This window comes from Pomacea canaliculata, linkage group LG11 (genome assembly GCF_003073045.1).
Source record: "Pomacea canaliculata isolate SZHN2017 linkage group LG11, ASM307304v1, whole genome shotgun sequence".
NCBI lineage: Eukaryota > Metazoa > Mollusca > Gastropoda > Architaenioglossa > Ampullariidae > Pomacea > Pomacea canaliculata.
Window position 1 is genome coordinate 6329538 of NC_037600.1, and position 72089 is coordinate 6401626.

Genomic DNA, 72089 nt, shown 5'->3' on the forward strand with positions numbered 1-72089 from the left:
GCGGTTTTTTTGAGTGAAGTATCGATCGATATTTTTGTGCTGGGAATTATCGTTCTACAAAATACCATAGATACTTCAACAGGAAAAAGAAGAAAAATGTAGCTATATTTGTATTTCTATTAAAATACCATGGTTATTTTGTAGATAGAAAGAAAGAAATAATTGTGTAACAGAAATCCATTGCTATGCGTAAGCGACGAGCCACGATTGTTATCTCCCATCTCGCAGCCAGTTCGCATCAGTTTTGTGGGTTTCTCTGAGTACAGTTATAATTGTTTTACACAATTTGTTATTGTACTGTATTAATACCATGATTAATATATTACTTTACACTAACATGATATTGTTTTACATGTATATATTATTATTGCATGTATGTCCCTATTTCGCGGAAATTCGTTTATCGCGGCTGATCTTGGCACCTATCCCCCGCGATAAACGAGGGAACACTCTATATGCAGAACTGTGAGGGTCAACTGGTATCACATTATAAAACCAGTTGATTAGTTAGAAATCAATGTATAAATTAAATGTTTTAACAGTTTCAGTGACCTTGTAGTATTCCCTAGATAATAATAAATAGCACTAGTAATGTTGTAACTTTGTTCTACCATAAACAGAAATAAAACTGGAAGGATCTCTACCGATTTTAATACTAGGTTGAGCTTTTCAGCGGTTCTCAATAGTTTTGATCAGAGTTCAGCAAAAAACGAACATCAGCCTAACACATACGCTTAACACCTGTGTGTATTTTTTTTTTTTTTGCAGCAAACTATTACCCTGCAGTACATTACCCCTTTAGGACATGCCTACTTTCAATGTCACCTTTGCATTGCAGACATGAGTAAAATTAAATTAAAATGTTTGAGACGATAGTCCTTAGTACCTCTCTGAACTCACTCTCATCTATACACCTGCTCGACCTCTTCGCTCATCTTCTGACACCAAGCTTCTGGGAGTTTAACTAAGATAAAGACGATGGACAGATGTCTGTCTCCTACCAAGCCCCATCGGCTTGGAACAGATCACCCGTCAGCCTTATTCTTTTACCATCGTAAGCTGCATCTTTTCAGAACAATTTCACTGTGACCCGTCCTGACCCTGGGCATGTATAACGTGTGTCTGTATTTACATTGCGTATGAGTGAGCGTAGGTTGTAGATGAGCGAATCTGTTCTATGCAATATTTGGAACGTATTTGTTTATGATTTAGTCTATATATGATTTATGTAATGAGCTCTAAAGAAATGTTTGGAAATTCGCTATATAAACCGTTTTATGTGTTTTAAATGGCGCATATTTGCATTTGAAAACAGAATACAAGGTAAAACTATGTTTTCTTACAATGCACTAGAATGAGCTGCGATGTACAGCTTGCTAAGGCTATCTCTTTGTACTCTGAACTATCAAGCTGCTCATCCATTTCAACGTACACAACTATTTTCCTTTTTGGCCTGTACATCTGCATGGCACTGACACTGATTGCATAAGCCGTCTTGTCGTCGTCGATGTAAACTACTTGATTGTTTTCTATTGTGAGAGTCCGCACTGGGATATTCCATAGTCTTAACGCATCCAAGAAGTTGTCGTTGTCCTCGAAGCTGCATTCGAAAACAATCAGAACATCTTTGTATCGAAGAGAAGACCCTCGCATGGTTGTGTTAGTCGTCAGCTTCCTTTTTACAGGATGTTTCGGTGCCTTGGGAACTAGTTCGCACATTCACAAACAAAACACTTTCTATAATTTCAAAGTAAGCCAAACTGATAGAAACGAAGGATATCACTGTCTAATGTCTTGTTTTTTACTTTTAATACATAATTATAAATAAAATTATAGTATAATGCATTATAAAACTATTATAGGAAACAAATGTGTTCTCTATATGCTCACAAATGTATGAAGAAACACGCCTTATCTACAAAACACTTTTTTCGTATGCTGCTTTCGTCTTAGTAATAACAAAATGAAGGTTTATGAAAGAGATAAGTAATAAAGGAACAATTAAAATAGCGCTTACCAGATTCTTGTTCTAAAAAAACTTCGGAGAGAAAGCTTCCCACCTCGTTCCCGCAACTCCAACAGCAATGTGCCTTTTGGTGATGTTCCTTCCCAAAGTGGTAGACATGTTTAACTGGCGGACCGTCTGTAGGCGGAGGAAACTGGTATTCTTGTGAGTATTTTAGGTTGAGTTTTTGGCCCACTTCTCTCACTACAGCAGGTGGGCAGTTTAGAGCTGTGGTTAAAATATGGCTGTGACTACTCCCCATGACTGGACAATCATTAGCATCATGACTGACGATCCATAAGCACATATCTTGATCTTTTTTATAAAGTTTTTTAAAAAGTTCTTTTTCGTTTTTTCTGCAACAACAAATTAAATGCATTTAGCTTTAAGATATTGCTTACTTTAGCTATTATTTTCTTCTTTGTGAATAAATATGATTTCAAAAATAACATTATGTATGTATATCGTATGAATATTTGTAGCTGATGCTGTTATAAACAAATAAGTGCTTTGTATTTATTATGCATGTTTATGTGCAATGTCTGCTAGTGACCGCTTTTAATATCTTTTACATTAATGTCTTAATTAGTTTTCTTAGCTTAATGAGTACAGGAAGAATTTGCATACAACGAACACAACAGTGTCGTTTTCGGTTAAAATAAAAGTATAATAATCATGATGGGTTGTATTGCTGCATGATAAGAACTGGATTTAGAGGGCTGAAATATTTAGAACATAAATTATGTTTATTATTAGTAACCACAAAATTGATATAATGAAGCTATTTCTTACCCTTCAGGATGCGCTTCAATTAAGACACAGGGGTGTTTATTGTCTTTTGTTTCGCTAGTTATTTTTTCGATGCAGTTGTCTATGTCTTCTTCTGAGCTAAAGTCACAATCAACCTGAATTATGTGACCATGGCTTTTACCAGACTTTGATTGTTTCGCAAGTTCCTTCTCTAGTGACTCATAGATATGTAAAAGAAATGGACAGCCCTTCGAAGACGAGTCTTTAACAATAAAAACATTTTTTCCGCTTCTCAACCATTTCGTACCAGTTATTGTGAGCATTGTTGTTTTTCCAGTACTTCGTGGTCCAGCAAGAAACACTTTAGGTTCTTGTAACAGTTCAATCATGTCTGGGTATAACACCTGGCGTCTGTACAGGTCCCCTGTTAAAGATATGGCCTCTGCCAAAGTTTTTGGAAGTACCAGATGCTTATAGCCATCCGTAGCTTGAAGGATGGATTCAGTTGCCGGCCCGAAAAACCTGAAATAAGTATCGAGTTCTTATTTTTTTTTTTAAACTTCGGTAAATGATTGTCGATAGACAGATCAATAGATAAAGGAAATGGGTTCTACAAATAAAATGTGTTGTAGAAAAAAGGTATTGCATGTAGCTACCTGTTTAGAAATGAGGAAATATGTGTGTGCGTGTGTGTGTGTGTGTGTGTGTGTGTGTGTGTGTGTGTTGCACTAATATGTACACATGTGAATTATAAGCTAATACTAACCTTTGTATCCCACCCACTTATCTATTAAAGGTTGTTAGCCCTTTTTGCCAATTGAATAAGAAATGGCATCTTACCTGGCTATCATAGTCAGATAGATATCATATGTCATAACCTCGTCATTATGAGCGGCGCCCATCAGTTCGTTCCACCGGTTTCCTTCACGCTGAACTTCGTCCAAAGGTTTCTCTACTGTTGATAGGTGCTCGGCACACAGACACAGCACATTATGGTCATCCGAATCTTTCAGCTTCAGACATTGGTGAAGTTCCTAGAAAAGTAAGTTTGTTATATGTATTTGATAATTTATATGAAGACTTGTCTACCTTTGATCTGTTATGACACAGCCATTGGTTTCATATCAAGGAATAAGTCACCAATATTCAAAATACGTTGGGTTGTTTACTAGAAGCATTTTATAATTTAGATTTTGATATACATGTTTCTTACGTTTAGTTACTGCGTAGAATAAAGATAATATATTATTAAAATCCCTACATAGAAAACTACACCTTGGAAACAAAATCTACCAAGCTTAAACTTCCAGATTGCTCATAAAGCTTTGTTTTGAAAATTGAATGCCGTTCAGAATAAATTTAGCAAAAAAAATTAATTAGTACGTGAGGTAAAATTCCTGCCTTTTTAAGGTTTCTATGTGTGCCAAAGACTTGTAATAATAGCTCGTTATTGCAATTTGGTAGTATCACTGCTTGCTGAGTCTTTGGAATATTTGGCAGATCTTGTATCAGATGTTTTACCATACGATTTGCCAATGTCAGCCGTTTTAAGCATTCTTTAAGTTGTTCAGAGATCACTTCATCTTGTTCACCACCTTGTGGCTCCACGTCCTTGACGACCAAGACCAGCACACCTTGATATCGATGCACGATGAGCTGAAGGCATCGGCAAATTGTTTCTTTTGTATCGATGAATGGGTCTGTTCAAGTAGTCCTCATACTTGAACTGAGTTAAGACAAACATCTGTTCCTGATCCTGTTCCTCCATCCGCCGTAAACAGTGGAGCACGCGCTGCATGGCCTGGTCATGTCTGACGTCACTCGGGTCAGGAGGGTCAGGGACGTACACATCGTGACCCTCCAGTCAGTGTTTTTGGTATCGGCCTTTGTTAAAATAGACTGGAGGCACGAAATAGAAAGATTTGAGATATTCCGGGTACATTTTTTTCACTTTTTCTGAAAGATGTTGTTTAAACTGTTCTGTCACTTTGTCTTTGTTATTTGTCCGCTCTCCGGCTTCCTAGGACAAAGTACAATAGGTCAATGTCATTTCATAATTTATCACTTATTTACTTAATAATGCCGAATTTTTGTACGTTTTATATGCACTCAAATATTACAAAAAGTATGCTTTCTTATATACTTAAGATACTTTGAATGATTGAATAATGAAAAACATGGAAATGTTAAAAATCATAACTCTTTAAAAAAATTACTCATGCAAAAACAGAGCAAATACGACAGTGAAACTTAATCATTCACAACAAGAGATTTCGAAATCAAAAGCTTTATTTCCGGACATAATTTCAGTATTAATTTAACATTCCAATCTTTTTTTATATCTTTATACTGAAGTCGTCACAAATACGTTCTGTATTTTCTAGTCAGATGGTAGATAGTTATTCAGAATGAAGACAACACATCAATACATACAGAACAGATATCGTGAAGTGACATGTAAATTTGTAGTTCGACTGACATCAAATGTCTTCTGTTATTCCTGGTTTCTTACAAAAAGCATTTATGTTGACAAAAAGTGTTCTTTTTCTAAAGTTAAAAAAGAGTGCATAGAACTGTTCTATGCAAAAAGCAAAAAGCAGGCTCTATAAATATGTTTATACAGATTAAAATGCACGCTACATGCATATACACTTACAAACACATAAAAATGCAGACGCTGGATTTGTAGAGTTCACTGTTTTAAATGAAAGTAATCAATGACTCACGTGTTCAAGCATCTCCTGAACTGCTTCACCGCCTTGTTCTGTATTCGGTTTAGCCATAAAACACAGGATTGATTTGTTTCTGACAGGTAGAGACACAGGAGATAATTATACATTATTTATATTTTTGTTTACTTCGGGATTTCACACGCGCACACGCGCACACACACACACACACACGGACGCAAAACACGCACTCTTTTTCTTAATTTTCGGTTTCTATGACTAATTTTTTAAAGAAAATAAAGAACCAAAACAAGAAAAAATTCTTATATAAATCCTATCCTTGTTTACTAATGTTATTACTTTGCTATACACATGTGCGCCAACTGTGTTTAGCTATGTCTAATAGAATATGCTTGATAATGTCAGTTGGACTCATTTTTTTTAGTCTATAACTTTAAAAAAATCACCTATTACACCTTAGCTATCTCATTCCCCTAATCCATTTAAACATAATCCTTCTCTTGAACCTCGCTCTAGGACTACGGTCGATACGATCAGTGGTTCATCAATTGGAAAAAAAAACTATTTTCTGGTTACCTTTTATGTCTCACAAACATGATGATTCCCGCAGTTAGAAGTGCAGCTAAAAGCAGCAGTGCCAGTGTTAATCCAATTTCCAAAGAATGGCCTGCTTCATTTCCTTTCACAAATTAAAATCATAGTAAGTAATGTGAACTCTAACATTAAAAACAGACTTATTATGATGATATGTGAAGAAGAATCTGTGTAAATGTATAAAATAGGACGAAGCAAATAACTACGGGTTAGCTTCATACCTGTATCAGAAGCATACAGAGAGCAAGTGTCTAATAATTTACTATTAGACCCCGTGTACCAGCAGGAGTAACTGTGTGCCGGATCTTTTGTCGCTTCTAGAATCCAGATCGAAACATGGGAGGATACTTTGTTATTGAACAGGTAACCTTTCTCCACCCGGCATGTTGGTTGTCTGTCTTCCCACATGCACTCTGCCACAGCTGTTATAAGTAGTACAAACATGGAGTCAACAAACTGATAGGTTACACATTGTTTTACACACTATTACATTGAATATTCAATCCACTAAATATTTTCGATGTATTACCTTTTCAGAGTCTCCTGTTTTTTTATATTCTACATATATCTGATATTTACTAAGTATACTAATTCACTCTTCCAACTATATACTGCATTATCTATCTTTACTTGTGCCTTAGTGACATGTATAGGATGTGTAGAGGCTTTCGTAACATGTTTTAAAACATACATTTCAAGACAATATTACCTGTTTTATTTTTGCCCACATGCCTGTACACAGTGATGTTACTGTTGTCGATGTTTTGGTAGCAAGGATTTGTTTTACGGGGTGGGGGTGCTGGCCCCACGCCCAACCCTCCTCCTTTTTCAGCCGGGCTTGGGACCGTCCTTGGCTGAGGGCTGCCAGCCCTGTAAACAGATGCCACGTGCAGAGAAAGAACAGCATGCCCGAGACGAGAAATGAACTCAGGGCAGCCAACCTTCACTGTATTGGTGACAGGCGCTAACCGTTGCGCCACCAGGCCGCTATGTAAAATATGTAGACAGATATAAATTGGGTCACAGCAAAAAAAATCTAACAAACACGATTACCTGGTTTAGATGTACTAACTTGAACAGGTTTGTACTTGTAGCTTTTTAGATTGTCTTTAGGTTAGATTATTAATTTTTAAAAAACTCTGATGCGAAGGTATCTGTGTGTTTTTTTAATGTCCTCTTGTATCACAAGTACTAATCGTGGCATTTTATCCGACACTCAACAGCGAATTTCTGAAAAATTACCGACACTTGATCCTGATAAATGTGACTGTCGTCATGCGTTCTTCTTGCCGCAAAGGGATTGTGCCTAGTAACATTTGTTATCCTGTTACCGAGTGTTATCTTCTTTGTAGTCTTCTCTTGTTCTTGGTGTCTTTCTCCGAGTAACTGTTTGTCTCTGTCTTTATATCTATCTGTAGGAGTTCTGGAACAACCAACTGCCTCTTTGCCTTATTTTCACTAGAATCAGTTTTTGTATTATTGAAATCTGCGGGCACCGACTACAGTGAACTACCAGCATTCTCGTTTATCATTTTGTTTTTATGTTGTTACGGTCAAGTACCTTATTACTTTAATTTCTAGAATGTGACCAGCTGTGGGAACAGTTGCCAAATTAATTCTCACTAAAACAGGTAAACGCGTGTCAAATATATAAAACCTTGTTCTCATACCTTTGATAAGAAAGGCTACTCCAGTAGTTTTGAAAACTTTATAAATCGACTGTTAGCTATGTAATTTTTAAAATTATCCTCAGGTACAATCACTTGCACGACTATCGTCATTTTCGTCGTCGTTGCTATTTCGCTCTAAAAATTTCCTTGGGACGTCCAGTCGATAAGTTTGATAACTTTGTCTTACATTTATTAATACAGAACAATTTCCTTTATTTTTCCAGTGTAATATTTATCTATGTAATAGCGGGAAAGACTTAAAAATTAAGGAAGTCAACTGGAGAAAATAACCCTCGAACAAATAAATTATAAACCAATCGGAAGGAAGACACGACGGAAAAGAAGGTAAAACAAAAGCAAACTGGACAAGACATAATCAAGCTCTAAAAGACCTTATGATTTTATTTCAGTTTAAGCAATGCTGAGCACTAGAAGTATACTTGTCATATTTTGCATAAATTTGCATTTCCTCAAAATGAATTGCTTTTTTATGTGGCATGTGATATGAGTACGAGTTGAATATTATTGCAAAAAAACAAAAAAACTGTAAAGTATATTGAAGGTGAGTAAAAATTAAATATAATAGTATTACAGTACACACTAAACTCAGTGATTACATTTACTCTTTTATTTCATTATTATCTATAACTGATTTTTTTGTTGACTGAATTTGCGAAGAAGAATCACTTGCCAATACCAGCCAGCATTATAAAATAATCTCACTACAGTTTTTATGTCACCGTTACAGTTGATTAATATTGTAATTTCTAAAACACATTAATTGCTGCACAGTATGACGAATTTCATGATGCACTCTAAATGTTGTGGTTTATACTGCAAGATACTTAACTTGACATTAACTTGTATCACTGCGGCTGTAAACTTTATGTTTTAATTTTCCCTGCTATATTTCTAGTGGCAACATTTGTTAATAGCATTTAGATAGGTAGTGTAGTAATTTACAATATAAACATTCCTTTAGATTTATATTTCTATTAATAACATCATGTAGTCTCTGTACAATTATAATAAGAATTCCACAGAATTAAAAGAAAATAAACAAAGATCAATCATCTCTGACAATGTACATTTATTTGTTTAAAATCTTTTCCGTTGCTTTATTGTAAATGTATATCAAGCTTTACAAGTCTATTGTCTATGTTAGGCCAAAATTTCGTTATAATTTACCACAAAAGATATTAATCTAACTTCATCCTTACAAAACTAGTAAAACTATACAAATTTTATTTGTAGTAAAGAATATTGGGGCTTAAATCTTTTTAAATAGTAGGAACTATTTTTTGAAGTAATCTCAGTAGAAACACCATTTTAGGAAACGAAGGCAGTGAATTCCAGGTAGCTGATCGACTCATGCAAGGTAGTTTTTTCTAGTCATGATCTAGTAATAAGCATGAGTGACAAAACAGACAGAGAGAGATTTCGGGAATATCCGTTGGTAATGCGAGTCATGACACTGAGTGCAGGTAACACACAACCATACCTTCAACAGAAACCTGTGAGTTGTTATTATGTTTTAAACATTGCGATTGCTTTACAGATTTCAGGGATTAACGATATGCATATAGTAAAACAAACGAAAGTTGCGAAGAAAAGACTGACAATGTCTAGGACTGACATGACTGTTATCAAACTGTTATCAAAATCGCATTGACCTACTAAAGTACACACGAATTATTTGTAGCTTTGTTTTTAATAATGGCTACTCTGCTTTCATTTGAGGGGCTTTATTTAGTTCCCGTATTGAATCTCTATCCCTCTTTCCTTTGTTATTCCCACTTTTGATGTGCAATTAGAAATTTCCGATTTCACTGGGAATTTTTTTCTTTTCCATAAATTTCTCCTTTGGACCATATCAAGTACTGAAATCTGCATTATGCTCATTAACAGTGTGATTTCTCAAATAACAATTAGGCCACCGTTAAAGTTGATTTATATTGCAATTTCTAAAACACACCGATTGCTGCACAGTATGACGAGTTTCATAATGTACTCTAAATGTTGCGGTTTATATGAAACTGACAGATACTTAACTTAACATTAAATTGTATGAATGTGGCTTTAAATTTTATATTCTAAGTTGCACTGCAATTTTTCTAGTGGCAACAGTGATTAATGACATTTACATAGGTAGTGAAGTAATTAATAAAATAGACATTTACTTAGAATTGAAATTTTATTCTTTACCTCACATTATCTCTTGACGTTGGTGACAAGAATCGTGCAGAATTAAAAAGAAAATAAACAAAGATCAATCCTCGCTGATAATGCACGTTTATCTGTTTGGATAGTTTTCCTTTGTTTTATTGTAAATATATATCAAGCTTTATAAGTCCATTTTCTAAGTTAGGCCAAAATGTACACAAATTCACTAAGTAAGATACCTTCCGTAACTTTATCCCCCAAAGACTTAGTATAACTGTCCACATTTTTTTGTAGTAAAGAATGTGGGGGCTTAAGTCTTTTTAAATAGACGGAACTATTTTTCAAAGTAGTCTTAGTAGAAACAGCATGTTAAGCAGCGCACAGCTTGAGTTCCAGGACGTTGATCGACTCATGCAATGTAGTTGTTTTCTAGTCATGATCTAGTAATAAGCACGGAACAGATAGATAGATTTTGGGAATATCCGTTTCTGATGTTAGAGGTATGCGAATCATGATATTGGGCGAAGGTAATAAACAGCCATAGCTTTAACAAAAATCTGGAAAAGTGAGTTGTTATTACTTTTTTTAAACATTGCATTGATTAACGTTATGTATATAATAAAACAAACGAAACGCACGAGGAGAAGAATAGGAGAAGTCTATGACCGATAGGACTGTTATAAAACTGTTATCGCAATGACTTTCACCTACTAAAGTACCATCTACACTCAAGAATGATTTTGAGCTTCCTTCTTTAAAGGGATTCTAAAGGCAAAATAAAACTGCTTAGAATGGCGTAAAGAGTAGGATACATTTAAATCTCGTCTATTTATATGTGTGTTCATGTGGAAAATATTGAAGGTTTTTAGTAGAATGTTGTGTTTAATAAGAGATATGACACGGGACTCTTTGTTTGCCTCCACGAAGTCTCGTTCTCCGTCACGTGACCCTATGACGTGTGTTTTCCATAGTGACAACCATGCCTCGAGAATGTGCTGCACCCGATTGCCACAAAAAGATGGGAGAATATTCAAAATTTTCTTTTCATCAGGGTCGATTTCACTGTATTTTTTCAATTTTTATAAACATCGGCAACCGAACCAGTGCTAATAAGTGGTAGTTAAGTGAGAAACGAATCCCTTATTTCTCCTGTATTGCTCTCGTGCTCTGTGATTGTAACTAAATATAGTTTTGACCGTCGCCACAGCCTTATCACAAGCCTTGAGTATCCCTTTAATAATAGCTATTGTGCTTGCATTTGAGGTGATTTATTAAGTCCCGTTATTGAATTATACAAAAAGAGAAGTTAGTTTAGCCTCACTGTGTGTATAAGACGAAGTAGTTTGTAATTTGGACAAAGAAAAGATCGCTCCACACCCACAAGAAAAATATATGATGGAGGTAACTAGCTATTGAATGCTTGTTGTGTATTGTTACTTGCACTTCAGTTGTGTATATGCGCGGGTGTGTGTGGTTTGGAGTCTACCGTTTTAATATTTAGTCTTTAGTCTAGTAATTTAGATCTGCAAAACCATAAAATGGTTTTCTTCGTTACATACGGCTTTGTCATACATCGGAACGTGGTGTTTCTCGTTGCTGTCCTATATTCACTTTTCCCCCAGAAATTAGTCGAGTCGCAACCTTTATGATAATGTTTACAACTTTCGGTGTACAGTCAGATGAACTGACTTTCACATCAAATCAAACATTTTAAAGAAATACAAGCTAGCAAGATATTCTCCAGTTATAGTTGCATTAAATTCTTTTATATCAGTTTACTTCTTGTTTTTTTGGGGGTTTTTTTTGTTGTTCTTATATCAGATTCACAGATGGTTGGATGCAAACAAGGCCTTAATCCCTAAAGTTGACTTTTAACTTAAGATTTACAACTTTTTATGTTAACATGTGATTTAAGTTTTAGGGCTGTCTAGAACTATTTAAAATTAAACTTTGCTATAGACACTTTACCCACAAGAAAAAGTAAAAAAGAAGTTATTAAATCCATTTGTATCAAGCATAAGGTGTGGTATAACCCTTTGAGCACCTCATACTGCGTATCAATAGATAAAAAGTAACCAGTGATTTAGTTTTTGCCAGTAGCCCTGACTTATTTGATTTCCTCATTTTACCTTTATTCTTATCTAACAAACGACATTAAACCTCTTAAGTCGATAGACGCCAGCTTTGATCTTAGTATCAAAAGACCAACTGTAGAAATATCCCTGTTCCGACAGTTGAAGTTCAAAGTGTTTATAAACCGTATCCTTCATGGTTATATGATGGCCGAGTGGTTAGAGCAGGGGTGTCCAAAGCCGGAGTAGGGGAGGTTCGATAAGACTGTAAAACATCAAACTTGTCCGTAGCTAATCATGTAGTCGAGGATTTCTCTCTTAAAAGGGATAAAGCATATTACTGCAACGTAAGGGGAAAAATTGGCACCACCCTCAAAAGGAGTGTCGTTGAAAAAAAAAAAGGTTTCTAGCACCTAACTCTCCAACCACAGAGGGAAAGTTTAGAGGGATCATATTTACATTTTAAGACGATGACAGGTAAAAGTTCAAGGTGTAAAACCCTCCAAACTAGATTATTTTTATCACCTCTTACGGGGCTGCTTGTGAACTATTAATCATAATTGTTTATTTCGTTACGGTAAACCCGTCTATATAGTTCATCTTTTGTCAGATAATGCACTAGACAGCCTTTCTACAGGGAGTCAGAACATTGCAAGTTTCCTGGGTATTTCAACAGAGGAGCCATAGCTAACCTATTTGAGCATCTTCAACTATGAACAACATCCCGTTGATTGTTTTCCTGCACATCGTTACTGCTTCACCGCAAGGTAAAATGTGTGATAATAAGAAAAAAAGTGTTTACTAAAAGCTATAAATGATAATCGATTTAAAATAATGAACTTAATCTTTCTTTCATTTCTGACTAGCCGGTTGCTAAAAGTTTGGAGGTATAAACTTACTGATTATTTGTCTCTGTCAATGATAGTAATCATGGTAGATAAGATAAGACTTTCTTTATCCAAGAAGGCACCTCTATCTATATAGAATCACAACCATCCCACCATAATCATATCCTCTGCATCTCTCACAGACTCCCGTGAAATATTATGCATTCCTGGTTCAGGCACCCATGTGATCTACATTTATTTCCACATAATAACGTTAACAATTAAGGGCAACCTTCATCTATTAGACCTGCGTGACGTTACACAGAACCGGTTACCTGATGGAAGTTGTAAATAGTTTTTCACAGGACATGCTGTAATTGCAAATAACTTCTGAAAGTGTCTGCCTATCATACAGAGTCTGACGATTACTCTGGGCAGTCCCAATGACTTTGTATGAGGTGAATAAAGTACGATACAAGCTTATCTTCTTATATCCTTCAAACTGTTGTAGACTCAGATAAAGGACAGAAATTCTCTATATTGGATGTCTAAACAGCCAAAGAAAGCTCCAGGAGATAAAGAAAGACTTGAGCTTCCGGGCATGGAACAGGCACTGTTGAGCCTTCTTCACTCAGTTTGATTATCAATATCCCATACAAATTTTGTCTCAAAGATGATGCCCAGGTATCTAAATGTGGCGAGAATTTCTCCTCCTTGTCATGGATGACAGTTACGGGACATGGTGGCGAAATACGACGGAAATCAATCTCTGAACTTACATCAAGTGTTTTAAGGAAATCGATTCATCAAGCATTAACTCATACACAGGTTAACTTACATAGACGAATACACATAAAGATGAATAACACAGTCGCCCATGTGTAGCTAACAAGTATACACATTTCTCTTTCTGCTGTCGAAGTAAAGCATGGGAGTCTATGTGTTTTCTAACGTACTGTGAAGAACATGAATTTATGTTAGACTGTTAATTGATGGTTTGAAATGCCGTTCATTTTTTATCATAATTTGTAACATATGACATGATCTTTTTCTTTTGAAATAGATTCTAGAACTAGTTCTTTTGATAGCTTATTTTTCTCTTAAGTTTTTATTGCATTTTTACAATTTTTTTCTTCATTATGCAATACACACAAAACATAAAATGCTACCATATAAACAGCACACAGGAAAAAACCAATGTACAATGGCAATGTACAGAAAATCTGCCATCAACCTCTCATCACCCCCTATCCTATGCAGAAAAAAGCAGCTAACCATAGAAACATTGGCTATGTCAGTCCCTAACCCTGTAGATAACTCGCACAAACACATGCAATTATAGAAATATAAATACAGTGATACCTCGGTTCTCGAACATAATTCGTTCCGGGAGGACGGTCGAGAACCAAATTGTTCGAGAACCGAAGCAATGAAACCCAAAGGAAATAATAGAAACTGGATTAATTCGTTCCAAGCCCCAGAAAATGCCTATTTACTGGCCTAATTTGTATATAATATGTAGAAAAACATGAGTCTCAACAAGAAATAAGAAATAAAAGTGTATTTATTAAAACAAAAACAAAACAAAAAAAAACAAAAATGTACTGTACAGTAAATTGTGTTTCATTTACTGTACCTGTACCAAACTTTATGGCAGGAGGGAATGAATGTGGAGGGAGGAGGGAAGGGGGATGGTTATTGTCACTGCTGACGCAAGCAAGGCGCGCTGGGCAGAATGAACGCCATTCGGCTCAACTCGGCTCATCTCGGAAGTTCAGATGTTCGAGTTCCAAATATTTGTTCGAATTCCAAGACAAAATTTTCTCGAATTTCCTGGTAGAATACCGATTTGGTCGAAAGTCAAGGCGTTCGAGAACCGAGGTATCACTGTATATCCACACAAGCTACATATCATCCATAATGACATACTAACAAATATGGCAATCCCCCTAATACATTGGTTCTTAACCTTGTTTGAGGTACCGAACCCACAAGTTTCATATGCACATTCACCGAACCCTTCTTTAGTGTCATCACGACTTGCGGGTGTGTCTTGACCTCCGTGGGGGAGGCTCCGCCAAACCCCTGAGACCGACTCACCAAACCCCTAGGGCTCGATCGAACCCCGGTTAAGAACCACTGCTCTAATATGATGTGGGCAGTTAGAGAAAGTGTTGTATTTATTTAAGAAGTCACAAGGCTAAATGGGAGCCACTGTTTCAAAAAGGATATCTGTGAGCCATTAGTAAATGTCACATATTGCTCAACAATATATCGTAACTTTAAAAATGACCTAAGCATAGCCACTGTTGGTGTTCAAAGTTTTGTCAACCCCTCAGTTCTTCCAATACCAAAGATTACAATATTTTACAGATCATAATTTCCTCTGAATAGTTCTGGTTATTTAACATATTCCTTAGATGGTCTCAAACGTTTTGCTCAATGGGCAGTGCAAAATAAACTAAGCCGATTTTGCAACATCCCCGTCATACGATTATAGATGTGTCTTAAAGCTAGCTATTTCAAACAGAATTTTGAGTCTACCTACAAATTTGACGAAGTTTTATGCTTTTTAAAATGTTTGTTTTGGCGCCATTTTGGATTGTTTCCATGGCAACCGATAGTGTGACAAGTGCAGTAAAACCATTTTTTTGAAACTTCAGTCAAAGGCTAAATAGCTGATACAAAAAAATCCGCGTTATCCCGTGAAACGTAAAAGTTTGTTGTTTTTTTTTTGCAGGTACCTGGCCTTATTTCTTAATTCTTGCAACTCTTTTCTTAAATCTTCGATTTGAGCTAGGTTTCATTCCAAAGATTTTTTTTTTGCAATCTCGCTTTTGTATTTAACAGCTGTTGTTCTCTTCTCATTTGTTCTTTCTTCCTAAATGATGCATATGAGATAGTTTTGCTCATAATGTCTATTAGAAGGATCTCAATGAAAAACTGGTCAGAAATAATAAACTCTATTTCTTCCAGGGGATTTTTTCCAATTATCTTAAAGTTGCACACAGGGAGGGCATTTTACTGCTTTTTACCTCGGATATGACATTTTTAATTAACTCTATTAATTTCTTGTTTTTTAACAAAGAATTGTTAAATTTCTAGAAAACCTTATGTCGTTTGAACTGTTGTTTTGTTAATGTTAGTGTAACTAAAGAGTGAAGTGTTCTATATTCTGGATTTATGGAACACCCAGCTACCATGTTGTGTAACTGGACTGGAATAAAAAAGTCTAAACGTCATTGTTTCCAAGTACTGAATTTGCACCAAGTATAGGCCCACTTATCAGAATGTAATTCTCTTCAAATATCTACAAGGTCTAAGCTATTACACCATAGCTCCTGCATTTGTCTTGTGAGTACGAGGGTGACTGTTGCTGCTATTGTAGTTCCTAACATCTAATCGGCTTAATGGCAATTCTAGTCTCATGTGGCTATGACATAGTCATTTCCTATCGTCCCAATCTGATTAAAAACATGGTCAAAGAATTCAGGTTTATCTTCACTACTGGGCCCATATAAGTTTGCTAATGTCAAGTGTTTATTTTTTTCAAAAATTCAATATCAAGGAAACGAAAACACTCACATGCTTTGTTAGCGTATCTTGCCCTTCAACTTGTTGCCTCAACACTTTATTCGCTTGTTGTAGTTTTTCTAAACTGTTCACTATTTCGTGGCTTATTATTGTTACAGTGGAAAAGGCTTATGTGAGTAGGTCTCTAGGTCTCGAGACTGAGGTTTACTTTTTTTTGAGTCACCTTATCTGACCTCTCATACTGTAACTCTTCTGTTCCTTGGGACTCAGTAGTGTTTTGAGTGGAAGTGCTCGACATACTATCGTCGGAGCTAGTTACATGCTTCCTCTTTCCTTTGGTCATTTTTAGGGGCCATTTTTTTGAATCAGAAGAAAACAGACAACTAACACAGACGTACCGCCGCCACCACATGGCACAGTTCAGAAGGTTTCCACAAAAGTGATTACGTAACCCTACAGTGTAATCCTCAGCTGCGGTAGTTTCCTGCTTTAGATTTCAATCACTATTCTAAATAATTGCTTTGGGAATCCATCGAAAGGAGAACTTTTAACGCAAGCTATAAAACATTGACACATGAAAGAGTTTAATTCACTCACACAGGCCAGAACGTTCGTTTTTAAATAGAGACATTTTCTTAACCCGAAGGCACAGACACCTACAGCTTATTTTATTGTCACTTTTGTCTGAGAGGTTTGATTATAATTCATGACCAGAATTTTTCCTTATACATTTAATTTTTAAATAAGTACACATACAAACTATTTTGGATGCTATTACGTAGAGAAGTAACTCACAGATAAGAGATAACTTATCATATTATAAACTACTTCTTTTTTGTAACAAGAATATTCAACCTATCGTCTGTAGAACATACTTTTATTATTTTAAATGATATAAACTGTTTTTTTTTTATTTTTAAAATTTTGATTACAAACTTAATTTCCATGCATCTTAGAGTAAATATCTAACGACGTAAAATTTTCTATTTAAGATCTGATTACCTTGAATCTTTTATGTTTACAGGATAAAATTTATTGTCCAACAAAGTAGGAACTTAAAAATCATCTTGCAAGTAGCATAAGGCTTGTAAATAGTAATTTTTTGTCCCAGATGGGCAGATCACATGTTCCATACCTTCCGTTGAGCCAGATCAGGACATTGCTCTCACCTGTTTGTTTCCTGAGGACCTTAATGCAACCCAGAAAGATTTCTCCGTCTATTACTATACTGATGACACAAAACCAGGTACTTTTGAGATAAGTCTTTAAGACAATAAAGTGTTTTCTGTCAATGTCTTGAGTGTTTTGTGCATTGCTTTAGATAAAAGAACTGTGTGTACACACACATCTCTCTCTATCTATAACTATAATGAACATAAGTGGACACCGAATCCTTTCTGGGTTGTAGACTTTTTAGTTAATTAGATACAATTATCATTTGCATTTGATATTAAACCAAAAACATTATTTCTACTATGAACAAAATACCACTAGTGCATTAATTATTGCAAAAGATACGTTAATGAAGTAGCCCATTATAACAAGAGTTAATTAAATCTGGAAAGTTATGCGCCTATGTCACCATCTACACTGAATATAATAAAGCTGAACACTGTATTTATGTGCGATAGTATGTTATTTAGTGTTGATAGTACTGCTTAAACGACTTATGTACCTACGTAAATTAAAAAGACCTGCGTATTCTGGATGACAGATCAGTAAAACCAGTGTACAGCCAAACAACATAACATCTGAAACAAATTCCTAATTTTTTATATGTAAATTATTAACAACACAGAGAATTATTGCTTGTAAATTACTTTCACACAATTAGCTACTTTCAATCAATCTACAGCAGGGGTGTCAAACTCAATTACCCAGGGGGCCAAATCTCACATCATGCCAAACATGCTCAAGATTCGAGCCGCATGGAGACGAAGCTGGGGCATCGTGTGTGGGAGGGAATGAGTGAATTGTGCAGGTCCCACACACTCGTACTTTGCCTTCAGTGACTCATTACACTGCAGTTCCATCTGCAAATGCATAGGTACAGTTTCCACGTCGATGGCAAATGGGTTGTGAAAGACTTGGAAATTATTCCTCTGCACCTCAAAGTCACTGAAACGGCGGTTAAACTCAGAACGAAGTGAGTTCAGCTTTTCAGCAAAATGTGCATTTGGGAACACCTTGGTGCTGACTTCGTCCATCACTGTTTTGCAGCAAGGACGTGAAACAAGTTGCTTTGGTTCATTTGTGTTTCCCATAAGAATGACTTCACTTGACATGCCTTCACTGCATCATGCAGGTCAGTGATCAAGTGACCCCGTCCCTGGAGCTGCAGGTTCAAGGCGTTGAGATGAGTGGTTATGTCACACAGAAAGGCCAACTCACATTTCCACTTTTCATCCTGCAAGACTGTGGAGTCTTTTCCTCTGCTGTCCATGAACTGACAGATTTTCCCAATCAGCTGAAAAACTCGAGTGAGAACTTTGCCCCGACTTGTCCACCTCACGTCTGTGTGATACGGCCTGTCGCCCCACTGTGAATCTGTTTCCTGCACAAAGGACTGAAACAGGCGGGGATTGAACCCTTTGGCTCTGATGAAGTTGACGGTTTGTGTTACAGTGCTCATTACATGCTCCATGTTGATGACTTTAGCACACAACGATTCTTGGTGTATTATGCAGTGATATGCTTTCTACTGCCCAGTACAATTTTCTTGGATATGTGACCGCATCCTTGCAACTAGTCCACTCTGTGGGCCGCACATCGCTGGTACTCCATCTGTTGTAAGTGCAACAAGTTTGTCCCAGGGCAGGTTCATGTCAGTTATACTTTGACATACGTTGTCAAAAATGTCCTTTCCTGTCGTTGTCCCAGGCATGGATTTTATGTCTAATATTTCTTCTGTGATATTTAAACTGGAGTCGACTCCACGGATGAAGATGGCGAGTTGTGCGGTGTCCTTGCTGCAAAACAGTGATGGACGAAGTCAGCGCCAAGGTGTTCCCAAATGCACATTTTGCTGAAAAGCTGAACTCACTTCGTTCTGAGTTTAAACGCCATTTCAGTGACTTTGAGGTGTAGAAGAACAACTACCAACTATTTCACAACCCATTTGCCATCGACGTGGACATCTACCTGTGCATTTGCAGATGGAACTCTTATAACTGCAGTGTAATGAGTCACTGAAGTCAAAGTACGACTCTGTGGGGGCCTGCACAATTCACTCATTCCCCCCCACACACGATGCCCCAGCTTCGTCTCCATGCGGCTCGAATCTTGAGCATGTTTGGCAGCACATATCTGTGTGAGCAACTTTTCTCTGTGATGAAGATCAACAAAACATCACACAGGAGTCGTCTTACTGATGTACACTTGCAGTCCATCCTGAGAATCTCCACAACACAGAAACTTACTCTAAACATAAACGATCTTGCTGCCAAGAAAAGATGTCACACGTCCACTTCTGACAAAATAAATTAAGAAGAAGCTAAGCCTTGGTTTGTTAGTACTTTAATTTTGTTTTAATGTATGATTTTGTTTACACAAAATTATTAACAAAAAGTTCATTTTTTTAGTGTTCAATACAAAGTTATCGGACTTAAATAATAACCTACGGCCCGCCATCTTGTGTGTGATGTGAGATTTGGCCCCCTGGGTAATTGAGTTTGACACTTCTGCCCTACTTCTTTGTTTTCTACACTGGATTCCCATCCCTTCTGGCATCCAGTACAAACTGTCCGTGCTTTTTTTTTGTAATTTCTTGGCTGGCACCTGCCCAGCATTTTTCTCGGAACTGCTCTTCCCTTACATCCCAGCCAGACAACTTTGCTCCTCGTTTGATGATGGTCTCCTTACTCTTCCTATAACCACAAAAAAACAACACATGGCCACAGGACTTTTACTTATTGTGCAGGGAAATAATAGAGCTCTCTTTAAAATTACTAATACTTTTATAGGACAAACACTCTTACAGTGAAATTGCTCTTAGTGTATTATAAAATGGGAAAACTTGGTTCTCTATGTCCTAAAATGTTTGCTTCTTAGATGTGTATCGTTTTGCGCTGAAAACAAATTTAGACGTCTTCTAAGAACATTTCGTTACCAAGTCATAATAGATTTATATTAATTGCTCACTTATTAGAACCCTCTCTTTATCCATACAAATTAATGAAAAGGGACATTTTCTCTCCAAAGTGTGTATTGATAATAACTACATATAGAATACATTAATTAGTGGTCAATGGCATGAATAAAACCCAGGTGAGCGAACTGGAAAGTAACTGTCACTGAAATGCATAATTTCTTTAACTAATAGTAACTTTTTGTATCACAGAAGCTGTTCTAGATTGCTGGTGGATGACTGGTATTTTGAAATGCTTTGAAAACCGCGGATATAAGTTCAACATGACAGTAAACACACAGCTGACTCTCAACATAAGTCACGTGATGTCGACAAACAAAGGAACCTACGCTTGTCAAATTGCCGGCTACAAACCCAGCTCTTTTAGAACATGTCAATTCGCAAGCGTACAGAGCAATGACGGTAATTGGATTTTTCAAATTTATAGCTGTTGAGTATGTTAATAATAACTTAAGGATAAGTAAGGATTTGTAACAGCAAAAAGCTCTGTTGTAGTTTTAAGAAATACAAAATTTGAGAAAACACAAAATTGTTCCTAGATGATCATATTTAACTGATTTTTACAAATATATTTATAGTGCATTTTTAAAGAAAGTTAATGGATAATTGCAAGGTTATATATTTATGCGAGAGGGAATTAACGACCCAAAAGTGTCATCATCATCCCGAATTTGTCTTCCCTCAAGTTTACAATAATCATTCTCCTGTGTTTCAGAAAAAAGGATTACGTGTCTTATTGCCCTTGTACAGATTGATGAGGATGTTAGTTTGACATGTCACTTCCCTGAGGACCTCAGTGTTGTCAGGAAAGATTTCTCTGTCTACCACGTTACTACAGAAGGAAACCAATGTAAATTTTAAGCTTCAAATTATCTCTGGTCATATTATATCATTATTATACTTTGTACGTAAAGCATAATTATAAAGTTGCAAGTGTAACATTTAATAAATCTTGAAACAATGCACAAATATCACTAAAGTGAGGTAAAATCTTGATCTTGTACTTGCTTTACTTCTCTAAATTTAAAAAATAATCTTCGAAAACATGATCAACTTTTCTCCGCTTTATGTCGACAGATGCTGTAGTAGACTGCAGGTGGAATAGTGACGAGATGAAGTGCATCGCAAATTCAGGTTATGAGTACAAGAAAACAGATGGCAAGACTCTGAAAATCACAATAAGGAACGCGATATCATCAAATGCAGGATTTTACGTTTGTGAAGTAGCTGGATACAGACCTAGCTCTTTCGGAATCTGCTCACTCCCAATCAGCAATAACATTAAGGGTAACTGGATTTAAAATATTTCAACATTTCTTTTCAAACCTTTATAAAAAAAGATGGTAAGTACCTCCTCATGAAAGCAGAAGGTCGCCACTGACTTCAATGTTTATTTCCGTAAACCGCCTGGAATTCATTTACGTGACATGTCAGGATGCATTAAGATCGAAGCCGCAGACCTGCGTATGATGATAAAATTACTAAAATGAACATATGGGAATAAATAATACATGGCGGCGTGTGTTTGAGTCTCGAAATATTACGAGACATAAAATCTTGCAACCAAGCGTATTCGCCTTCCAAATGTATTATCCAAACCATTTTCAATTAAGTAAGAAGCTATTGATTTTATTGTTCCTTCTTTTTTTTACTTTTAGCTAATCTAAAGTTTTGGGTTAAAGTCTTATGGGAAGATGGTTGTTAAAGGAAAGAACACTTAACATATCTTGTAATTGCAATTTTTTCTTTGTTGGCTTGTTTGAAAAAAAGCAGAAATCTGTTTATACAGATCTTTGAATAGAGTTAATCCACTTGCGTTTGTAGGCAGTATATTTATTAAATATTTAAAATAATACAAACACCATCTGCTTTCTTTTACCGATTATTGTATTGATTTTCTCTTTGAAGTCGGTACATGCCGACAAACCATTCTTAGAAATACCACATTTACATTACTTCCTGCCTTCTTGACAAATCCAGGTGTGATTATTGGAATTTTTTTGTGTGATACCTTACGCTCTATTTCAAGAGAAATAGAGAAATAAGCCTCAGGTTAGCCCTTAAGTCTCTGTCTCTCTGTAATACAAACACACCCACCCCCACCCAACACACGTCGCATACAGCCTAAAAGCTGTTTAACTTATTTTTAGGAAATCCATTTGATCGTAATTGCGTTTTAAAGATAGTTTCTGCACAATTTTTTATCTTATTGTTTGCACACACTGTATTTATTAAAATTTTTCTTGGCCACAACACTGTTTTGTATTAGTATTAATGTTGGGTATTCATACTTGCTGGGCAAAAATAAGAATATAAAAAACACAAAATTAATATTTACTAGTTGTATTAATTAACTATGTATAGCAGACGACGATTATTTGGACTTTAAAAATACTACCGATGCGTTGTTAGTGGCATCCACTTACCTTTAAGATGTAGCGATTGGCCATTTCTTGACCCTCATGCTCACTTTAGTACCATAAGTAGGAAAACTATGCATTTTTCAAATATCGCTAAATAACAACGTTGGCAAAAAGAGTATTACTTTACATATCGTATATGCATGCCATTACTTTTAGAAAAATTCCAATTAATTTAAGTTTGTTAGCACCACGTTTCAATCGTTTTCTTTGCTCCTTCTTATAAAAGATGAGATTACTTTAAAAAGTGATATGGAGAGTAAATATGTTGCAAGTTGTGCCTGCAAGATTTATTTGAATAACACTGACACTAGTAACTTTTCTCTGGGGAGAAGGAGACCTTCACAAGGCTGATCACCAAGACAACACTTTAAAGATTGGATTATCAGTGGGATCGCTACTTTTGGCTGCATTAGTGGCTACTGGGATCGTTCTATTTGTAAAGCATAGAAGGTAAACTACAATTATATTTTGTACCATTTAATGTTTATATATAAATCTTACGCACAACTCAACAATTCTTGCAGTTCTTCAATAGCTTAAGTAACAAGTAAACTAACATACTAAAGTAAACAATAACACATTTCTTTTTCACAGTTAGATCTCAATCAGTTCAGATTTCTCCAGGCCACCTTTAAGTTTGTGACTTTTGAAGCCTCCTGCTAAAGAGCAAGCTACCGTTTAATTATGACGCTATGCATGCAGTAAAAGTCTTATTTTCTTCAATTATGTTATCAGAATGTGCATTGAACAATTCTTTAAGGACTTTTAGAACATAAAATTATGTGTTTGATAACATACGGACGTGGAAGAGTAGGATCAAGGCAGGCCGCTGCTGCATTTCCATCGCTCCATACGAATGTTTACTAGTAAATATGGAGCTGGATATATAATTGTGTTTGAAGTCGCTTTGATTTTCTCGAAGATTATCTTCATCTGCTCTATGCTCATACTTTAAATTACATATGTTTAATTTTCAGAAATGGTTTACCATCTTGTTTTAAAACTAGACAGGACACCAAACGTATGGAACAAGGTCAGCCAATGCTTAAAAGAGTAAGTCCTTTATACAATTATTTTGAAAGCCAACACACGTTCAGTGAATTCGCATAACGTGTATATTACCATATGCTCTTGAAAGATAAGCACACAGCAAGAAGTTACTAAAGTGTGTGTGTGTGTGTGTATTAGTGGATCTCTACGTTAAGTTCATATATTATGTACATGTGTGGGGTGGGAGGATTAGCTGTTTTTCTTTTTATTCACGCTCGAGAGATCTTCACTAAGCCTGATTTTTTGTGTGTGGACTAACCACTTCAATCTATTAGAGACGATGATAATTACTTACGCAAATTCTTATTCAGGTTTGCGAATTTTAGGTGATGATAACTCTGCTTGTCAAGTGGCTTCCATTCAAAACCTTTTGTTTTCATTTCAATGTATTTGTCCAGATGACTAGCAGACTGCATATTCTTTTAACAGAAAGTGGTAAATGTTTTCATTTCCCTATCTCTTTTCTTGAATTTATTTATTTTACTCTTTTCAAAAAAAGTTTCAACTAGGATATCACTCGATGTTAAGTGTTTTATGAAGATTTTGCAATATTTTAAAATTGTTTTCTAAAATATGTCTTGGTTGTCTGCATTATTTGATCTAATAATGTGAATGTTGCTATTTGAACTTTTGGTAATTTTTCCCTTGATTTTATAATTTATGTCTCTAAATTTTAAGACAAAAATTGCTTTTCTCAAGAAAACTAAGATGTCGCCATATCATCTAAAACATATGTAGAGGGCCGGTAGTCCTGCGCTTGTTAGGTTTTGGCGGAAGTGCTGATGTATGCGAAAAAAGTGCTGATGCATGCGATCGCGGAGGGTTGCAAAAAGTACCCGCCCCATATGTATATAAGGGCAGAGCTCAGACGAAGGAAGAGAAAAACGGAAGAAGAGACAATGCTGACTTCTTGAGCCTCGGACGATACGACGCAGCCCTGACCATTTTACCAGCATTAAAGGGTCACACACCTGCTGACTGTTCCTGCCTCTTTAGTTTGAGGGCTGGACGTGTGTTGTCGTTACCATACGACCCCCCACCACTCGGTTACACATAATCAACATAAATTATTAGGTTTTAGAAGCCGAGCGAGCAAAGGAAGATCGTAATTGACTCTAGAAAACACTTTTCAAGAAATCTATTAAACACAATAAATAATGAATGACATGATAAGTGGGAGATCACAACTAAATAATGGTTATAGTGTATAGCCTGGCAGCGATGCAAAAGGGTAATCAGCTGGGAACTGTCTTAGCCCCCTCTTTGCGGAAGAGAAATCATACACCATTTTTTGTGCCTGGATTTCTTGCCGCTAAACTATCTTTTCCATCGCCATCTCTTCGAACCCGGTCCATTTCACCTCTGTTTGATTCACAGAGTCCATTCTATAACGTGAGAGCTCGCGGGTGAGCTCATGCAATTGGTAACACTGGTGTAACGTGTACATTATTAGCATGCAATCTACCAAAGAGAAGCATTGCGCTCTTCTTGCTTCATAAAAACTGTATGTATTATCGAGCACAAATCTGCACAAGTTTACACACACTGTATAACATCTACACTGTTTAAAGTAATCTGATTATTGTGTAGAATATTCAAGATTTTCAACAACTGTATATAATCCTTCTGTTTCTTTTTTGTCATGCTTTTTCAGACCTATTTTTCACGAACACAAGATTCTATCTGTCTTTCTTCATCAGGGGCTAAACATTACGCTTAGATGTTTTGGGTTTTATTTTTTCTTTACAATTTATTTATATTTGCAGGACAAAGGGGCGAATACACAGTGCCAGAAATCAGAAAAGCTAAGCCAGATAACAAAGACCTTCCAAAAACATTTGGAGCACAGCGTCAAACAAATCTATCCGAACATGAGTCGTGGCTGCTATTTCGTGCCACCTATCTTGTTCAACAAAACTGCTTACAAGAGACAGTCTTTCTATGGTCAATGTGTCTACGTCCCTCACCCTTCAAAGCTGAACGACATCAGAAAGGACCGCGCAATGCAGCACGTTATGCATTGCTTAAGGCACTTTCCAAAGAACGGAGAGCAACAAATGTTTGTCTTGACACAGTTTCAGTACGAAGACTACTTAAACAACCCCGGTGATAATTTTAAAAGACACAGTCTTCCTGTTCCTGCTGGTCTGCCTGTACTTCCTGATAAGAAAGGACAGGTTGACAATGCCGCCTGCTTTGACTTTCTCATTATCCATCGCCTACATGGGGTATTGGTCGGGGTGGTCAAAGCTGTTGGTGAGGAAGATGAAGAAAGTAAAAGTAATGAGCAAATGAAAATTGAACGTGTTGTCTATGAGGTTAAAGAAGCTTTGGAACAACTCAGATTGGCAGATCGCATGTTGAGACATCTTATGTCAGATCAGCAACCGTTTCCCAAAGTGCGCCATACCTTGATATTACCCAATATCACCCGCGCTACACTTCAACAAGCTGTTCAAGATCATAATGATGTGGTTGAGGTAGTGTTGTTATCTCATTTGTATCTGTCTTTTTTGTTTTTAAAGTAATACTATATGTTTAATATTAATTACTAATAATACTTCTTTTTATTGTCTGCAACTGTTTTAGTGAGCCATTAAACCAGCATTATAGTTTTTTGTATAAACTAAAATTGTCCGCTTTAGAAAATGTGCCACATTCTTGTTTTGTTTTCTTGCTGAATAAAATATTTGGAACAAGATATATCTCAAAAACTGTTAAGATATATTACAGGTAAAATATATACGAAAGATCATAATAAGTATATTTCTACTATTTCTTAACTAATACAAAAATACCTTTCAACAGTATATCCACAATAGATAACTATCTGTTGTCACATATTTAACAGAAACTACGTGAGGGTTTGGATGTGAATGCCTTAAAAGATCCTACTAAGCAATGCCTGTGTTCCGAGCACCTGTCAAACCATAACGAACCTTGGAATGTCAGCAAATATGTAGTGCAAAACATGCAAGATATCTGGATGTGGACAACAAGCAACACTGAGAAAGACGTCAACATTACTGACGATGTTTATTTAAGCCTGATAGCCAGGTAAGATTTCTTGTTATATTTGCATTAGCATTCTAATTAAATTCTTAGAGTTATTTGCAAACAACGTCTTTCCTACAAATGCTACTTCTGGGTGCACTTGAAACCAAAATATGATTAGGACGTTAAATTCTTCTTATAAACTGCAGTATGTGAATGACAACAAGGTTTGTATTACTTAAGAACAATATGGTACTTATATGTTAATTTACCCATGAATGGGACGCAATTTTCTAGCTACCAGGTTAAAAAGGGTCATCCTGTGCACTTTGTCTGCTTCTTGGGTTAGAATAGTACAAAAAATAGTATGGTTGTCTTGCAAAAGCAAGCACATCTTGGTTGAAATTGTATGCACCTACAGCTTCACCAGATAAAAACATACATTTTTATTGAAAGAATTTTTAATATGGATGCTTCTAAAAACTGTAGAGAAAAATGTCTTTTATTTTTTACACACAAATTAGCTTTTTACTCTTTACTTCACATTTATCTTCTCTGATAATAAATCTACCAATTTTACTTGGTAAACTGAGAGTAATGTGCTATACTAACAATACAATGTTGAATTATTGAAATAAATATTTTGTTTATATGTAGCACAGTACTTGTGCACGTCACTACTTTTGCACTCATCCAGATATTTACATTTTGTTTTAACCAATGTTAAAGTAAATGTGGACCTACATAGCCATATTAGTTAACGCCAGACTTTTCCACACCCACACACACGCACGCACACACTACATACCTATACAGCAAAAAAGGAGAAGGGGGAAAATTTGTGTTTTACGCCGTTCCAGCAACTAAGAGTATATCGCGGCATGGCAGCCATCTCTGTCAACAAATGCAGAGAAAGAGCGATAGAAAAAAAAAATAAGGCTGGCATCACACGGTGAGACCTTAATCTTTGTTCCATGTAGATGAAAGAAAAAAAAACGCAGTACAATTAAGTCCCTCTGAGATTTCACGAACTTCACGCACTTTTAACTGTTCGGGTTTTTAAAAAAATATTAATTAAGTATGGAAGAGCTCAATGAAGAGCACGCTTATGTATGTGTAAATTCACTGATAGAAAACATCTGGATACTAAAATTTTAATTCGAAAGATCATGTCCTCACAAAATATACATAAATCTTAAAACGTCACCGCTTATAGTTGAAAGAATTGGGGGATCGCTCTTCGAGGTAGTTACCATGGAGTCACCTCAGCCCTCCCTCTGCTGAGCTTATGAAGTATAGTTATCAAAATTGTTGCTGTCTCTCTGTAGCTACCAAACGGCGAATTTTATAAAGGTCCTTACATATTTAGTTTCTTTTTAAAAGAAATCAGTTTCGGAAAGATGACGATTGTTTCCGAAAACTATACAAAAATAAAGGTTTTAGTAGGAAGGCCACAGTTAGAGTTTCCGCACGAAGTCTAGATAGTGTCAAACTTGCCAGGTTTGGGGCTTTTTTAAAAGCTACCCCTCCTTCTCTAACTGTTTACATTTTTAAAAAAATAACCCAGATATGCAAACACTTCTACACTTTCTAGTCTTTTACTTCCAACCTTAATGTCTGCAGCTTAGGCGTCAGACATGGTGCCCCATATCACTTGACCGAAATAATACATATTATTTATTGTAGGAATAAGCTTTGCAAAAAATTATTTTTCCAGATTTGTGGGACCTGCTACACAATCCACACTGCAGATTCCTGGCAACTGTGAGCCATTCCCCTTGCCCAAGACTCTGTGTGAAGCCGTGTCCATGACAGGAGAATTGTATGGCCGATCAATCTTCCATGAAGATGCAATAAAGCGTTTAAAAAATGAAAGTCAAGGATTCCTTGTTGGGCCGCCCAATACCGGGAAAACAAGGATGCTATCGCTTGTCGGAGGGAAATGTCTGTCCAACGGTCAAAACGTTTTTGTCGTGAAGGACAAGTGTTCTCCAAATGATTGGTTTCTTTCACAGCACTTGATAAAGTTGAAACAGAGATCTACTTCTCAACATTTTAACGGCGTTATTTATGAGGAAACCTGTGATTTGAGTATAAACAAATCTGTTGAGAAATTTGTAAAGAAGGTCACTGGGATCAAAGGAAACAAAGGCAATTGTGTATTACTTGATAATGTGCATTTTGAGACGTAAGTATCACTCTGCAAGTGCAAGTACATTGTATAATAGTGTTCACAATCATAGTAGCGCCCTTCCTGACATCAACACTGACATGATCCTCTGTAAGAGCCAACGTCTGTACCTCCTAAGGAAACTCAGATCTTTCTCTGTCAGCTCTGTCATCCTCACTCCTTTCTATCAGTTCTTCATTAAAAGTCTCATCACTTTTTCTTTCATCTCGTTGCTCCACAGACTCTCCATAGGGAACAGGAACAGTCTTGTCTTCCTTGTTAATATCTGTTCCAAGGGCTTTGGAGCTAGGCAGAGGGATTTGGAAACCTTTTGTCATCAGCAAATCCTCAAGAAGGCATCACGCATCCTCTCTATTTTTTATCATGTGTTGGCCTGTGAGTTTTCACTCTTGTAATCTGGCTGTAGGTACACGATGCCTGTATGCAGTTTTAATCGTCACTGCAACTCATTTATTCACTTGATACACTCTACTGACCGTCATCTTGTACTAGCCTGAAGTGGCCTGAGGTTACCCACTGTATCTGCTGTTGTTAGAAATGTGTATGTGGTGTGGGGATGAAGATGAAGGAAAGTGTTTGTGTGAAAGAGACACTATTTCAACATGTACATTTTTACCTTTTATATCATGTATCTATATATATATATAGTAGCACGAGAACTATCTTCAATTGCCCCTGAGGATTAATAATGATGTATTGCATTTAAAGGTAGTCATGTAAACTTATGGTATTTGGGAGAGCAACTATTAGGAGGCTGCACTTTAGCGACCTTTACTGTGAGGTGGAGTCAGGTTCACTGGGCCACAAGGTTATCGAACCCTCTTGCCTTCCTGTCACTTCTCTAACTGCCATTTAATTTCTGTACTTTACACAGTGTAAAACCGCCCAATTACTGGAAAATCATGTGTTATTTTTTATGAGACAAAACCACGGCTATACTTAAACATTCACTGTCGATGGCTGTAATGTTGTTGCTACTGATGATGATGATGATGAGGAGGAGGAGGAGGATGATGATGATGATGATGATGATGATGAGGATGATGATGAAATACTTTTTTTTTCTGATTACTATTCTGTTGTATTCCTACCTTTGATCAATCTGTTAGTCTATCTATATATCTATGCCATAAATTTATGTTGCAGAAAACGTGCCAAGACATTTTGTAAAGCCCTACTTAAAGAGTGTCCGAAAGTACAATTATGGGTCAGCTGCACAGGCGATTCATCGCCAGAAATATTACCCTATAGCAAGCATTGTACTGAAATTCTCAATTGCCCACCAGCTGTGGTGAGAGAAGTAGCGACAACCAAAGAAAACACAAATAAGTGTGAAGATGCAAAAAACAAAAATATCATTCTTCCCCCAACAGACGGACCGCCAGTGAAAATCATTTATTACTATTGGTCCGTTAGAAGTGAACCTCATGACAGTCTGAAGTGCGGACAAGATGTCGGTAGCTTTCTTAGCAAAGAGCTCCTCATCACTGAATCTGGTAAGTGTTTGTGCATGTTGTGGAGAGCTAAAGAACTTGCCTTATGCCACTGAGGTATATATTAAAAAAGTATGTAGTAAAAAGTAATTCTAATTTTTTTACTAGATAAATCAAGCTTGAATGTACGGTTAAATACGCTAGCTGTTCTTGACCAGATAAGCTTTTTGGTACAGTTGGCCTTTATTGGGGTCATTAACTTATCGTAAAGATACTGTTTTGTCAAAATATATTTTCTGATTAGAATGCATTCATAATAAGTGGTATCTTAAGTTAACATTGTTAAATGTGACATTTTTTTGTGCAGATGAATCAACAAGACAGTCGGATAGTACAACACACCTGCAATGCAAAGACGTTCTCATTGTCTTTGACAAGGACTGTGCTATCGCAGAGGACAGCAACTTTCTGACGGGCCTGAGACAGACTGGTATCACCGTACAGGCTGCAGTGAACAATGGAAACAATGATGTCAGTGATGATGGCATTAACAGTGCGTGGGCTATGAACGTTCGCTACATGGACACATACAGAGTGAAAAGGAAAGTAGTTGTCTACGTGGAATACTCTAAAATGATCGCCACAGACCAAGAGAACAAGAACAGAGCTCTGACAAGCTGCACATCGCAGTTGATCTTGGTTAAACCTTCAGTTAATGTCTCTTAAATGATTATTACAGAGACATGTATATAGCATCCCACAGAATTATCGAGAGTCAGGCAAACAATTTTATGCAGTTGTTTGTCTAATGATTGATAATTTATCACTTTTATATAAAGACTATCAATACTTAATTATCAATCACTATTTTTTGTACTTATAATGCAAACAGCTTTGATCGATGCAACCATGAGCTACAAGATTTATTAATTCGATGTTAACATTGGTATTGAGAAAAAAATTATATTTATTGTACAGCTAACAATATATAACAAAATATAATTATAAAATTAACAAGCATAGTTTTTTTATGGAAGCAGGAGACGCTGGACACTTTTAACGGAAGGTGTGTGTGGACCGGTGTCTTCGTAAATATTATTTGCAATCCATATAGATGGTTGTGACCTATTTAGCTTTGATTTTTTATTTTATCTTTACATATAGGCTACCGTTTTGGTTTTTGGTAGGGTTCGACTAGCGTTTGTACAGGTCTGATCGATTCAATGAATATAACAGGCAGTAGTTTGTGGTGATCAGACTTAGTGTGATAAACGTGTGTTACATGTTAATTAAAGACTGGTATGCAATAACAAAAGAACAAGAACAGAAGGATAAGAAATTTAAAGAAAGAGAAATTCAGTTATAACTAACTCATAACATGCAAAAATAGCTAATATTTTCTTTGATCACCTTGTAAACTAAGTATTCTTGTGCGGGTTGTGTGCGATCGTACATATATATATATATGTGTGTTTAAGGGGTGAATTTTGTGGTTATGTGTGTTTCTCACCCGCAAGAGCTTTCACTGGTGTGTATTGCTCCTCTGTCGAATACCCTAACCTGAACAACATTTGTGACCCTCAACGACGAAATGAGTCTTAAGTCGCGCGGAGCAGTTTTGTGCTAGAGACCCCGAAAGGGGATAGGGGTCAGTTTTGTAGGAGTAACAAAACCTGGTCGGCCATCTCGACGCTAATCTTTGAACCCGTTTTTTTTTGCAAAGTGGCCGCCACCGTACTTTCACACTTCAAACGTTTCTAACTCACTCAATGTTAAGATTAGAGGATCACCTTTTGCATCACAAGAGAGGTACAAACCTGTATTTTTTTTAAATATGCAATTTGGCAAATCTCAAATTTGAAACTTTAGACTCACTTCATCGTGGAGGGTCACAATTAAGCTCAGACGCAGGCATTATTACAGAAAAAATATTACCCTTGAGACAGTTATCGAAAATCTTCCTCAAAAATCCGGTAATACCCATTCATTAACAAAAAGTAGACTTCACATACATTGTAGTGTGTAGCTGTGTCCAACCTTGTGTTCATGCCTGTGAATCACTCGACACTTCTCGTAAAAAAATACACAATATAATTACTACTGCCTGATAAATATATTGTTGTAGTGCGTCTTACATAAAAAGTTAAGGTCTAATTTCCCCCTTTTTTCCAAAATTAATTAGCAAATGCTTATATTATTTAAACTATATTCAGGTACACTAAATTCTCTCTAATGTGCTTAAAGCAACAAAATTGTCATGCAGTTTATTTACACGTCTGTTTTATGGGGCAAGACGCGCGTGTACGCACTAAGATGGAGGGACTTATGACTATGGAACCATTTTCGAATTCTTTCGGTAACTCTTGTAAGACCAAACTAGAGCAAAAAGAATGAAAATTTAAAAGAAAATGTGTTTTTTTGCCAGACCATTCAACATCACCTTTGCCGCGGAAAGACTTCTTTTTGATGATATATGTAAATGACTTCTCTACAGAGAAAGTTTCTGGTAAGGTTCAAGCAGTAAGGTTTAAACATGCTTTCTGCAGAGAGTGAGTGGGTGTTAGGCAGGTCTGAGACAGAAAGGAAATCAATGTCATGATCGATAATGATTATTGCCCTTAAGCGATTAAAGTTTGTTTCACAGAGAGATATAGGATGGAGGAAAAACAATTTTGTCAACGTTCAATAGTTGAAAATACTGTTCAATCACCCCCTGGTCGTCTTAAGCTACTTCATCATGAAAACTAGTAACAAAAACAATTCAAGTGACAATATAGAGAGATTTCATGTGACAAAGAAAAACTTTTTAGTTTTAATGCTACTCTGTGTATAAAGCACAAAAACCGGACATTGTAATTTATATTTGAGACCTAATAAGGCTCATAGACGGACAGAGAATCCAGCATTAAATACGAAATAAAATATATGTCATAATTGCATACAGTTAGTTTCTACGACATACGAAGATGCAGTCCAAGAGAAGGATACATATTTTCTACCAATGCACTAACATGAGACTTTAAGACAGTCAGCTGCTTCAACGTACACAACAGTTTCACTTTTGGAGCTGTACATAATATTAGAGGCAAAATGTCATTTAGAAGACAGACTTTTAGAGAATATAATATAATTATGGATTTTGGCTTCACACTGCTGTAAAGAAAAATCTGTTTACTTACAAAGCACAGCCAAGAACAAACATTAAATGTTTCTGGATAAACAAATATCCTATACTGGCGATCAAAATGTCCCACGATCGACTCTCAACGCTGTCCTCAAGTATACGTTATAATAAGTGATAAAGCACAAAAAAGAACATTTTTGGATTGATATTTGTTGCTCAGCTATCTTCCTTATGAGAGATTAGGTATTTTTAAAATAGGTGCAGATCTGAGTATACGTTGAGAACTGGAAAATAATGAAGATATTGTCTCTACATTGGCATGTAGCTAAAGAATAAAAGTAGATTTCTCAATTAATCACAAGTAAGGTGTTCGTTTTGTCGTTGTTGCGAATTTTGCACTCAAAAGTTAAAGGTGAAGACTAAGATTCATTTTTATATTACAATAATTGCTGAGTTTTGATGTTGCAAAAGATACTTAGTACAGCGAAGTAGTAGGTTTCAAATTACTAGAAAAATATCTGCATATTATTGAAGCTTTTAAGACTATTGTACAAGTCTGAAGGATTGATAAAAGCTATCAAAACGGATGCCAAAAAATGTCATTAATCATGCCTGCAACAGTGCATCGGCTATACACATTCGTCACATTCAAAAACATAGAAAGAAGAATAGCGGTACTCGTGTCAAGACTGAGATAATTTTTTTCAAAGATACAGACAGTAATCGACGAGCCCTCACGACCTGTACACCCCAGATGATCATTGTCTATGCAATGTTTAGCCATGCTTTTGACCTTTTGTGTATATGCAGAAACTCTTCCGATTTTTATAGAAGGTGATTTCGTCTTTCAGAATAATAAATCTTACACTTTAAATAAACTATTGTTTAATGTTCTTTGCTGTTGTTAACTTGATCGAAATAAATTAGTTTCTGTTCTACCTCTATTGCCTTTTTTTGTCAAATGATTGTAATAACAAAATTTCCTCTCTACCTTGACTGGATTGTATTGAAAGCTCGCGTAAGAGACGACTTTCTAAACTGAAGGGTACCTTGATAGATCATTGTATGTCGTCTTTATGCGGGCTACTTCCAGCTATTTTAAACTGACTTGAGACGGCTTAAAATTTTCATTTACATTATAATGCCGACTGAACGACCTTTATCTCTCCTCTTATGAATCAGATTCTGAAAAGTATGGCCAATTCTTTATATGGAAAAAAGCTATGAACTTCCATGCAGCCTAGTCCTTGTCACAAATATGAAGTTTTTACATATGGCTATGCTATTCTTATCTTTTATGACAACGCGTTTTCCTGTAGAAAAAATGTACATAATACAGAGTATTATTGCTGCTCAGTAAAAGATGATCACAGAGGAATCATAATAATCAAAGTGAGGGAAAAGGAGTGAAAAGATAGAACGTTATCATTGATAAACAAATCAATAAATAGCAAGAGCCAATAGCAGGCATAGTTTCCAGCCTGTGTAGTAATGTGTCTTAACTTTGGATGTTTCTATAACTCATATAATAGTTGTGGCGAATTGCTCATGGGAGGACACAACGCCTATAGTTTATTAGGCTGCCTACAATGAAAAACACTTTTTTAAATAAAAAGTTGTATCTTTAAGTCTATTTAAGAAAGAGTAAGCTTACTTTGAACTGATGGAAACAATTAAAACTCATATACAGTGATACCTCGGTTCTCGAACATAATTCGTTCCGGGAGGACGGTCGAGAACCAAATTGTTCGAGAACCGAAGCAATGAAACCCAAAGGAAATAATGGAAACTGGATTAATTCGTTCCAAGCCCCAGAAAAGGCCTATTTACTGGCCTAATTTGTATATAATATGTAGAAAAACATGAGTCTCAACAAGAAATAAGAAATAAAAGTGTATTTATTAAAAAAAAAAATAAAATGTACTGTACAGTACAGTACATTGTGTTTCATTTACTGTACCTGTACCAAACTTTATGGCAGGAGGGAATGAATGTGGAGGGAGGAGGGAAGGGGGATGGTTATTGTTTTGAAGGGGAGTCCTCTTCAATAAAAACAGAGGGTAACTGCTCTTCGGGTGTTTCTGTTCTCTGTATCTTTTGCTGAGAAGAATCAGAATCTTGCTCTGCAGTTGCTTGTCTGATTTCTTTACGGAAGAATTTGTCAATTGTTTGCTGTTTTTTTCTCCTTTTTGCGGAAAGTGGACATAACATTGTCATTAAAAATGTTAACTGCTCTATTTGCTACCACTTTATCAGGGTGTTGTTCAACAAAATTTGCGATTTCTGCCCATTTTGCACACATTTCATGACTCTCTCCACAAAAACGTGACTCTCTCTCTCTCTGCACTCACACTGATGACGCAAGCAAGGCGCGCTGGGCCGAATGAACGCCATTCGGCTCAACTCGGCTCATCTCGGACGTTCGGATGTTCGAGTTCCAAATATTTGTTCGGATTCCAAGACAAAATTTTCTCGAATTTCCTGGTCGAATACCGATTTGGTCGAAAGTCAAGGCGTTCGAGAACCGAGGTATCACTGTATATATATAGGCAGGCCCGTTCTTAGCCCCCGCGGGGCCCGAGGCAAAGGGCATGTGCGGGGCCCTCACGCCACGATCACACGGTTTTAGTTGGGATCTAAAGTCACATATCAATCAAAAGCGCGGGGCCCCTTGAAGCGCGGGGCCCTAGGCAGATGCCTCGTCCGCCTGCCCCTAAGCACGGCCCTGTATATACGCACTCATACGCATCATGGTATCAACAAGATTTCCACTGTGCAGTGTACTCTTAATTTTTTTTCTTTTTGCTAAGATCCCAATTTAGTCTGAGATGCAAGAGCATTTAACATTTATGACATAAATGTACTTAGTATACACAAAAGACCCTCCTCTATCTCTCTCTTTTTTTCTAAAGGTCAAATGCTAAAGACTTGTGGTTTATGGAAACGATTTAGCTTAAATAGATATGATACGTATAATGCTGCAAACAGCATCTTGCAGTCTGCTCTGTTAAATTGTTGCATGTAATGTATATTTGAAAGAAAACAGTATATTCGTTTAAAATCTAATAAAATCGAATTAATGCATATGATGGCATGATTTTTTCAATATGTGTGGAACAGCTCCCTTCGTCTTTTTGTATGTTCAAAGCTTGAATACTGGTTATGCTTACCGGAAATCAAGTTCAAAATCGTCACAAGCAAGCGCGTTATCTTATCAAAGAAGTTCACAAATACTCCTATACAATCTATCTTATTGTTATTTAAAGAAATAGGCACAACTACAACTGTGGACAAATAATTTTTCATTCACTCATACGGCCTCTGCTGGCTGACCTTTTCTGGTCATCCAAACGTATGGATGTGTAAACAATGGTTGCTAAAGGGATGGAGTATCTAAAAAAGCTCTCTACAAAAGCATTCTTTAAGGAAGGTAAGCAGGTCCGGCAATGTAAGATCCCTTTGCTCCAACTCGTACTCGTCATTTCAATCTGCCTCAGTTTTATTTCCCACTTACACATTGCCTTAAATTACAAACTTAAGTTAATTGATTTTGTAAATAAATACAAGTTGGCGCCTCTTTATAAGTATTCCCTTGTTGTAGTTTTTAGTTGAAACTTACTAAGTAGCAGGCAAAAAATAACAGTTTCGTCCCGTAATTGTTCTTCAAAGCCTGAATTCACTTTTTTTGTGCTGACAAACAAAGTATGCACCTGATATCCATAAAATAGAATGCTCACTGAGAGAAACGTTTACTTGGTAGCAAAAAATTGACACTATAACAGATCCAAAAGAGAAGAAAATGAACAGCGGAAACATATATATATATACATTTTTAGTTTATTGCCTCTATTTAGAGAGTACATCAAGAGAAATACTCCAAGTTTAATCTGAATGTATATGAGAAAACCTATAGGCGCATGCAATGTGACATGCAAATTATGGCTACTTTGTTGAGTTATAACCATATGTACAAAAGACAATGGCAGAAACATTTTCTTAGCACTCGAGGAGAAAAGTTATAACAAATCTGTTGAAGGCTGTTCAGATTCTCTGCTGTGAGTCTGTCATGTGACTGCTCCAGCACAACTGCTTTGGAAGTGCGTTAAGACCCACCCTACCACAGAGTGCTCAACGCTTCATCACCAGTAGCTGTTTGGTCGCAGACAGCAGAGGGAGGCTGACAGATATGCGTTTGTCCTCATCAGACGTGTTCACGTTCTGACCGCTGTTAGGGCCTAAGAGTTAATGAAGAGACACGTAGTGATACATGGCAGAGCCACAGTCTCAGCGATCGTGACGGAGGCCCGTACGATCGACTGAGGATCCGACAACGTATTGTGGGACATCAGCAACATCGGACGGCCCTCCTTTGGCAAGAGACTGTTTTGTGGAAAGATAAGTGGCGAGCGTGTGTTACACGAGTGTAGTGTGCTGTGTGTAGTGGTTAAGGTAATGAGTAGATAACGATATCGGGACTAGGAATAAAGAAAAAACGAGGCACCTAGAGAACGGCCATATTTGGAATTGTATCATCTTGTAAAGTGATTTGTAAAACCCTCGATTATCAATAGTTTCTTTATCACACTAAATTGCCTTGTTTTGGGGATGTGCGCTGATGACTCAAGAGTCAAGTAAAGTATAACTCAGGGCTTCTGCTTACGCCAAAAATTGCCTACAGTACGCATTAAAAGTTCGGAGGACCACTTCAATTTTCGTCAATGGGGTCCCCTTTAAATTTGGGCGAAGAACAGGGACCCCTTAAAAATCTGAAGAACGGGTCCCTGGGACCCCAAAGAATTTAGCCTTAGCAGAAGCCCTGAATAACCATCAATTTAGTGTAGATGTACGTGTACGGTAAACGTAGGCGTGAGTTGCTAGAGGTGGCGAGAGTGTGATCAGCCTGAGGCGACGGCAATCGCAACCTCTGACCATCTTCGCGTGCTCATTCCCCGGAGTTAACGACAGCCTAACTGCTACATGTTTAAAATACCACAGGAAAATCAAGTGCTAAAGAGATTATTTCTTGATACTTTTGTAAAATCATTTAATAAAAAAATCATCTTTTTATGTTTACACTCTATAAACACTCCCCAAGTCTAAGGTCTAGGAGTCCATTTAAATTTTAATTATTTTACCTTGTATTTATGATGTACAATTTCATGCATACTATTCTCAGAACTGTCATTAAACTCTGTCTTAGGATATGCAGTCATAATTCTATAGTTCCTTCATCTGAAAATAAAATTAAAGATAAACATTTTTTTTTATCAAGGTCACAACAATAAGTTTGCCTTTAATTTCTTGTTCTGTCCAGACCACATGTGACAATTAGTCTGTTTGGTGTAAATGACCAAATAGTGAAAGGAATGGAAAAGATGTGACAAAATGAATTGTTGTCCTTACTGGATACAAGTAAAAATAAACAATTACTTACACTTCCTTTCTTCAATGTCTTAAATAATCGCCTTAACTTTGAACTTGGGTTCTCTTGCTTTTTTCTTGCATTCATTGTCTCGGCTAACAGAAAAGAATCTCTCACAAGCACACAAAGAAAAAGATACCTTTTTATAAACTCTAAGCTGGGAGACACTAAGTTTTCCTTTGAGAAACCACAGACGACTTAATCGGGAATCCCCAAAGATAAAAACCCATAAAGATTTGAGTCAGCGACAGTTTGTATCAAATTATTATAAAAAAAACACTAAAAGACACTAAAAAAAAGGCAGCAAAACACACAGCAGCTGTCTGTCCTCCCCCTACGGACGGACCGCCTGTCAAATATTTTACCTTTGCACCAAATGACAGTCTCAGGTGTGGGCAGGAAGTCGGCAGGTTCCTTGCAGAAGAACTTCTCGTTGGTAGAGCTGGTAAATATAATAATATAATACTTACTCACAAATACTTGAAAAAAAAATCAGAACTGCATTGAATTACGAAGATTTCAGGCAATGGCAAGGCTGCAGATCGCATATGTACTGACGGGGTTATTTTCGTGGAGACGCAATATTTTTCTTTTGAAATCAGCGTTTATGTTTATTAGGTCTGTGTTTTTTGTGGTTTCATTTTTGCAAACCACTTTGGGCCTACTTTGATGGTGGTGTAAAGTGCTATAAAAATCATCATCATCATCATCATCATCATCATCATCATCATCATCATCATCATCATCATCATCCGTCAACATCATCATCCCCACAAAGGCCTAAATAAAGTTTAAATACCAAATCTTTGTTATTAAACACCGTTTATAACATCTTATAATTGACAGAAGCATTGAAAGTGATAATACTGATAGTGACATTGATAATGGTAAGGATGATGCTAAATATAATAATTGGGGAGATGAAGATAATGACATGGAAGAGCTTACAAACCAATTAACTATTAACTTATACATGGTTCCAGTTTACTATGTAGTTTTCGAAAAATGTTATTTTGCATTTAAAACATGTGTCTCTTTTTGTGCAGGTGGCTCGCAAAGTTTATATATGCAAATGCCAATGCCTAAGTACCGCGATGTTCTTATTTTGTTCGAAAACGAAGACGTAAACTTTCTGGAAGGACTGAGGCAGTGTAATATCATCGTTCAGGTTGCCCAAATTCAGGACAACAATTTTGTTGTTGATCAGAACGTCGACAGCGCATTGGCCATGAATGTTTGTCACATGGAAACATACAGGGTGAAGAGAACAATTGTGGTCTACATTGAAAATTATAAACATCCATGGTTTAGTGATATCAAGAACAAGCAACGAGCTTTAACAAGCTGCACGTCTCAGCTAATCTTGGTGCACCAAAATAAAAAGTAGAGTGTGACTCCTGAACACTTTCACCTGAAATGGCAGATGCATGTATCATGTAACGTCTTAAAAATATTTAACATGCATCGTTTCATACTTTAAAAAAAATATGGTAGTTCTTTGATTAAGGAAAAACCCCCTGAACAAACAAACAAAAAAGAGTTCAGTTCTTTTCAAGATATTTTTGTCTCATGTTTTATTACCAATCATTAGACCCAAAACTGCTCTATTTTGTTATTCTATAACATTGGCTTTAGCTGGAAAAAATGCAAAATCTGATAACAGAAACAAAAACAAAAATGTTAAATTCGGAGATAAAAGCTTCTTGGCACTGCGAAACATCAAACGTCTTTAGGGATCTTACTAGAAAACCTTGCGTTTGTGTGAAAAACACATTCAACTATAGGGCCATAAAAGCAAGGTTACTACTTAAGCAACTTTCCCAAGCACTACCTGAAATCTCATTCATTTTGTCTTTTAGTGACAAGAAGTTTGCTGTGTTGATTTACTGACGACCTTTTTATTCCAAAAACTTTCTTTTGTATTTTGACAGATATGTACAGTCCATATAGTGCTGTGTCAAAAATTGTGATGAGCTCAAATAATCTGTAAATATGTAAGTTGAGAAATGAGTGAAATTACTAAATATGAACTATGTATGCTATTTTGAATGAACTTTAACTCCATAGATAGTAAGTTGAATTATAAGACTTGCATTAACACACACACACACACACACACACATGCAGTAAAGCACACACGTTAAAACACAATTATCCATACACAGACACTCATACATACACACAAATGGTAAACTATATTAGAAAACGATGTTTTAAACATTAAGCTTAATCGCGTTTTTCCTTGTTTTTACAACGAGATAAAACGAGATATTGATCTGTTAAAATATCTAAATCCCATAAATTGATTGTAATGGTAATGTTTTTAGCTTGTGATTACTGTTAGCCCCCGTGTCTAGATTGTTCAGTTTTAAACTGTTGGTTTCCTCCAAATTTCATAGAAAGCTTTGTCAAACCTGATCAAACATTTCTCGATATTCTTATGATATTCTTAGCTCAAACAACAAAAAAGCAATAGTTTTTGAAGTGTGATTTTTAAGCCATGAATATTAAAGTTGGTCGATTGTTTTCTTGATTTGTAAATGGCTTTCACTTACATAAAGTGTGTATTATATTACATTAAACAAATATCTAAAATATAAATAAATCATTGTGTGTTTGTGTCCAAGCGCGAGTATTAAATCAAGAGAGAGAGATACTGTTTGTTTGTAGGTCAAATCATGCAAACTTTGGAAGTTAAAAACTGAAATGCAATGTTACTGTAAACTAAAACTTTCATGTCTGTTTTTTTTTTTATATAATAATTCGACTTAGGAATGAGTAGAAGCCTGTGTAGGATATATAAAAAAAGTAATAAATTATCGCCCTTGTCTTTGACAACGCAGGAATTGATGAACATTGAAGGTGACGCTCAGAATGGAATGTCTTTGTGTACCCTTTCTGGGAAAATTCAAATTTTGGACTGAATATTCTGTGGTAATTTGTCGCATAAACATATTTTAAAGTGTGCTCTTTGTGTGCTTATTTAAGTGTATCTATAATTCTCATATTTCTTTTGGGGGGAGATATTTTTTAAAATAATGTTGGTGTTTCTATTGGGGATTGAGATTATGTCTTTGTCGAAAATTCTTGTACATTTTCCCTTGCTTTTGGACCACACCTTCTTTTTAATGGTAGCCGTGGGACGATGCAGACTACGCTTGTCCTGGCAGAAAGTAATCTGTATTTTAACCCTGACCTGATGCAAAAGCCCTTTTGCTAATTCACCAGAGGTGTCCCCCTATGCGTGACATCTGTAACTACCCTTTCAAGTCAGCTGCACGGACTGACAACACACACTGAAAACAAAAAGCCATAAAAAGTCAGAAAATTTACATATCTCAACTAATTTAATTTTAACTTAAGCTCAAAAATCATTAATGCAATAAAAAAGTAAAAGGACTGAGCCACGTGTGCACACACCAACTATCACGTGTAAACTTTCGAATGACATTCCCGTTTGAAAATTTCTGGGAGTTTTTTTATGAATGACAAAATCCATCCACGGATATTATAAGAAACAAAGAGTTACACGTTTTACCAAAAAAAAAAAAAAAATTAAATTGAAACAAACAGAAATTGTGTTGAACTGACAGAACATACTAAAATAAAATGTCGAGTACGCAAATTACATCATTTTGTGTGAGATCTATGCGACTATGTGAGTGCATGTGCGTGCTCGTAAGTGTGTGTCTGTATCAGTGCTTATCTTTTGCTCACGCGCACGGCACACGCTTGCACTTGTGTGTGCTGCGCCTCTATTACATATACTAACAAAGACAATATCTAAACTCAGACACGGGTCAAGCATTTCCGAAAAACTAATCGCTTGTTCGTAACTAGTCCTGATAAGTCCTGGCATACAAATGTGATGACTCAGAGTATGCTTGAAGGACCTTGTACATTTGTTAAATTGTGTGACACCATTGTGCATTATCCGATAGCTCTGATGATATCAGACCATATAAAGATAGAAATAAATAGAAAATGACCAGTTATGTGCACAAATTGTCAATGACAAAGCTGAGAATGCATACAAAGTTTTATAGCGAATAGAGAAATAGTGGAGAATGGAGTAAGTTTGCTGAAATAATTCTTCTAAGCCCCTACGTTATTCTTAAAGTCCATATATTTATCCAACCAAAGATGTTGTCTTGTCTTGGTGACATGAAGAGTCTTAACTAGTTCATGACTAACTCTCAAAAGCTGTGGAGTTTTGTATGGCAAAAATTCCTTTCTTGGTAACAAGTATCGTTGTTATTTGTAGTGTTTGTCCATGTACTTCTTTCTAACGACCGGTACCAAAGAAAGAATTAACAGTTTTTATGCATATAATATGTATCCGAGAGTACGTGGAAAAAACAAGGTCTGAGCAAATCGATTCTGCTATCTTTTGTTTCTAGGTGAAAAAAAGATGACATTAAGCAGCTTATCTGCACCTCGGTTCTTCACTCTGCCTGTTACGCGTTTATCACGTCCCTGACCGTTATCTCTCACGTGAATGATACCATTTTAAAACATATCTTGATAAAGGAGTTGGAGTCACATGATATTAAATAGGAGTATGTGTGTTCAATACAAAACTTCTTCATATCATTTCGTTTCTCGAAACTGTAGCCAGGAATATCGTGCCTGTAGCACTTGTTCTATGCGGCTTTTTCACGTCTTCTTTATATGAACAACTGTATATGCTTTCCGGAAAGGTAAATAGCTTCTAAACCGGTATGTGTGTGAGAGTGAGATAATGTCTCTGAGTGTGTGTGTGCGCGCGCATGTTTCTTTATGTGTTTTATGTGCGTGCCTGTATTTCTAAGCTCTTCAATCTTGTCGGTAAACCTTTTGTTTTATCTTTTTATGTGTAGAATAGGTATAATGTAACCCGTGGGGTTAATATAGTGATATAGTAATTTTTTTCATATCGTTTGTTTTTATTGTGTTCTTCTTATTGTTATTGTTCGTTTCGCTGTTGGATTTTTTTATCTTATGATAACATCATCATAATTAAAGTATATCTATTAAATAGTACACCTATAGGTAGAACAACGTATGACATTCTATTGTTTACATATATGTTTAGAAACATATCAGTGTAAAAAAAATTGTAACTTTGTTTATATTATTATGTTTGTCTATGACTATAGAACATTTAAAGTATACGTTTGTCTCTTTAGGGTACAGATTCATCGTATTTTTAAAAGTTAATTGATGTTTTAGAGTCTTACCAATTTTATTATGATCTGTTTTTCCCGGTTGTGGCAAAAACCAAAAATGTAGAAGTGTTGACCAAACACGTATCACTCGTTGCCTTACCTTCCTTGTTTACAGTATGTTTATCTGATTACTTATAGTCATAGACTCAGCGATAAACTTTCGTCGCATCATCTCCTGTTGTCACCCGTCACAATGATGTTCATCGTTTTCCTCTCTTATCTACCGTTAGCATTCGTGTTAGCACAAGGTAAGAAAAATAATGTTTGTACAAACACTTCATACTACCTGACCATCTATTACAAAATATTAATGGAGATGGAATAAAGAGTTTATTTAAAATGATAATGTAACAACAGGATGGATAAAATATGAATTAGTAGTTAGGTAAGCGGCTTCATATCCGAAGGGTGGTTCGAAGGGATTACGGTTGACGCCTGTTGCCATACAGTTAAGATTGGCTGACCTGGGTTCAGCTCTCGAGTCGGACATGCTGTTCTTTCACTGTTTGTGGCAATTGCTTACAGGACTGGGTGCCTTGTCATGATATAGTCTTAGTTTCTAGTTCGGCGTAAACCATCCGGGAGCATAGCAGGGTCACGTGTCCATGCGGTGACAGCGTTATGAGGGCGCAGGGTAGACGGGAGGACAGATGAAAACGTTAATGGAGATGAAGTATAAGGGGCTTGAGATGGAGACGAAGAAACAGTAAGAAAAAAAGAACAATGCGGCGAGCCTACGAAAAAAAGTGCATGCAATCCTCCGTCTCCAGGTGGCTCCAACAAAACTCTTCCTCCAAGTTCCACCCTGAGCTAAAGTTTTTAAAAATGTTTGTTCTTAAAAACTATTGAACATACATTCCAAATACGAAAAAAATGAGGGTACGCGCAACATGCGCCGCGATCCCACACATCGCATTTTTAACTTAACAGAGGTACTTCGGCATTGTACCATACTCTTAAACTAGTCAACATCAATAATCACTAACACAAAACACACTTACTCATTCTCACGCACACTTCCGCTAGTAAATGCAGACTAAATAAATGCGGAACTTAAAAGGAAAGAACGCCCACTCACTTAAACGGCTCGTGATTTGTTGATCGGTCGATCAGCAGAGAGAAACACCGGGTAGCCAGTGCCAAGGTCTAACACCGTCCTGCAGTCTAGCACTGTCCATTGCTGGGGGACGACTGTCCAGACTAAGCAGAAAAATGACTTCGCGCGCGAAATGACAGGTGAAAAGGGGTAGGGGAGAAAGGTGAAAGAGAGGGAGGTCACAACAGAAGAGACTTGTAAAGGCCCTGGTAGTAACTGACGCGTGACGACAAGCGGCGTGGGTCATGGCTCTTGGGCTCGTGAGACGGATAGGGTCACACAAAAACCAGGTCTCTTCACCCCATCCGCGCGTACACACCCACTTACAGGCAAGCAACGTACGGGCGGCACAACACCAGACCGAAAAGCAATCGTCGACATGCGTGATAGACTCATTTTCCTTTAAAATAGATTTGTATCAACTAGTATTTTGTAAAATTTACTTTACTGATATAAATGTCTGGCAGTTTTATTGTAATACATAACCAGAATATTTCATTAAAATAGGTATGCATCTAGATTAGTGCTGGAAGATTTCAATTTTAGAAGTGACAAACTTTTTTAAGACATAAATTTCTGGAACTTTGCATAAAATACTGTTAAATTAAATATATTGTTTATATTTATTGCAATTCCGTCTTTGAAATTGTTTCCTCCTCATAAAAATGGTATATATTTTATAAGGGAAAGCTTATAATCTTATAATCAAACAGAAGTGTCGATTTGAGCTTGTAAATAAAAATTTTGTTTACCAGATGACCAGATCACGTGTTCCATACCCCCCGTTGAGCTTTATCAAGACACTGCTCTCACGTGTTATTTTCCTGAGGACCTAAATGTAACCAAGAAAGATTTCTCCATCTACCACTTTAGTACAAACACAAAACCGGGTATGTTGAGAAAACAATTCGTATTTGTATCTATCTACAATGGTGAATAAGCACAAACTGAATAATTTCTGGGACATAGACCTATCAGCTTGATAGGATACAGTTATATATTATGATATTAGTTTAGCCAAAAACATGATGTCTGACGTGTATACTATGTCGTTATTTGAATTTTAGTAATTATTGTTGAGGACCCACTAGTGAAGTAGTCCACCCTAGTAAGGGTTAAATATTAAAAGTTTTGCCTTTATATCACCATCTGTATTTTGTGTTATTATGCTGATCATTATCGTTATTTACCATGGTATAATATTTACAGTGTAGTCAACTGGTCAAAATAAAAACAACAATTTAAAAAAAACATACTGATACTCTGGATTATAGAGTTGTAAAACCAGCACCCAGCAAAACTGTCTAAAATCTAAAAACAACCTCTTGGTCTTTTATCTTTAAAGTTTTAACGGGACAATACTATTGTCTGAACACTGCTCTCACAAAACAAGTTACCTTCGAGTAAATGATCCACAAGAAATGAACAGACAGAGAAACTAGTTAGGAACGTTTCGAAAGTAAAGAATGAAGCAGTCTTTTTTCACTCCATTTTATGTAATACTGTCATAAAGGGTACTAATCTAAGAGCTCAAGTTATATATTGTGACTATTGAACGAAAGAATAGTTGAAAGCGATTAACCTTATAATAATTGAACATCAATAGATGCTGTGATAGACTGCTGGTGGATGAATGGCACTTTAAACTGCGTCATTAATGGTGGCTACAAGTATAACAAGACAGTAAACACACAGCTGACAGTTACTTTGAGTCACGTGTCAAAGGCACAATCAGGAACCTACGCTTGTCAAGTTGCCGGTTACAGGCCCAGCTCTTTTGGAACTTGCCAACTGGAAATCAAACAGGTCGATCGAGGTAATTTTTTTGTAAAATTTAAAAATTTATTCGCAATATTTAATTATAAAATGGATGTAGTCTACTTCTAACCATATACTGTTAAAATTGTCAGATACTATGGCAAGGAATATGTCACCATAGCAGGGAACCCAATTTATAAGAAGAAAAGTTGAAGGCTCTGTAATGGACAATAAAACCTGTAATCCCTGAATAAGAACTAGAACTTCCGGCCTTCATCATCGAGCTTAATGATTATATTTATTAAATGTGTCTAGCTGTATCTAAATTCTTTTTTCTAAGACACTTGTCACACTAGCAGTCTATCTCCATATTTAAGGTGGTCTTTACCTTTTGACAAGTTTAATTAAAGATTTAAGACATTAAAGCGTCCAAAGCGATCTTATTTTTTTATGTGTACACATGTCAGTAAGGTTCTTATATACCTTTAAATAACTATCACATATCAATTTAAGAAGTTTAGCTTATTAAAATAAATATTCTGAATAATTATTTTAATATAACAAACAAAACGTAAATTGCCAAAAGTACGTGAAATGGAAAACAAAACACATTTAGGTAAAACTATTGTTTTAGATAAGAGCACAGTAGGGGAGATAATAAAGTGTCAAAGATCTGCAAATCGTTAAATGCCAATTAAGGAAGATATGCAAGTGTTTTAATTTGTTTTATGCTAATGAAATATTTTGTGAATTAAAAATTCCAATTCACAACATATTGTAACTTCTGAAATAGGGTCATAGTTAACAACATTTTGTGATGACCGTTTTAGTTTACCGCTTTTATAAAAAAAATGTCCTGGTTCAAAAAAGGCTACACTGCATTGAACATAAAATCATTAACGCTGATAAAAACCATTTGAACTCAACAAATGAAAAAGCTCCTACAAACAGTTACCACACATATGGAGTCCAGACACACTTCTAGTTCTTTGTTGGCCTTGATATTTCATCATACAGAAATGTACACGTCTCTGAAGTCTCTTATGGAATACATTATTTAGAACGGATAGCTTGATGTATCGAATCATTATCAAATAAATAAGTCAAAAAGGACGTAAAATTTGTTAATGCTTTATGGTTTTTTGGAAATGTTCATGTCTGAATGACTATGTTTTTAGCGATATATATGTCACTATTGTTTGTTTAATATATCCTTAATCGAAAATATATAAAACTGTTAAGACAGTTATGCTCACCTCTCATAGATACAAACAAATTCTACCAGACAAATGGTGCTGTTGACTAACATTGTCATCTTGTGATGTTAGGAGATGGGCAAGAAAAGTAACCTGAAAATGTTAACATCTCTCTAAGCTTTACATCCTTAAATGCTTCAACTTTTATGTTGTAGAAAGTATTGTAGCCTTATGGCGGAGGTAGTGATAAACTGTTTTAAGTTCTTACCTTGTCAATTGCAAGGCATAAAAAGTAGATTATAAGTTTCTCTTTACCCCATAATGACGCATCAGTGTCTTATAGATGGACTAGGGTAGATTTTCAAAGACCGAACATGCTACCATTCTACCTAAACACAGTTAATGTTACAATAAATATTGTATTACTTTCAGTGACAAGAATATTTAAATGATTTTGTAAAAGAAACCAATCCCACATGAAATTTAACAATTAGTAATCATCTCACTTACCCTGAACCTTATAATGATGATGATGTTGCTATGTAAACAGAGGGCAGGATCGCATGCTCTATTCCAATGGTCCAACCAGGTGAGGACGTTGTTTTGACGTGTCACTACCCCGAGGACCTCAGTGTAACCAAGAAAGATTTTTCCGTCTATCACTACACGAAAGGCATAAATCCTGGTATAATTTCATTTTCAATGCATAATATCAGTTTATCAATTTATTTTGTTTATAAACTTGCCTATGAGTTCAGCAGCAGCTCCTTTCAACGAGGTACTCATGAAGAGAGTAAAACAGAGCTTTGTTAAGTATACTATTTATTATTATGAATATATTGCTGTTGGCATTCTAAATTGACTTTAAGAGTGTATAATATCATACCAAACATGACCTGAAATAAAAGTATTGTGACAATGTCCAGCCCACCAACACATTCATTTAACTTTGTACAGTCCTGCATGTTTTATGTTTCTTTTTATTTATTGTTTTTTTGTTTATTGCTGTCTTTCTGTTTCACAGAGGCTGTTCTAGACTGTTGGTGGATGACTGGAAAATTGAAATGCATTGTAAATCCAGGCTATAAGTACAACGAGATAGTAAATTCACAGCTGGATCTTAACATAAGTCACGTGATGTCGGTAAACAAAGGAACCTATTCTTGTCAAATTGCCGGCTATAAGCCCAGCCTTTTTGGAACATGTCAATTGGAAAGTGGGCAGAGCAAACGTGGTGATTAATTTATTATTTTTGATACGCGTGAATAAAAAAAAATAGGAAAAGTTTTCTTTCTTTTTAGGTAGAAATTTGACGCAAATTTAATTAATTTTTTTAGCCATTTTTATCTTTTGTCACATTATGAATGTGCGGAATATTTTTTATTTACTTTGTAAGCGATTTTAAACAAAACCATCTAGAAATCTGCATATTTTGTCGCTTCAGAAAATGACTTATTTAATCTTTGTTCTTTCTGAAAGCAAACTAAGCAAGAATGGACAATGTTTGGGAAAAAGCAACACAATCAGGTTTTTGCAAGAAAATTGGGGTCACATCGCATATCGTAAGAAAAAAACATTCCTTTACTTTTAAAATAAAGAGCAGGTCAAGGCCGCTAGAAGTTGCCCACGCTGCTATATCGACTATATTTTAGACAAGATAAAAGAAAATTACTTAGACCCGTGCGTGTAAACATACTTTGCATATACTTAAAGAGATTCTAAAGGCAAAATAAAACTGCTTAGAATCGCGTAAAGAGTAGGATACATTTGAATCCCGTCTATTTATATGTGTGCTTATGTGGAAAACGTTGAAGGTTTTTAGTAGAATGTTGTGTTTAATAAGAGAAATGACACGGGACTCTTTTTTTGCTTCGACGAAGTCTCGTTCTCCGTCACGTGACCCTATGACGTGTGGTTTCCATAGTGAGAACCATGCCTCGAGAATGTGCTGCACCCGCTTGCCACGAAAAGATGGGAAAAGAGACAAAAGTTTCTTTTCATCAGTTTCCGAAAGACAAGGTGATACGAAAAGAGTGGGTCATACCCATAGAAAGGCTCGATCCCAGTACGAAAAACTTTGGGAGCCCAAAGAGTGGGACGTGTTATGCTCCAAGCCATCTTGATTGTAGATTAGTTTGGATATCACTAATCAAACGCAAAATCTTCCCAATGACCACAGACACTTCATTCAGAGACTGACGTCATAAGGAGACTGACGTCATAAGAGACTGATGTTATAAGGAGACAAGTAGTCTTCCATCTCGGGAAAATATCGCGATTACTCGGCGGAAGGACACAACGGTCGATTTCACTGGATTTTTTCGATTTTTAGAAAAGTTGGCAACCGAAATAGTGCTAATAAGTGGTAATTAAGTCAGAAACGAATCCTTTATTTCTCCTGTATTGCTCTCGTGTTCTGTAATTATAACTACATATATTTTTGAAACGTTTGACCGTCGCCACAGCCTTATCACAAGCATTGAGTATACCTTTAATCAGCATTGACTACCACCAGCCTTTGCGGCATTATAGGTCACACGGACAAGCTTCGAACTTTTTCGCATGGCCCACAATCCATCTGTGCATGGCTTCAAGGTGTAAGCAAATGGTATATTTTATAATTCAGTCATTGAATTATCATGCACAAATACTTTTTATTTGATAAGTAAATTATGATCCAGATAGTTAATAATCGTGGCGTACGTGTCTCCCACACTGTTACAATAATAAAACTGCTGTGTTTCAGATAAAAAGATTGAGTGTTTTATGCCACATGTACAGACAGGCGAGGACGTTAGTCTGACATGTCGCTTCCCTGAGGAACTGAGTGTCGCCAGGAAGGAGTTCTCTGTCTATCATGTCACTGAAGATGCCAAGCAAAGTAAAATTTAGTGATGCCACAGTATTGTTATGATTTGTTTATTAAATTTTGTCACAAGTTTCTTGTCAGTAAAGAAACAGACCCTGATCGAAAACACCTATTAGAAATCTTTAAACAATACACTACAGTGATAGCAAAAGTAAAATCTTTACCTTGTACTTGTTTTAGCCCTATGACTATAAAACAAATCTGGATAAGCATCCTCAATCTGTCGTTCTAACTTTTTTTTTTGTTGACAGATGCTGTAGTGGACTGCTGGTGGAGTAGAGACAAGCTGAAGTGTATCACAAATTCAGGTTACGAATACAATAAAACAGATGACACTACTCTGACAGTCACCATCAGACACGTGACAGCGTCACATGCAGGAGTATACGTCTGTGACTTAGCCGGCTATAGCTCTAGCTCTTTTGGAATGTGCCATCTCCAAATCAGCCATGACATAAAGGGTAACTTAATTTAAAATATTTTTATATTCAGTTTGAAAGTAAGATCCGACAACGATGATTAATTCTTTTTCATCAAAGCTAAGAGTCCACCCTGACTCATTTATTTTTTGCCTCTTTTTTAAACGAAGTACATAATAAAATTCTCTTAGGTCACAATCGCTTTTAAGACCATTTCTCTCAACGATAATGGCAATGACCAAAGTGATTAATTACAATTGAGAATTTCACTCAAAAAATTTGCTGTGATACAAAATAAAACCAAGCGCTAGTTACAATTTAAAGAAGTGAAGGAATTAAAGACTAATTTTGGACCATAAGAACTTGAAACCATGCAGTCTCACATCTAGACCATTACATTTACCCATTTACATCATCGCAACACATATATATATATATTATGCTACGTAAAATTATGGTTTTACTGATTTTTAAATTCTAATTTTATCTCGATTTTTAATCGTCTGTTTAAAGCACTCTTTAATGTTAGCACCATTGTTTATCAATTTTGTTTAATTTAGATACGGAATCACAATCGGATATCATTCAGATGGCTTTTTTTAAAAATCATTTTTACTTTAGGTAGTAGGATACGAACACAACACATCTTTCCTTTTGTTTATATAATCTACAATTCTTTTTAGCAGAGCCTGTTATTAAAACGTCGTTGGTTATTGGACTTACTTGTGCCTTCGTTGCTGTAGCCGTCGTAGTTACAGTTCTGGTCATTTTCTTCAGAAAGAAATTGCTCAAAAACTTTATGAGAGGAAAAAGGTGAGAAGTGCTGGATCTTATGTAAAAGAAGCACGTTCGGAGGTGTAGATCAAAGTCGTTACTTATATGTGCTTCATCTGTGTGCATTTATCTCTGCTTATTGATTACCCCGTCAACGAATTTAGTGAAAAAACCCCAAATTTTTACTAAAATATTTTAGAACAGGTTACATATATTAAAATGTATTTGTGTATTTATTATCATAATGTTAATTTTATATAAAAATATGCAGAGCAATTATATGGACATAACATCATTAAATTTTTTTGAATTATCAAACAAAGTAATTATCAAACAAAGTAAGACAAAATCTTTAACCTGATCCTGTTTAGGCGATACAGAAGCAAGAGGGAAGATGAGACTCAAAGCAAAGAAGAACTATCACTGATTGCCACAAATGTAAGTACAATAATGCAAAATAATGAGATGTCCTGATGTATGGTAACTGATAGTTAAGACCTTTATAGGACTTTCTGTATATTTGCACACGCTTTTTTGTCATGTTGGTTTCCCATCTAATTGATACAATAAAAAAACTGAAACAAATAATTTTATGCTAATAAATTTATCTTGTTTTCTATTTTATAAAGCACAAAAGTATAAAGGTGGAGTTTCAAGAATTTATGTTAAAGAATGTCAGAGAAATGTTCCGGGACATGCTTAATGGCTGCTACTTTGTGCCTCCAATCTACTTCAACAAAACTCGATATAAGACGGAAACTGTCGCCGGGCAAGTTGTTTACATTCCTGATCCTCCTGACCCCAGTGATGTACTGTACAACCAAGTCATGCAAAAAGCTTTGCTTTGCTTGCGCCGCATCGTGAAAACTAAGCAGCAACGAATGTTTGTTCTCACAAATTTTAACTACGACGACTACTTGAACAACCCTGGCCATAATTTTATAACACATGGCCTTCCTGTTCCTGCTGGTCTCAAAAAACAGGAAGGAGACAACGAGATCGGTTGTTTTGATTTTCTGATCATCCATCGGCAGTACGGGGTGGTGGTTGGGGTGGTAAAGACTGTTAGTGACAAGAACGAAACTGATCACCTGATGGTCACAGAGGTGTCTGAAGCTATTCTACAACTGACAAAGGCATCTCGTATGATAAAACATCTCATGTCAGACCAGAATCGCCCTCTAAAAGTTCGACAGACCTTACTTTTACCCAACATCGAGAGTACGACGCTAAACCGAGTTCTTCACAAGCACCCTGACCTGACTCAGGTAATTTAGTTAGCGCATAGTGTCTTCTTCTTGATAAGAAGCTTGAACAATAAACTTAGAAACTCAACATTTTATAAAATGCTTACCGATATAAAAGTATTTGCCTAATTATTTTCGAAACTTACTTTAGGATAATGTGTTTATTGTATTTTTACCTTGCCCGATGCTGAACTGGAATACTCTTAGTAGCAGTTGTAGGTGATTTGAAACCAAAGACAGTCAGGAGAACGCTAAGATGCATTCCTGTATTCCTTGAAAGTATGAAGGCATGAATACAGCATAACATTCTAGAACTGTTCCTACCCACTGCTGGTCTGCATCTAGGCCTATCATCGGCTTTTAATCACATCACCGAGTATTGAAATATGTCCCTTTACTATGTAAAGTTCTCCAAGGCTTTGTCATTGCAGGTCAATGTTGTAATGTACATCTGGACAATGGTATTATTGTGAAAACAGGTTCAGTTTCCTTCCACACAGGAAATCTCACATTATGATCACTTTTTTCGTTTTCACTATCAATTTTGTTTCGCCGTTATTTCCCCGAAGGTTGAGTATATTATATTCTTCGCTAGCCCCACTTTGTCCCGTTGTTCAGAGGCGAACTCTTATCTTGCTGTTGTTATTGTGTAAGTACGACAAATGCATCCTAGGTTAGATGGATATTGTAAATATCTTTAGAATGCTCTCATTTAAAAACTCGAAAATTCAGAACATAGTTACACAATTTTGATCGTGGATTAGATTATTATCATGACGACGATGACGATGACGATGACGATGACGATGACGATGACGATGATGATGATGATGATGATGATGATGATGATGATGATGATGATGATGATGATGATGAACTAGAAGCTGCGCAAGTGCTTTCAAACCAAAGACACCCCAGTTCACCTATGCCTATGTGCCGACTCTGTTGTGATGACCTGGTGGGACAGCTTGATGACGAAGTCTACAGATGACTATATTATGAAAGATGACCTGTATGAATGCATGATAGCAAGGTAAGTTCTCCCAAGTATTGTTTAATTACTTATTAAAATGAGTTTGTATATAAATATATATTCATAAGCAATCTCTTTGGAAGAAGGATATCTTGGTGGTAAATTCCCTAAGTTTGCGGAGCAGAAGGTCGCTCCTATGACACTTGCTGTTACCTGTGGCTGAGAAACATTTCCTGTCCCCCATCAGCTCTTCTGCAGAAAAGAGTCAGTACGTGGTTTATCGGGGGAGGCAAGTCTGCAGACAGAGAGAAAATTGGACCTTTTACGCACGTTTTACACGTGAACATTTCTCACTATTCCTTGAGCATCTAGATTTTAAACTCTTTGCCTTTCAGTTTTTTGAGGAGGAAGAATGGTTTAAATTTCTTTAAGCCAACCCTTTGGCCTTTTTCAAAAGAAAACAAAAACAAACTGAAACAGAAGACTAAATTACTCTTAGTCAACTGTATTTAGAGTGCTCTTGACACATCAAAAGAAAAAAAGAACAAAGAAAATGATGTCCAGGACGAGTAAGCAGTCTTTGATTTTATCACCATTGTTAATTAGATATTATTTATTTTATTGTCCTAAGATATTTTAATGCCGTAAAAACAAATACATCTTTCGATTACAGATTCTGTGGGCCTGCTACTACATCTGCTGTAGACATTCCAAGAACACCCGATGGCCTTCAATTGCCAAAGACTCTGGACCAAGCCGTGTCCGTAACCGGAGACTTGTTTGATCGTTGTACACTGTACCCGGGTATGACAGACTTCATGCAGGAGCCTCGGGTGTTTCTTTCAGGACCACCTGGCACCGGAAAAACCAGGCTACTGGGTCTAGTCGGGCAAAAATGGTTATCTGAAGGTCATGTGGTGCACATAGTTAACACTTCAACTAAACTTACTTCTGCAACAATACAACTTGTAAAGATTCTGCAGGAGGCACAATCATCATGCATTTCACAGAACGATGTGGTTGTCATTTTAAATTGTAACACAGAGAGGAGAAAGGATATCCGTGAGATGGTTACCGAGCTGAAAGCAAATGCAGGTGAAAAACCTGTTTGTGTACTTGCTGATGACCTGGAGATTAATGCGTATGTACAGAAACATTTTCTTGACTTGATAATATGTTGCCTTTTGTATTTTTCTTATCGTTTTGTAAGTGATGGATTATTATAGCCTCTAAACTGCTTAAATGAATTTAGTTTCATTAGTCAAACAATTTCTAAAATGACAGCTAGATACCTTGTCATTTTTACAAATGTTCAAAATTTTAACTGTAAAATAAAAGACGCTATTAGTACTATGCAAACTAAATTTTATATAGTAAAATTCAACTGTCTTAACAGGGACAAGTCAAAAGAAATTCAAGAGTTTTTTGAACGCCTTCTTGTGTGCTTGCCTGATATTAATTGTTGGGCAAGTAGCTGCAGTTCTAAATACGCGCCAGGAGGCTGGCGGTCAGAGGTTCTCACCGTACCTATAAGCTGTCCGCCAGCAGTACTACGAGAGGCGATGAAAGAAGAACGTATTCCCTGCATACCACCATATACAGCGAGGAAGTTTACACCACCTACTGAAGGCATGCCTGTGAGGTTAAGTCTTCACACGTTTTGTGTGTCTAGCGAAGAGATAAATTATAAAAATTGTGGAACCAAAATCGTCAATTTTTTATCAGAAGCTCTTCGAATTTCTGGCATCGGTATGGTTTATCTTTGTTTCAATCACATTTAGTTTACTCTGATTTACTTAAAATCACGTTTTCTGTGTGTATCTCTCTCTCTGTCTGTGTGTGTGTATGCTTACGCGCGTGCGCGTGTAAAGAGAGCAAGAGAGCACGAGCTCATGTTTAACGATGTTAGAGCTAAATTTGTCTTTAACTGAATAAAAATACTAACTGTAAACCAAGTATACTTCCCTCAATGTGTTTTATCTGTAGAGTTTCTCCGTAAAAAATTCCTGGATATTAACAGCCTGAAAGACGGTGTTTTTGGTGTTCCTATGGAGTGTAGGTTTTGGGAGTTTTAATTTGACAAGAACGTAGTCTCACTAGCTTATGATTACATCTAATTAATCTGTTAGCCTAAAGAAAATACTTATCACAGTAACTAAAAGCTAAAAAATTCCTAATGTGCCCTTTTACATCTATGTTGCTAAACATTTTGGTTTTTCAATATATGTGGTAATTCTTTTCTCTTACAGCTGTAATGAGAATTTAGTTAAATTTATTGCTTCAGTGTGACTATCCAGGAAGCCAAATCGTTAACTTACAAACCAAAATGCCATCTAAGAATTAAAGAAATCTAGCGTCAGCTATGATTCGCATAATTATGAAAGAAAAGTTAGTGTTTTAAAAATTCCTTTTAAATTGAATTTTCCAGTATATAGAATTATTGCACTGAAGTGTTATCTAACAACGGTTAAAGAGATGTTCAAATATTTTATAGAATATTCAACAAACATAACATTAGCGCAACTGTCTTCACAAAAACATCTACAGAAATAAAATGTTTACGTGCTGATGGTATTTTTTTAAATTAACGATATTTGTTTATCCACCATATTCGCACTCACTGTCACGGCTGTATAAAAATGTTTAGCCACAGTAACACACTAAGCAAGGTTTAATAATTCAAAATCAAATACAACAATCAGTTTATGTACAGAAGAAAATTCCTAAATTATTTTGTTGACCATGGTTTACACATGCATTTTTTCCCTTTTGCACCACGCTTATGTGTCATTGTGTCTCATCAAAGGAGACATTTTTGCAAAACATAGTTTTCCTAAACTGCCCCTGACCGTTTGACATTTTTTGCTTCTTTCAAAATCTGTCTGTAATCAAATTCCTTAAATTGGCCTGCAAGTCCATCTTTTGTAACAAAAAAATTCTTCCACTTACTTTCTTCATTTTTGTAAATGAATTTACGTTTGTCATTTGTTTGTTGTTGCTTGTTGGGTTTTAGTTTTCTTTTTATTTTGTTTTGTTTTTGCTGTATGGTAATTTGTCGGTTTGTTTCGTGCACACTGCATCGAACTCGACCTTAGAATGATAATATTTTTAGTAGAAGTAGTAGGAGGAGGAGGAAGAAGAAGAAGAGAAAGAGGAAGTTATTTATCATCATCATCATCATCATCATCATCATCATCCTCATCATCATCATCATCATCATCATCATCATCATCATCATCATCATATTTTTCTGATTAATTTGCATTTACTATATTTCATGCAGAACAAAATAATCGTTTAACTATTTACCTTGAATTCTTTTATGTTTAGATATAACGCTTTTCATTGCTAGTTTAAAATATTAGAAATTTATATTTGTTTAAAAATAATCATGACTTGTATATTTACTCTTAAAAAATGAATATATCTGCGATTGGTTTGCAGACGCAAACCCTGGGGAAATGGCAATGGACGTGCTTTCTCCGGAACATCAAAGACAATACAGACAGCCAACAGCTCTCCAGTACAGAGACATTTTAATATTGTTCGAAGATGATGTCAAACAGTTTATGCCTGTGGTTACTGCTTGTAAAGAATCAGGAATCCCTGTGCAGATTATTGACCACAAGAGCCAAGAGGTTGTTTTAAATAGTAATGTTGTAGTTGCCACAAACGCCGGTTTCTTGTGTGGAATTAAAAGAAAAGTGGTTATTTATGTTCAAGGAAATACAGAGCCATCAGACATCTTTGCAACCTGGAACAAACTGCGCAGTATAACCAGCTGTACATCACAACTAGTGTTGTTTGTGAATCCTTTCGTCAATTTTATGAATAACATTGTAACAGCAGCAGAACAAATGTTCTCAAATTTGTTTTCTCCAATTTAAGCTTTTGTTACAAACACAAGATTGTGAAAACTAAATGGACTACCAGATATGGTTTGCAAAGAGACTGCTTTTCTTTCGTCACTTTTGATTGGCCTGGTGTTCCCAAGGGAGTTCTTTTGTGCCGAGTTATATCGTCTTATCAAGTATAAATTAGGAGACATTACTTCTGATTCTTCGTGTGGAATGCATGCATTTTTCTAACCTTTACATCAATCTTACCTTGTTTATCTCCCTTTTTTCTCAATCTGAACATCTAAGGGTAAAAAGTATTCACACTTATTCTCTCTTATAGACTGCCGAACGAGTGTGTTGCTGTAATCCGGTGTCCAGTCACTTAATCCCCAGACACTTCATCCCCGACACTTCATCCCCGACACTTCATCCCCTAGACTTTTATCCCAGACACTTCATCCCCAACACTTCATCCCAACACTTCATCCCGACACTCAAGAACAATTTTCATATCATATTGTTGAAGAACATTAATTTACTAGCTTATATGAACTTTAACTAATGTTGTAGATGTTCAATGACGTTGAAGTTAATAGCATGATTTGAATTTGAATTATTTGAATTTCAATTAAATTTTTCGCTGACTTCATAATTTTTATAGTTAAGGATTTAGTTTAGGGATTAAGTGTCTGGGGATGAAGTGTCTGGGGATTAAAAGTCTAGGGGATGAAGTGTCGGGGATGAAGTGTCTGGGGATTAAGTGACTGGGAACCCTGTAATCCTTATGTGGATTTTTAAATTGCAACTGCTTACAATGAAGATTGAGAGTTTATCCAGCAGCAGACCTCTTTGAAATGTTGTTGGTTCATGCAAATCAGTGTTTTGCTTTAAATGTACATCTTAACCATAACTTCTCAGTCCTCGTTCCAATTTTCTATGCTCTTGATGTCTGTCAGTACATTTAATTTTCTCTTCATCCGGTCAAAAATGTTTTCCCTTCAATTTGCTTGTAACCTGAAAGCATTCATCTTTTTTGTAAGATGAGTGAGAGTAATGGATGGTGAAAGTGTCTGGCATTAAATGCAAGTAGAACTGATTTCCATCAACTGCCATTGTGAGAAGTTAGATGCAAGTAGATATGTCATTTAGAAGGTCATCGTAATTACAGAATGAATTAGTAATTTCTTCCACATTTTTTGTGTTTTTGTAACTAATGCATTAATTTAAATTGGCAGTGATATGTAACAGTAATAACCACAATACTGATTTTACAGGAACGTGCTGATTTTGTTTGAAAGGGACATTACAGAAGATGTACTTATGGTGACAAGTCTCAAAGACAAAGGAATTCAAATCCAGATCATCAACTCTAGAGATGAAAAGACTATCAGGCATGGCAGTAACACAGTTTTGGTAGCTAAAGCAGGTTTTCTGAATGGACTGAAAAGAAAGGTCGTTGTGTATGTTGATGTAGCTATAAATAGATCAGAGTTCTCTGCCCAGTGGAGCAGACTGCGGGGCATCACAAGTTGTACATCACAACTGGTGTATATTCGGAGCTCCTTACAATTTCATCGCATTGACAGCCAGGTGAACTGTAGTATTTGTTGACTCGACCACTCAATAGGCCTTTGCAAATAGCTAAACAGATGTACAGATGGACACAAAATGTCAATCCACAGGTTTAAAATGGTGTAGCACAGCACTATACTTAAACTTTTCTTTATTGCTTGCTTTTTTTAATCAATACATTAAAGTTGCTCTATTTGTATCTATAAGATATAAGTGTCCATGGTTGCAAACACAAAATAAAGTATCTGACACTTTGTCTCGCGTCTGTTAAAAAGATAGAAAACAAAACTGAATGAGAGTGACACAGATAACGACGAACCGACGCTCACGCCAGGACGCAGAGAAGCTAATTAATGTTTTACAGATAAGTAGATTTTAAAAATCCAAAGACCTACACTAAAGGAATAAAACAAATTCCATAATTTCATGTGTGTGTATAAATATATCTTACCAGTAACATAATTTGAAGCAATATAAAATGTCGCCATCTGGAAGCTCAGTCGAGGAAGAAATCGGAAATACCAGCTCCACTCTCCAACTCACCTGTGTCTACCAACACGTTATCACTACCTGATTATTGTGGGTCATAAAAAGTAACATGTTTCCTCTTTATCTGATGTGCATTACAACGTTTAGTGCCCTGTTTTCAAAATGGTCAATGTGTTTGTTAGGGGCGAGGGGAGAACAGTGGATAGATAACTGTGAGTTGGTGTAGGTATAAAAATATAAAACTCATGAAATGAAACATTGTTTAATATAATTATTTATAATATATAATTTATATAAGTATTACAGTATTAGAGGATTTAGGAAATTATTTTATTACACTTTAAAGGAGTCAATATAAATGAATTACATTATTCAAGGCAATTAATTTGTAGTCAACATCTGATCGGGTTTACTACGATTTAAAGCAGACTTGCCTAGATTTGCTATCTTTTCAACAAAAATATGTTTCGGGTTGTGGACTGTGGGCCCAAGCTACTAATATGTTGTTCTACTAGTACTTCTACGACTACTTCTGCTATTATTTCTTCTACTACTAACAATAATCATTATCGTCGTCGTCATCCTCCTCCTCCTCCTCCTTCTCATCATAACCATCATCATCATCATCGTCATCATCATCATCATCATCAGCAGCAGCAGCAGCAGCAGCAGCAGCAGCATTATTCTCAGAAAACTCTGCTCATTTATTTGCAATTAAAAGTTTCTAATGGAATCATGCGATATATTTTTGAAGTGGTAATGTCAACGAAAGATATGACAAGGAAACGTGTAACATTTACCTTAACTATCTGAATCCTCTCATCACACTAAGATATTTGGATCATTTTTGATAGAAGTTGAACGTACAGATTCTGGGCTTTCTGTCAAGGTATAGCACGATGGGGTTATAACAGGGAAACAGTATCGAAACAGCGTTTGATTGCGTCTGAAATTGGAACGGATAGCAGAAGGGTACCAGGATTAAAATGTATTTAAATTCTATTTCCAACTTTTATTCTCACATAGAAGTGTATTTTCCTCATAGTTTAATAACCATTTTTAAAGAAAAGTCAAATTGTACAAAACTGACCCCTATCACCTTTCGGGGCCTCTAGCACAAAACTGTTCCGCGCGACTTAAGACTCAGTTCGTCGTGGAGGGTCACATTTGTGTTTCTTGTGTCGCACTCCTACTGTTAAGATTTGTTTAACATTTTTATCACCTAGTAGACAGTTGTAATGCTTTTATAATAATATTTTTTCATCAATTTTCTGTGCAATCAATCAATTAAGCCAAGTAAAATCAAACGTTTAATGCTTACTTTTTATCTGAAAATATTTTGTTTATTTTTACTATATTTCTCATACAGTTGTGCCAGAAGATCTTGATGTTTTGATGATTGTGCTAATATAGGTTTGGTGGTTTTTGCTATTGTAGTACTTGTGGCCATCGTCTTACTATTAAGGAGAAAGTCAGCCAGCATCTGACCACACACAGTACAGTTATGGATATTTAATGCCCGCCCCTTTCTGTGGTAGATGTATTCAACTTCGGGGCCGTCTGTAGGAGACAGGCAGAAAGGTGTTTGGTCTCGACAAGAAGGAACAGTATAGTTGGCTCCTGCACGTGCGGCTTCTCTGACAGCTGCAGGCAGACAGTTGATGGTCCGAGTAAAGGTTTGTACCTTCCAGCCTTCTGGTACATTCTTCTGAGAGCTGCTTGTGATCCACAAGGGAAGACCTGGACACTGGCGGCTTAGATCCTCGCAGAGCTGTCTGAAATGGGTGCTACCGTATTTGTGAGGAAAAAAAATAAGATTTAGAGAAAAACAAAAATTATGTAATTTATTGTAGGTATATGATTATAAGCTGTATCAGCTCCTAGGTTAAATAATGTAATTTTTACAAAAGAATTTGTAGTTGTTATGAATCATGTAATGAAATGTTACATTAAGCTTAACTAAAAATTGAGCAGTTCAAGAATGGTTGTTTTACACTTTTGTTTTCTTTTATCATAAAGAATATTTAGAACGTTCTGTTTGCCCTGAAAGGTAAATGAACATCTTTTTTTGGCTGCATTTCAATATGATGCAGTTCTTTTTAAACACTGGCTTTGTTGCTAAGTCTCAAAATTTATGTTTGTGAATCAGTAACATTCTTGAGTGACCAAAATATATATTTCTCTATGGATGTCTGAGTAAAGATAGAGGACACGTCAAGCATTCACTATATGCCACATTTCTCAAACTGACAACAATTTAAAATATCATGTTGTAAAGACCTAAATATTATCTGCAAGATTTTGAGAACGTAATGTCCAGGCCCGTATCTTTGGGCCACACAGATAAAATGTTGTAGACGGCCGGAAGGTAGAAACCGTGAAATCACCTCTTTATTGTCCCCCTGCAGTGGTTAAAGATGGTTGTCTAGGAAGAACTCTCTTTATTATGTACCGTATGATGAAAATCAAGCCCATGGTTATCTAGTAACTACAGAGGGCCTGCTGTTCCAAAAGAAGGGATCCTTAAAAGATCCCATGATTGCACATACTGCATTAAAAAGATGGCTAAGTCTCGTCACAAGCAGCATTAAATCATAAAGTGTTATTATAATTGCATAGAGTTTGTTGCAGAATATGTAGTATCCAGTAATAGGTCAGTGTTTCAGATTTCCACAGCAAAATACAGTTTACTCATTATACATAGAACAATATTTTAAGCAAACGATTGCCTTTAGATGAAGACTTAGCAGAAACAAGCAAAACAATTAAGTCATTTGAAAAACAGTCCACAGCTCTGAAGAAATCTCCCAACAAAGAAGTCAAAGACACTTCAGTTTTATTAGAACGAAGTGAATGACAGAAACAACATTTCAATAATAGCTTAAGGGAGTCTGGGATTGCATCCCACTTTGTACATGAACATGTTCCATTCATCGTGCATATATATCATCTAACAGACTGAAGAAATCATGGTTTGCGTAAAAAACAAGTCAGGACCTACAAATTTGTCCAGGATATGGTGAGTCATTACAAGCTGTCACACTTTATCAAGGTTTGATGGGAATATTTACTGCGATACTATCATATTTTTCTGTCATTCCAGGTACGCAACATATTTTTTGGACCAGAGTGAAACAAGTAAAAGCATTTATTTCTTTATTAATCTGTGTTTTTGTAAAGTAGTTTAACAATTAGAAAACCAGCTACAGGATCCAGTATCACATTTGAATTAAAATAGTTTTTTCCTCCAGTACTCTGAGCACAGAATTGCAAACTTACATCAGGGATTTAGCACACGATGCAGGTGATGCACTAGATGATATAAATTAGCAAATAATAATGATAGAAGATAATAATGTTTCCTGTGTTATTCAGACACCACCCTACACATTTATTACCAATAACCAGCTTTTTGGCTTGCTTGGTTGTGAGATAGTAGTGTGTTCAACTTAAACATTTTTTTTTGTAATAATAGTTTTATGACTGTATAATGTTTAATACCTACAAAAAATCTTTTCAAGCACAACTACACACGGTTCGTTGTACACACAGAAGCACAAAGTTACACATGTCAGAAAAGTAGCTATGGCGTCTTGCTTTGTGTCTCCCTCATTTTTTGAGTTGTAAGTCCCGGTAGTAAGTTAAATGGAAAAAGAAGCAGATGGTAAATACTAGCAAAATAGAAAAACACGCGCACCACACATCTAAAGCCATTTTTAAGAGAAATCTAAAGTTTGACACACTCACCCACACACACACAACTGACATGTCATCTATGGTTGAGCAGGAGGACGGATGAGGCTACAACTGATTTCAAGTGCCTGCATGAATGTCACTCCCACATAGCGTTACCATTCCTTAATTAAACTCAATAAAGCAAAGTCTTGTGCAAAAACATGTCTGGACAAAGTGAGGAACACTTTTCTGACAAATTTCAAATCACAAAGAGGCCAAACGTGTTTAAGACAATCGCCTAGGAACAAATATATGCAGACCTGTTAAACATTTTTTTCCTATCATGGACAAAAAAGCTGTGTGACTAACATACAAAGAAAAAAATAAAAGACTCTCAATGCACGACTAATAAAAGGTACATAAGAATACTTGATATTTTCAAATGAGTATTAAAATTCTCGATTCTAAAAGCTGTATTGCATTTCCCGTTTGATTAACTTACCGAGTTATTTCAAATTCAAATGATTTTTTTGCTAACACTTTAATCTGTTGTCTATTATATACGAACACTTCTGTTTAAACAACTTGAATAAGCGAGAACGGGACACTTGTAAGAAGTTGTTATACTTTTTTTTAAATTTGTGCTTTCAATTAAACAGCATCCATTCTTAATCAATAACAAATTCGTCATATGGCTTCATTTACATTCTTAATAGAACGCAGAATTAAAGGCGGAGATATGCATATTTGGTTTGGAGTTCTGGAAACATTAATTAAAATCTATAATTTATTTTCTTAAGTCAGGTATCACGTTACTCTGTTGCATTACTTTGAGAGTTTTTTTTTATATTTGTTTAAGTTTTAAAAAAAATTGTTATGCCGTGACAAATGGTATCACATTATAAAACTAGCTGATTGGTTAGAAAGAAAAATATACATTAATTAAATATATTTAACAGTTTCAGTGCCCTTGCAGTACTCCCCTAAATAATCATAAATAGCACGAGTAATGTAATTTCTTTCTGCCATGAATGGAAATAAATATTAAAGGGCCTCTGTCGACTTGAATCCTCACTTGAGTTTTTTCAGCGATTCTAAAATGTTTTGATTACTTAAGAGTCCAACGAAAAACGAATATCAACCTTATACGCTGAACACCTGTCTGTATTTTTTGGCAGCAAACTATGTCCCTGCAGAACATTACTTATTCAGGACATGCCTCTTTAAACATCACCTTCGCATTTAGGACAGGAGTAAAATTAAATTAATACCTTTGCGACATTAGTCCTTGGTACCTCTCTGAACTCATTTCTATCTATACACCGTACCTCTTCGCTCATCTTCTGACACCTTCATCATCATCATCATCATCATCATCATCATCATCATCATCATCATCATCATCATCATCATCATCATCATCATCATCATCATCATCATCATCATTCCGTTTTAAATCGCGCATTTTTGCATTTAAAAACAGAATACAAGGTAAAACTATGTTTCCTTACAATGCACTAGAATGAGCTGCGATGTACAGCTTGCTAAGGCTCTCTCTTTGTACTCTGAATAATCAATCTGCTCATCCATTTCAACGTACACAACTATTTTCCTTTTGGGCCTGTACACCTGCATGTCAGTGACACTCATAGCATAAGCCGTCTTGTCGTCGTCAGTGGATGCTTCATGGTTTTCTAGAGTCCGCACTGGGATATTTGAGTGTCTTAACGCATTCAAGAAGTTGTCGTCGTCCTTGAAGCTGCATTCGAAAACAATCAGAACATCTTTGTATCGAAGAGAAGACGTTTGCATGGTTGTGTGCGTTATCAGGTTCCTTTTAACGCGATGCTTCGGTTCCTGGGGGACTACTTGGCAGATTCGCAAACAAAACACTTTCTTTAATTTCAAAGTAAGCCAAATTGATGAAATCGAAATCTTCACTGTCTAATGTTATGTTCTTTACTTTTAATATATATAAATAAAATTGTATTTTAAAGTATTGAAAACAATTTTTTAGAAAGAAAAGTATTGTTCGTTGCATTCTCACAAATGTACGAAGTAGCAAACCCGACTTCTCTAAAATAACAAAACACTTTTATTCGTATGCTGCTTTCGTCTCAGTAATAACAAAAGGACTAATTAAGAAAGAGATAAATAAAAAGTAACAATAAAAATCGCGCTTACCAGATTCTTGTTCTGAAAAGATTTCTGAGAGAAATCTTCCCACCTCATTCCCGCACGTCCAACAACAGTCTGACTGTTGGCGATGGTCCTCCAAACTGTGGTAGACATGTTTAACTGGCGGACCGTCTGTAGGGGGAGGAAACTCATATTTATTTGAGTATCCTAGGTTGCTTTTTTGGCCCACTTCTCTCACTACAGCAGGTGGGCAGTTTAGAGCTGTGGTCAAAGTTTTGCTGTGACTTTTCCCCATGACTGGGCAATCATTAGTATCATGACTGACAATCCACAAGCAAATGTCTTCAGCTTTGTCAATAAGTTGTTCACAAAACTCTTTTTCGTTTTTTCTGCAACAAGAAATTAAATGCATTTAATTTTAAGATATTGTTTGCTACAGCCATTATTGTTTGTTTCTTAAATAAATGATAAATGTGTTTAAAATACCCTAGCATCACGCCATATCCTAATGGAGAATTACTTTAGACTTAAACTCATAGCTTAGATGTGTACCTATATTATTTACTTCTGTTTCGATAATAAAAATATATGTGTATTATCGTATAAACATTTGTAGCTGGGGCTCTTTAAAACAAATAAGTTTTTTTTTTCCTTTATTTATGCAATATCTGTTATTGATCACTTTTAATATCTTGTACACTGATGTTCTAATTCGGTTTTCTGTGAGAAGAATTTGCTTACCTTAAATATAACAGTGTCATTTCGGTTAAAAGAAAAGTATAATAAACATGATAGCTTCTTTTGTTTCATAAGAACTGGATAAAGAGGGCTAGAATATTTAGAACAATAAATTATGTTAGTTATCAGTAATCATCGACTTAGCCTATAATAAAGCCCTTTTTTACCCTTCAGGATGCGCTTCAATTAGGACACAGAGGTGTTTAGTGTCTGTTGTTTGGCTCATAATGTCTTTGATGCAGTTGTCTCTGCCTTCTTCTGAGCTAAAGTCACAATCAGCGTGAATAACGTGACCGTTGCTTCTACCAAACGTAAAGTTTTTAACAAGTTTCTTCTCTAGTGACTCATGGATATGTGAAAAAAAGGAACAGCCCTTCGAAGAAGAGTCTTTTACAATAAAAACATTTTTCCCGCTTCTCAACCATTTCGTGCCAGTTATTGTAAGCATTGTTGTTTTTCCAGTACTTCGTGGTCCAGCAAGAAACATTTTCGGCTCTTGTAACAGTTTAATCATGTCTGGATATAACACCTGGCGTCTGTACAAGTCTCCTGTTAAAGACACGGCCTCTGCCAACGTCTTTGGAAGTACCAGGCGCTTATAGCCATCTGTAGCCTGAAGGGTAGATCGAGTTGCCGGCCCACAAAACCTGAAATATGTATTGAGTTTGTCATTTAAAAACAATTTGGTAAATAGTTGTCGATAAGCAGATAAATAAAAAAGCTATAGGCTTTACAAATACATTTTGGGGTAGAAAATATAATGCGAGTAGTTAATTGTTGAGTAATACTGAGTTTGTATCCATCCACTTATTTATTAAAGCTGGTTAGCCTTTGTGCAAATTAAATAAGCAATAGCATCTTACCTGGTTATCATACTCTGATATATATCGTCAGTCATAGCCTCGTCAGTATGAGGGGCACCCATCAGTTTGTTCCACCAGTTTCCTACACTCTTAACAACATCGAGAGAAACATCCCAAGGTTTCTCTGGTTCTGACAGATGTTCGGCACACAGAAACAGCACAGTGGGGTCATCCGAGTCATTCAGCTCGAGATATTCTCGAATTTCCTAAAATAATAAGTTCATTATATGCACCTGATATTTTAGATTGTGAAATTTTTACTTTTGATCATGTATTGATACAACCATTGGTTTCTTATCAAAGAGTAAGTCACCCATTATCAAAAATACATTGGGTCTCCAGTTTAAAGCTTACGTAGTGTCAAGATTCCTTGACACGCAGATAGCCGACATTCCTGAATACCATAACTTTCGCTTTCTTTAGATTAACTGACATATCAAACTTGTTCCATATTGTATTAGTATGTTAAGTTGCTTTTGAAGACCACTACTTCAATATGACATAACTGCAACTGCGCAAGCAATTAGTAAAATTAATAATTGTGTCACATCCGGGAAAAGCTGCAAACCATGTTTCCCGTTACTGCATATTTCTACCGCAAATTAAATTTGTTAATTAAGAAGGCAAACCATAGGTGAAAGGGTAAACCTTTGTGTAACTCCTACCGGGAAGTCAAACCAGTTTGTGAAAGTATCTCTACAGGTTATACAAGACATAATATGTTTGTAAATATTTTATAACATCGTGAGTGTTTTACAACAGATTTCTGTAGTTCGAAGAACGTTTATGAAACACTTAGACTTATGGTATTGAAAGCTTTCTTAAACTCAACAAGACACGCGTACTTCTTTACAGACATTTTCAACAGCTACTTCTGTACAACTGACCAAAGAACACAAATATTATCAATGGTAGTGCGTCCTGGTCGGAACTCTTTTACAATCTTCAATAGCCCCTACATGTCTCGGGGTACTGGGCGATGTAAAATATTCTTTTGCAAAGTAGGGCAAATACACATCGCAAAAGAATATGTCCCGATCACACCCAAAGGCACATCTGTCCAATTTTTATCATATGGTATAGCAATCCTCTGTACGTGGTTTTCGAATCTACCTTTTACCATAGCCAACACACCACCGCTGGGTTTTAGTTTTAGTTTATTCTTTGTTACTCGTCAAGGAGCATACGGCCGCTGGTTTATTGTAATGAACCAGAATATCTTGAAGCCTGCGCAAAGAACTAAGAAAAATTAAAGTAACGTTGAAGTTTTGTGCTACGCTCTACGAATGTCTCTGTGAAACACACAATATCAAATGTGTTTCTCTACTGAATAAAGTCTGTTTCACCGATCGTCCTCATCACACCGTCAATATTCTAGCTTAGCACACTTATATTAGCAACACTAGACTCACTGTCACGGCTGGTCCTGTTGTCATTCGCTGATCTCTTTTATGCACATTGAAGATTGTGAGATACATAGTGTGTGTGTATGTTTCTTACGGGGACAAACTGTGTAGAATTAAGATAGTATATCAATATAACCCGTACCCGTAAAATTGCAGCTTGTTTTTCACACAAAGTGTACGGAACCGAAATCTACCTGGTTTATACTTCCATACTACTAATACAGCTGTGTTTTGAAAAATGCATGCCGTTCAGATTACATTTAGCAAAAGCAAAAGACTTAGCTCTTGAGATAAAAATCCTACCTTTTCAAGGTTTGTGGATCTGTCAAGGACTTGTGATAATGACTCGCTATTGCAATTGGGTAGTATCACTGCTTGCTGAATCTTTGGAATTTTTGGCCGATCTCGTAACAGATGTTTTACCATACGTTTTGCCAATTTCAGCTGTTTTAAGCCCTCTGTAAGTTTTGCAGAGATCTCTTTATCTTGTTCACCATCCTGTGGGTCGGCTTCCTTGACCACCAAGACCAACACCCCTTGATGTCGATGCACGATGAGAATATCGAAACATCCGACACTCTTGTCCACTCCTTTCAATGATGATGGCATCGGCAAATGGTTTCTTTTGTATTGACGAATGGGTCTGTTCAAGTAGTCCTCATACTTGAACTGTGTCAAGACAAACATCTGTTCCTCATGTTGTTCCGCCATGCGCCGTAAACAGTGGAGCACTCGCTGCATGGCCTGGTCATGTCTGACGTCACTCGGGTCAGGAGGGTCAGGGACGTACACATCGTGACCTTCCAGACACTGTTTTTGGTATCGGCCTCTGTTAAAATAGACTGGAGGCACGAAATAGAAAGATTCGAGATATTTCGGATACATTTTTTTCACTTTGTCTAAAAGATATTCTTTGAACTCTTCTGTCACTTTGTTGTTACTTGTCCGCTCTACGGCTTCCTAGGACAAAGTACAATAGGTCAATGTCATTTCGTAATGTATCACTTATTTACATAATAATGGCATCTTTTTGTAACTTTTATATGCACTTAAGTTTTAAAAAAGTATGCTTTGAGATCGTAAATAACTGTGCAATGAAAAACAGATGTATGTAAAATTTATAACGCTTTAAAATATTACTTTTGCAAAAACAAAACAAAAATGACTGGAAAACTTTTTCATTCACAACAAGAGGTTTTGAAAGTCAGAAGCTTTACTTTTTGCCATTATTTGAGTATTAATTTAACATTCTAATCTATTGTTCTTATATCTTTATACTAGAATCGACACAAATATTTTTTTTTAAAATAAAGATGGTCAATAGCAAAACCGAATGAAGAACTTACATCAATATATAAAGAACAGACAAGGTGCAGTGACGTATATTTTTAGTTTGACTTACATCAAATGTCTTATATTATTCCTGGTTTTTGACAAAAGCATTTTTGCTGACAAAAAAAGTGTTCCTTTTCTAAAGTTAAAGGGAGTGAATAGAAATGTTCTACATGAGGAGCAAATTTAGGCTCTATAATATGCTTAAACAGATTAAAATGCACGCTACATACACACTTATAAACCCATAAGTATGCAGCCGCTGGGTTTGTAAAGTTTACTGTTTTAAATGAGAGCAATGAATGACTCACATGTTCAAGCATCTCTTGACTTGCTTCACCCGCTTGTTCTGTATTGGGCTTAGCCATAAAACACAGGATTGATTTGTTTCTGGCAGGTAGAGACAGGTGAGATAATTATACACTATGTATTTTGTTTTCGTTTACCTCGGGATTTTACACACACACACACACACACATGGTTTTTATTAATGGCTGTCTTATTTTTTTTAAACGAAATAACATAAAAAAAGATTCCGATATAAGAGCAATCACTGTTTTTCAATATTATTATGTTGCTATACACATATGCGCCAGCCATTTTAAGCAGTCTACTAGAATATGCTTTATAATGTCGATTGGACGCATATTTTTTGTTTATAACTGCAAACAAAGAAAGCACCTATTAAATCTTAACTGTCTCTGTCACCTAATCCATATAAAGCAAAAGAGCTTGATGTTGATAAAATATACATAATCCATCTCTCGAACCTCGCTCTAGGACTAAGATCGGTTCGATCAGTCGTCCATCAAATGAAAACAAAAACTACTTTCTGGTTACCGTTTATGTCTCACAAACATGATGATTCCCGCCGTTAGTAATGCAGCCAAAAGCAGCACTCCCAATGTTAATCCAATTTCCAAAGAATGGCCTGCTTCCTTTCCTTTCACAAATCAAAATAATAGTAAGTAATGTGAAAAACATTAAAAATAGATTAAGATGATATGCGAGCAAGTATATGTGTAAATGTATAAAGTAGTACCAAACAAAAAACTATGGGTTAGCCTCATACCTGTATCAGAAGCATACAGAGAGCAAGTGTCTAATAATTTACTATTAGAGTATTAGAGTATTAGCAGGAGTAACTGTCTGGCGGATCTTTTGTCGCTTCTAGAATCCAGATAGAAACATGGGAGGACACTTTGTCATTGAACAGGTAACCTTTCTCCACCCGGCATGTTGGTTGTCTGTCCTCCCACATGCACTCTGCCACAGCTGTTATAAGTAGTACATACATGGAGTCAACAAACTGATAGGTTACACATTATTTTACACACTATTATATTGTGCATCCAATCCACAAAATATTTTCGATATTACCTTTTCAGAGTCTCCTGTTTTTTATATT

The 72089-nt window shown here is 36.1% G+C and overlaps 4 protein-coding genes and 1 long non-coding RNA gene across 9 annotated transcripts in view; 3 read left to right on the plus strand and 2 right to left on the minus strand.

Moving 5' to 3' along the window:
- Positions 1 to 1242: 1242 nt before the first annotated feature.
- LOC112576344 lies at positions 1243 to 2297 on the minus strand. Its single transcript, XM_025258710.1, has 2 exons — positions 2018 to 2297; positions 1243 to 1706 (listed from the first exon to the last, which is right to left on the minus strand). The coding sequence occupies exons 1-2, from the start codon at positions 2265 to 2267 to the stop codon at positions 1330 to 1332; spliced, it is 627 nt and encodes a 208-aa protein (XP_025114495.1). The 5' UTR covers positions 2268 to 2297; the 3' UTR covers positions 1243 to 1329.
- A 6854-nt stretch (positions 2298 to 9151) lies between these two features.
- On the plus strand, positions 9152 to 35335 carry LOC112576026. Of its 3 annotated transcripts, none has more exons than XM_025258224.1 (13): positions 9152 to 9225; positions 12582 to 12711; positions 17417 to 17551; positions 20645 to 20854; positions 21168 to 21302; positions 21530 to 21739; positions 23208 to 23325; positions 23853 to 23928; positions 25692 to 26405; positions 26777 to 26982; positions 28637 to 29107; positions 30257 to 30606; positions 30911 to 35335. In XM_025258224.1, the coding sequence occupies exons 2-13, from the start codon at positions 12657 to 12659 to the stop codon at positions 31267 to 31269; spliced, it is 3039 nt and encodes a 1012-aa protein (XP_025114009.1). In that variant the 5' UTR covers positions 9152 to 9225; positions 12582 to 12656; the 3' UTR covers positions 31270 to 35335. The 3 variants fall into 3 exon arrangements, with proteins under 3 accessions (XP_025114009.1, XP_025114011.1, XP_025114010.1); XM_025258226.1 differs by having other exon boundaries at positions 9202 to 9225; positions 12555 to 12711; XM_025258225.1 differs by lacking the exon at positions 9152 to 9225 and adding an exon at positions 10354 to 10437.
- A 4044-nt stretch (positions 35336 to 39379) lies between these two features.
- On the plus strand, positions 39380 to 40566 carry LOC112575949. The gene is made up of 2 exons (XR_003101705.1): positions 39380 to 39534; positions 40136 to 40566. It is a non-coding gene; the product is annotated as an uncharacterized LOC112575949 (long non-coding RNA).
- Positions 40567 to 43681: 3115 nt separating this feature from the next.
- LOC112575439 lies at positions 43682 to 58937 on the plus strand. 3 transcript variants are annotated; one of them, XM_025257311.1, is made up of 15 exons: positions 43682 to 43789; positions 44435 to 44544; positions 46148 to 46282; positions 46999 to 47208; positions 48897 to 49031; positions 49371 to 49580; positions 51093 to 51227; positions 51467 to 51676; positions 52318 to 52447; positions 52780 to 52846; positions 53038 to 53676; positions 54537 to 54688; positions 55302 to 55769; positions 56025 to 56377; positions 58073 to 58937. In XM_025257311.1, exons 1-15 carry the CDS (start codon positions 43761 to 43763, stop codon positions 58513 to 58515), a joined length of 3426 nt encoding a protein of 1141 aa, XP_025113096.1. In that variant the 5' UTR covers positions 43682 to 43760; the 3' UTR covers positions 58516 to 58937. The 3 variants fall into 3 exon arrangements, with proteins under 3 accessions (XP_025113096.1, XP_025113098.1, XP_025113099.1); XM_025257313.1 differs by having other exon boundaries at positions 52321 to 52447; XM_025257314.1 differs by having other exon boundaries at positions 56025 to 56270; positions 58073 to 58333.
- Positions 58938 to 63367: 4430 nt separating this feature from the next.
- Positions 63368 to 72089, minus strand: part of LOC112576248 — a 10458-nt gene continuing 1736 nt past the window's right edge. Inside the window, exons 5-11 of the mRNA XM_025258554.1 lie at positions 71522 to 71624; positions 70993 to 71071; positions 69653 to 70309; positions 67944 to 68149; positions 67248 to 67727; positions 66388 to 66731; positions 63368 to 66071 (exon numbers count right to left, since the gene is read on the minus strand). Coding sequence (XP_025114339.1) covers positions 65701 to 66071; positions 66388 to 66731; positions 67248 to 67727; positions 67944 to 68149; positions 69653 to 70309; positions 70993 to 71071; positions 71522 to 71624 — 2240 coding nt within the window. The 3' untranslated portion in view covers positions 63368 to 65700. The remainder of the gene's footprint in view (positions 66072 to 66387; positions 66732 to 67247; positions 67728 to 67943; positions 68150 to 69652; positions 70310 to 70992; positions 71072 to 71521; positions 71625 to 72089) is intronic.

Coding starts and splice junctions, on each gene's coding strand:
- LOC112576026 (XM_025258224.1), top strand. CDS start 12,657: ATGAACAACATCCCGTTGATTGTTTTCCTGCACATCGTTACTGCTTCA. Junction 21,740..23,207: donor AATCAGCAATAACATTAAGG/GTAACTGGATTT, acceptor TCTGGGGAGAAG/GAGACCTTCACAAGGCTGAT. Junction 26,406..26,776: donor ATCATAATGATGTGGTTGAG/GTAGTGTTGTTA, acceptor CATATTTAACAG/AAACTACGTGAGGGTTTGGA.
- LOC112576344 (XM_025258710.1), bottom strand. CDS start 2,267: ATGGGGAGTAGTCACAGCCATATTTTAACCACAGCTCTAAACTGCCCA. Junction 1,707..2,017: donor TTTTTTAGAACAAGAATCTG/GTAAGCGCTATT, acceptor TGTGCGAACTAG/TTCCCAAGGCACCGAAACAT.
- LOC112575439 (XM_025257311.1), top strand. CDS start 43,761: ATGAACAACTGTATATGCTTTCCGGAAAG. Junction 54,689..55,301: donor TATGAATGCATGATAGCAAG/GTAAGTTCTCCC, acceptor TTTCGATTACAG/ATTCTGTGGGCCTGCTACTA. Junction 56,378..58,072: donor TCTTCGAATTTCTGGCATCG/GTATGGTTTATC, acceptor ATTGGTTTGCAG/ACGCAAACCCTGGGGAAATG.